We start from the raw sequence: 72,089 nt of genomic DNA, 5'->3' as shown, positions 1-72,089 counted from the left end.
TCATGCCATCGAACGAATATTCTCAATTCAAGCTTCCGAATTGTTCGTGAAAAAAAAAAAATGTTAAAAATATATATATAATATTTTTTTACACGTAAAAATATGTAGAAATCCTCACGAGAGATTTCTCTCTTCACAGTTCCGCAAAAAACGGAAAAAAAGAAGCTCTCCGTTGCCATTCCTTTGCTGTCAGAAAGATTCCAAGACGGCATTTTCCTTTGTCTTTTCGAATATCTTTGGTAGGCCTCCCACGAGAATATATACTATAGAGTATGTGTGCGTGTGAGAGAGAGAGAGAGGGGACAAAGGGAAATGAAACATGATATATGACCACTGAAGTTTTCAATACGATACGCGGGTGCCAAGAGAACTTTTTACTTTATCCTCAGTGTACGTGTATCTGAATCCATAACTTGTAACATGATTTATTTATTTTGATTCTATTTTTATTTAAAATTTATCGACTTTTTTTTAATTTTTTTTCTTCCTTTGTCGGGGTGTTTTGAAAACTTTACGACCGCTGATGATTGTGAGATTATCCTGAATGTCTCGCGGAAGAATCAAAGTTCTATGATCCCGAAATTATAACAAAAATATGAAAAATTGACCAGTCAAATGCTTAGCGGTAAAGCAATAAGTGAGCTAAATATAAAAACTGCATGTTTTTACATGTCCTTCAGGAGAAAACTGGCTAAAGTACGGTGAAATCTCACTACAATGATGTTCGATATAATGATAAATCCCTCTAAAACGATATTGATATAATGATAAATCCCTCTAAAACGATATTGATATAATGATAAATCTCTCTACAACGATATTTTTTCAGATCCTGTTTGGAACCACCGCCACAGTGGTGGTCGTCTCAAGTTGTTTTCCTGTGGTTTCGAACTTCGAGACGCGAATGCGAGCCGATCTCTCCTTCAAAAAGTCTCGTCATAGAGAGCAACAAGCCTACACAACCGTACAACTATTTAATCAATACACTTCACTCTTAGGTGGAAAAATTGATGACAGATGCAACACACTACACACAACAAACATTACAAAGTAACAAACTTCACGTTAGGTTCACAACACGTACACGCTCCTTCCAAAATGTAGCAATTTGTTAGAAATTCCGCCGAAGAATATGTACGAGTCGCATGTTTAGCTTAGAAGTAGTTGTAGATGTGGTTTGGAATTTCCTATAGTCTAATGTTAAGCATCTCTCCATATAACGATATCTTATCCTACGATGAATCATGGCGGAAAAAAGGGGGGACATGGGTCATAATTCCACTCCAGCGTCAAAGGTTAGCACACCTGATCTAATGTATATTCGTATATATATGAGCTGTGCCCCCCCCCCCCCGGTGTCTTTCAAGTCTATATCTACCTATGCGATAAATCCCTCTATAAAGATATTTTTTGAGGATATTTCGGAACCTCTACAACAGTATTATTTATATTCTACTCAAAATCAACTTCAATATATTTTTAAATTCCCCATCAATGTTTGTTCTTTCGAGTTCATTCAATAACATCTGTATTCTGAACTAGGTAGTGTCCGAAAGTGTATATATAGAATTGCAGTGAAGCTGAGCTGTTTTCTGTGTAGTACACAAAAGTATTGGGCGCGACACTACTCTACAGGGTGAGACAACAAATTGAATTTTGTTCAAAAACTAATAAATTCGAATTTTTTGCTACGAATTAATACTTATAAATCGTGGTATTAACAGCGCCAATTTAAAAAGGGGACACCAACAATTGCATAAATTTGTTGGCGCCTGATAATAATGCTACCTCTCGTTATAACGATAATACAGCTACAACGATATTTTTTCTTGGCCCACAAAGTATCGTTATATCCAGGTTTCAGTGTCCCATCCAGGCCCTCATATGATATGCATCGTTCAATCCACGTGTGTGTGTGTGTGTGTGTGTGTGTGTGTGTGTGTGTGTGTGGTCTTTATATATACAACCTCTGACAATAAAGTTCCGCGAGTAGTCCTAAATAGTCCTGTAGTTAACGAAAGTTACCTTACTAAACTTCGAAATAGTCACCTCTCATTACTATGCACCGCTGAGATCTCCTATACATGTCCTGGAAACTTTGCAAGAAGTCTTCTTTTGGGATGGAGTTCAAAATCCTCGTCACGTTTCGTTGGATGTCAAGAATATCGTCAAATCTCTTTCCTTTCATAGCGAGTTTGAGTCGTGGGAATAGGAAGAAGTCTGGGGGATTGAGATCTGGCGAGTATGGTGGATGTTCAATTTCCACCACCCCGTTTTTTGCCAGGAACTGTTTGACAATATTGGCTGTGTGAGGGCGAGCATTGTCGTGAACAAGAAACCATGAACCTTGTTGTGCGTACTGAGGTCGTACCCTGCGTATACGTTTCATGAAATGGGTCAAAATTTCAATGCACCTTGCAGCATTCATCGTCGTCCCCTCAGGTAGAAATTCCATGTGGATTTCCCTGTTCTCAGTTAAGAACCAACGCACTAAACAAGCACTTTGTAAAACAAGTCTTTCATGGAACACAAACGACGCTCAACTGAACAACGGTGGCGGCAGATGATCAACACCTGCCGCTACGCATGTGCAGCGTTTTGCTTCGCCAGTGTTGCCAGATCGGCCGTTCTGATTTCATTCAACGAACTTTATTGCAGAGGTTGTATACATATAGTGAACCCTACACAACTCAAACAACTGATCTTTCTCTCGCACGGAGCTCCTCCATCAACTCCGTTCATCAACATTCATCCATGCGAAACCGCCAGGAATCGCATGGTGTAAAATCCGAATTGTAAGAGGGTTTTTAGCAGCATTTTAATATTGCATTACGGACACCCTGTCACCAAAAACGAAGTTAGAATGTTGCTGCGCTGTCTTTCCTGAAGGCACCAGAAAAACTACCACGTTTTCTAAGCGCAATATTCACTGAGATATTTGATTTAAAAAACCGATACAAATATCTCATATTTTCTTGGATAAAATATGGTCCAGTGTAATCATAATTAAGCAGCAACTTCATTCAAAGTATTTCATTGCACTTTGTTGTATTTTTAGTCGAAAAAAGTCTTGTAAACCTTAACCTCAATGATAACGACAAATTTTCGCAGAATCTTTAATTTCGTTATAACTGAGTTTTACACAGTTGTGATGGAATTTACGACTTTAGAGTACGTTATCAATCCCTGCTGTAAGGGCCGATAAATTGAAACATCGTTGTGTCACATGATCAGATAAATTAACATATATCGATAAATGCCAAGTACAAACATCCGAAATTTAAAAGAAATTAAAGTAATAGCATAAGAAGTCTAATACGGAAAAGGCGTTAGTGAAGCTTTAGTCAGAATATCGAATCGAATCGAATCGAATAGTATAACAAGATCATTAATACATGCATCATTAAACATCATTGGACATCATTAAGAAAGAACTATTACCAGGCAGAGGATTGAGTTTACATTATCAGTCTCGTCTGATTGCGCCATGATTTTTTTAACACATATTATGGATTGGAAAGTGTAAAATGAATTAGAATCTGACTGTAATCATCAATCCATGCACAAGACATAAAAATGGTCTTCATACCGAAAAAGATAAATTGTATATGTACTTCTCGCAAACAACTAGTCTGGCTGATGATGATGATGCTTGGAAGAATCAGAACATTCGATTATTATTTCGGAACTTCTCGTTCTGTGACAAAATGAGAGTCAGACAACGTGAAGTGTTTAATTAAAGGAAAGCTAATGTAAATTTATCAGAGAAATTCGTTTGAAAGTCAGCGTATCCGAGTTTGATATGACTTTGATATGATTTCTGAAATGCAAATAGTCGAAATTCTGACTACTGTTGCTCAACGCGGATGACGTTGAATGGTCTTCCAGCCATTTTCGATGTGTTTGTAGATCACGCAATATTCCGTTCTGCCTCCGTACGGGCAATTTACCATCGTTATATCGTCAAAGGCATAACTTAAATCTGACTTTGCGAAATGTGTTTAGAAATATGGAAAATATGTTTCCGTTTTGTTTCCTGACCTCTTTCATAAAATCAGTCTGTTGCAATCGGAGCCATTTTGCCCCCAAAAAGGTTAGTTGCCTCCGAATGAATGAGTAGTATAAAAGTGTACGTGAATAACTCCTACTAATACTGAAAGACTGACAGTTTTTTTTACGCAGCGGAAGTCTCTTTCTTTCAAACCAAGCACAACTCAGGTCTATCGCCATGGGCTATATACTACCTAGAGAGTTGTGGCGGAAGTGTGTGCGTACCTAACAGTCTGAGTGCGTATTTTAGTGTTGTGTCTGATTTTTATGTGCTTCCATCTATATTTCAGAAATGAGTTAAGCGTGATGATTGAATATCTGTACCGTTTGAAGGCCTGTTGCTCTCTGCGGTGAGACATTCCAATTTCTAAGCGTGGCAGGTGAGAAATATTTTCTCAGGAACTACCAAATCCACATCTTGTTCAGTTCAGTTCAGTTCCAATGGGGAGATCGGCTCGAATTTGCTCCTAGAAGTTAGGAACCACAGAAAACAAACTTCAGCCGGCCCCCACTATGGTGAAGGTGGGTTTTAAACTCGGGTCCTCGCGATGCGAGTTCATCACTATCCGCAGCGGCAGCGGAAATCTCTGCAACCGTTGACTTTAGAAAGATGCCTCCAATTACAAAACGTTTTCACGACGTGCGGTTCCTCAAAATGTCCTAAATTGCCCAAACGGTCATATATACACATTAGAAAATGGAAAAATTAACTTCTTGTGTAGACTCTGTGTGCTGAAACGTCCAATTAGTGAAATGCAAATGCGGCTCCCATGAAGCTATCGTTCACAAATAAGGAAGATAGATATATAGATATATAGATAGATTAGATAGATAGATAGATTAGATAGATAGATAGATTAGATAGACAGATAGACAGACAGATAGATAGACAGACAGACAGATAGATAGATAGATAGATCACAACCCCAGACTGATGCAAAGTACCTTACTTCCGTTACCTCAAAAGAGGCAGAGTCGTGTCGGAAAAGTTAGCAAGGATTTATAGTGGTGGTCCCCTTGCCCCGTGCTCGCAAGTTTCGAATCAACTCGCGTAGTGATTCGACATAATAAGGAAGTGCTCCTCTATATTTTCTGGTTCTGAAAAGTGTGATCTGAAAGTGTGTCTACTTAAGTGCTCTGGAACTGCACCGCGCGTCACTCAAGCAATCTGTAAATATACCGCGAGTCCTAAAGTGACCTAGGAATGCGTCGCGAGCCACTCAAGTTATGTACGACTACACCGCGGATAACTCAAGTGATGAGGATCTGCACCGTGAGCGACTTAAGTAATCTCGAAATGTGTTGCTTAGTTCATTTTTACAAAATTAAGTTTGAGGTCGCGAGCCACAAAAGGTTAGTTTGAGGGGCCACATTTGGCCCGCGGGACATAGGTTGAACACGTATGCCGTAGAAGTTCCTGGGAGAAAAACCCTGTCCGGAAATCTAGCACTCAACATCGCAGGTTACGACCCTGAGTAAGGTGTACAAGAGACCCCCAATTTCAAACATATCAACGTGAAACCAGCTTTCTTTCGCAGAATTTAAATTTGCAACAAAAATCAAAGAAAATTTTATATAAAAACTGAAAAATTCAAACTTTCTTGCGCTCAAACTACGACTTCATTCTTGAATAATCTGCAGGATGAACATATTTTGTGAAAATGAAAGAACATTTCTTAACATTTTTTTACATTTTGCATTTCGAGATATTACATGTGGTTTCTCCACACAAACATATACATTATATCTACCCTTAAAAAAAAAACCAAGCCGTGTATTTCACCAGTATGGCGACGATGCCATCATGACCCACACACAACCAGACCTCTTTTTCTACTCCTTTACTCACCAAAGTATATATCGTACACATACCTCATTTAAACTATCTCATAACTCAGAATATTTGCGGAAAATTTTTCATCTCTGTATTTACTTCTTATATATATATATATGTATTTTTTTTTACTTCTTCGGCCCAGATCGTTTCATAAACAGGATAGTCAATCATCTCCAACTAGACAAGAAGGAAATACGATGGTAGGAAAAAAAAAAATTTTCAACATGGAAGCGTGTCCTGGAATACATTTCGGCTACAAAATGAAGCCATTTCAGCGCTACCACTTAAAATATTTTCTGAAGGATAAACATTTTTAAACGTAGAATTGGAAAATTTGGAAAGAGAACAAACGAGAGGTAAATAATAGCGTAAGTTTCTAAGACGTGTTCGTTTTCTTACTTTGTTATCGATCAGAAGGATTTATGATTGGTGATGAGAAAATAACAATGTTCAGGCCATATATAGAGTGGAATATTTGATATAAACTATTCCGTGTGCGTGTCATCTGTGATATTTCTTAAATATTTCTTATTCACTAACAATAATAGTATTTGTCTTCGATAAGTTTTGAATTAATTGTTTTGATTCTAATGATTTTTTTCTGATAATTATTTATTTACACTGTGCTACCAGTCTTACATCTCTCCCGTTCATTCCTTGCGCCGCTGAAATCTGAAATTCCCTACACCTGCAATAATATGGACCAGTTTTTCTCAACCTTTCTGAGCCCATGGGCCAGTAAAATGTCTGAAACAATTCGACGGACCAGTTGCGTCCCGTATTACGGGATATTTCTGTATTTTTTTGGTGGTTCTGAATTTCTCTTTATACATTTGTCCCGTTTTTTCAATGATGTTTATTTGAATTTAGTGTTCACTAAACAATTTTTAATTAAGTAGCGTTTTTTATATCTTATAATAATTTACGGTATAAATACAAATATTCATCTCACATTGTCAAGTTAAACTGTTTTCCCTTACTTTTCCAGCAATTTTAACTACACAATTGGTAATTATCCAAAATAAATTCACCCGATTTTTCCACGACTGCTCGTTTGTCCTTAAAAACGAACATAATCACTTAATCCTCTCTCTCTCTCTCTCCACTCTTCGTCTCATTTCTCGATTAGCATTGTTATATAACATTTTCCATGGTCAATTCAACATAGATATTTCTGGTATCTTAGCCAAATCATCCTACATCTCTTGAAAACCCTTAAGACCCCCCCCCCCCATTCCCTTAAAATAAAACCTATTTTTGCTTCTACTCACAGCTTCTTTCCTTATACCATTGGTGAATGGAACAAACTCCCCAGCTGTATTGCCAACTCCCCCACTATGACAAGTATTTTATACAATATCTTTGTCGCTTTCAATCGCATCCTCTTTTATAGGCCCCAGGGCCAACAATATTGGATAAATTTCACACAACAGACATACGTATGTTCAATTACAGTAAAGCAGAAAAAAATGAACATAAATAACATGCTGCAATACAAACAAGCAAGAAATGATACACAATAATAAACAAACTATATCTACATAATTTTAATGGGAGGCAGAAAATATGTCAGCACATGAGAACTTCCATATCTGAGGAAGCGAAAAGTTCGTACGGTACGGAAGGACATAAAAGCGATTGCGGTTTCGAAGATTCATTCCATTACAGTGAAAACTGATGTGCTAAAATGATTGGTACATCAAAGTGGAAGTGTGGAATTTTCCCAAAAAAAAGTGATCAATGCATTCTGACGGCGGACTTCGAGTGATTCGTAGTTGAAATCAGACCTGTGTATTTCGGCTGGGATACGAATATCAAAAATGTGGAACTTCGTGAAATAAACGAAGTGCGAAGGCCTATTTTGTGTGCGTTCTGCCATGGACACTGGGGTGCCTCCGACGATTTATTAAAAATCAAAATTACATCACCGGCCATCACTGTCAGCAAATGCAATTTTTTAATACTGTTGGGCAGGTGCAATCGTACACATCACCAGTGAGTTCCAGCTGATATACTCAAATCAAAATAAAATGTGTTTAATAAAACCAATCACAGGTGTCAAATCAATATAAAGGAAATAGTTATTTTCCGGATATTATGCTGAAGTGAACTCGGAAAGAAAAGTCATCACGTCTCCGCCGGGACTCGAACCCAAGCCCTCGTGCATACCGGTCAAGCACGCTACCATCTACACCACTGGAGACCTGACCCTGCCTTTCTTATTTAAGGAAGTAACTTCAGGAAGTTAAGAGGGGTTACTAATGCCTCTACTTCAGCGCCTCATAAGAAAGGCCGGGTCTCCAGTGGTGTGGATGGCCGCTGTGGTGGTCGAGTGGTCATAGTGACGGACTCGCATCGCGAGGATCCGAATTCGAACCCCACCGGCGCTACAGTGGTGGTCGGCTGAAGTTTGTTTTCTGTGGTTCCCAACTTCAAGGCGTGAATGCGAGCCGATCTCCCCGTTAAAAAGTCTCACCACAGAGAGCAACAAGCCTACAACGTTACAAATATTCAATCATTACACTTCACTCACAATTTGAAGTATAGATGGCATGTGTATGAAATATCATACATAACGCTAGCTACACACTCAGACTGTTAGGTGCACTCACTTTGTTCCAGACTCTGCCACGAAGCTGGGCTGGAAGAGATCTCGGCAACGGGATAAGTCCGGTGGCAGAGACCCTGGCGTTCATTCATTCAGTGGCGTGGATGGTAGCATGCTTGCCCGGTATGCAAGAGGGCCTGGGTTCGAGTCCCGGCGGAGACGTGATGACTTTTCTTTCCGAGTTCACCTCAGAATAATATCCGGAAAATAACTGTTTCCTTGATATCTCAGGCTGAGAAAAAAAGCCATCCATTATCTCACTCTGAAATCAATATAAATCAGCAATAAATTTTTAGCAGTAAATCAATCAATAAATAAATTCCGAGTTCTATTGTTACAGCAGGTACAGTTCTTTATAATATACCGAGTTCCACTAACGGCCGTATTCACCAACACAGTTTCAACTGCAATTGCAAATGAAAGGATTGAAGATCGAAACGGATTGGTTAAATTGAGGATTTTAACCAATCCGTGTCAAGCGATTGCAGTTTAAACTGTGTTGGTGAATACGGCCGTAAGTCACATTTTCTGCGCAAGTTCTAACTCGAAGCGGATAGTCTTGGTTGTATGCCCAGGACCTGCGGATACAAATGGACTCGAAGGTGTCATATTCTCGCTCGGAGCTACTGACCGCTCTTGAGGAAACCGCTCTTCAGTGGGAATTCTCCAATCGTGATCATATTTGCATCCGGAATAATATTACAGAGATGTCTCAATATATCATGTGCAGGTGCACACGCATGTATTTTTTAAGGTTGAAATATACCACACTGACGATTATACCGTAACGGACAAAGTACTACACTTTAAACGCAAAATATTTGGTTAAATTAAAACAAATAAGTCGTGTCTTTAAGCATTTAGTCGATTATGGCCTTGATGTTTGCGTTTTTTTATTAAAATCTCACACCACTGCTATGTGAATTAACTGATCATGATTTGACTATAATTTTTGAACAATTAGCATAATTTGGTAACTTTAAAAAAATCAAAAGCAGTAAATGTTCCAAAATACACACCATGTAATATACGTGTATCATGCGTTCAAAGAGAGGATTGTTTAGGAACTAGCTTCAAAATTATTCATTGTATGGATCTTACCCCTGCTTACCCACATGTTAAAACCGGGTGTGGCGGAGACGAACTCGATGTACCTTCGGGTGTTCAAAGTGGATCACCTCAGGCTTTAATGTTAAATGCTTTACCTACCTCGTGAGAGATTGATTGCTGCGAGTGAAGGCGAAAAGTTGTGTCGGATAAGAAAAGACACGGGAGTGTTGTTGGGAAGAGAGAGACAGAGCATGTCTCACACACCATATATAGCCTCGAATTTCTTGCATGAGCGATGACATCATTACCACAAAGAAGATCCTCCTTTTATTATTATTATTTTTTAATAACGAACGTTGGTGGGTTCTGGAGTTCAACCCTTGGGCAACAAACACCGCCGTTGCCGAAGAAAAGAGACGGGAAAGGATCATTGCAAGTAAAATAGATTAGACTTGCTTTTCAGAAAACTTTCACGCAACAAAATATTTAGTGAATTTTATGATTAATGGGAATTTTTAAGCTTTCGGGTGAGAAAGAGCAACCAACTAACTACTTTAAATGTCTGTTCAACCTTTAAAATCCTTGACTTCTTCACAGGGTGCGTTGAAACAAGCGTATCACGTGACCTGGAGGTAAAACAGTTAATAATCATGTTAATTATGAGATAATAACGGAATTTTTAAGAAAATGTAGGTTATTTTTCTTTTGAGAAATGTCTATATTTTCGAAATGACGTTGTTTCTAAAAGCCATCTATCTTTAATTATCATGTTATCGTTAACTAAACTACCAACTATTAGCCTATATCATGTAATTTCTCTGAGCCTTTTTTACGTAAATTTTGTACACTCAAAGAAGTTTAAGAGATTATACCTCTGTTCCACAAAGTATCCTTTTTTTTTTCCTTATACCTTTAAGCCAATTTTTTGGACATTTTCCCTTGTAGAATTTAGCTGTTTTGAACTACAGGGGTTGGACAAAATAATATGAGCACCTGTGCAAAAAACAACAATCGAGGGAACCTGTCGTACACGCCCGCCCCCAAGTGTGGAAGAGTTCCACTTAGTGGGCGATAATGTGTACACATCAGTCTAGTCGTAGCAGTGATAGCTTTCGGATGCGATGTATATTGGTGTGTTAAAACTTTGTTACGGCTGACCTCAAGAATTTCGAAAGAGGTATGATTGTTGGAGCCCGTCTTGCCGGGGCCACAGTAATGAAAACGGCCACTCTTGTTGGTGTCGGGAGAAGTACCGTGTCGATGGTAATGACAGCCTATAGCAAACAGGGAAATACACCATCTACCAAGCATAACAGTGGCCGAAAGTCGAAGAAGGCTGATAGGCCCAGAAGGGTTTTGAAGCGGATTGTGGCCAGAAAGCACAAGATAACAGCATCCCAGATAACATCTGAGATGAACACACATCTACAGGAAGGTGTATCGACAAAAACTATCCGCCGTGAACTGCATGCAGCAAACATACAAGGTAGAGCGACTATTCCAAAACCATTGGTGACACCATGCAATGCCTTGAAACGACGCACATACGGTGTCGCGAACATAAGAATTGGTCACAACAACAATGGTAGAATGTCAACTGGTCAGACGAATCGTCGTTCACATTATTCCAGATTAACGGACGTGTTTACGTTTGGAGAACGCCAGTACAAGCTTATGATGTTGACTGTCTCCTTTCTACTGTTAAGCATGGAGGGGAATCAGTGACGCTGTGGAGCGTCATGTCTCACCATGGTATCGGCCTACTTGTTGTCCTGGATGGGTGAGTTAAAGCATCGGTTTATGTCAGTATTCTGGCCGACCATCTTCAATCAGTGCAATATTAGTTCCCTGATTCTCGACCTGTATTCCAAGCTGTAATACGCCCGTTCACATTGCTGGAAGTGTCGGAGACTGGCTTGATGAACACGATGATGAACTGCAACACCTCGTGTGGCCCGCTCAGTTCCCTGATCTTAATATAATTGAACCTTTGTGGGGTATTTTGGAGGCCAAACTGCGCAGTAGGTTTCCACCTCCAAAGACACGTTCTGAATTAGTGACCTTTTTGCAGGAGGAGTAGTTACGTATCCCTGCGTCTGTTGTGCATGACTTGTATTTGTCCATCAAACGACGGATACAATCTGTAATTAATGCAAAAGGAGAGCCAACAGCCTATTAATAAAAATTTGGTTCCATTTCACAGGTGTTCATATTATTTTGTCCAACCCCTCTATATGGCTTTTGACTTATCTTTACAATGCAGGTAATTTTTCAAGTTTAGAATTTCGAAGGTCCAATAATTAGAATGAAGGTATCATGTCAGTACTGTAAATGTGGTAATTAGGGCTAGGATTTCTATGACTTTGTGCATATATATATTGCACATTTCACTATTTTACGTGATAGAGCACATTTTAATGATTTTAAGGCAGTATTTTGCATATTTCTGCATTTTCAATGAGGAGTAATTTGTTTTGCCTGTACGTATTACCACACATCAGAAAAATGGACCTTAAAATGAATCTTTTGTGTTGCGTTTCAGAAGTGCATGGCACACTAAATATCGTTCAATACAGTGTTTCCTCTTACCATTGTCGTGAAATGTTTGTGAAGTGTACTTTCATGATTATTTCACAATTGCTGCTATGTGAATTTCAAATCCTCAATTTTCAATTTTTTTTAATTTTATTCCATTTCTGCTTTGAAGGCATTTCTAGCTATTGCAACAAGTCATCCGATTATCTCCAGGAATTGAATTCACAGTTTTTCTACATAATCAGCTAAACTGTCAAACAGATGGAACATTATCTCCATGAGAATCGTTAATATTTCTAATAATGTATAAATAGCTTAGCTTTATTTGAAAAATAATTAGGCACAAAGTTCCCCCCAGATACAACTTTTGATCAACTATGCAGTCTGTTTCAAATTGTTTGTTCAGCGGATATCTTTGCAACTGTAAACATTATAGAAGTATTCTTCAATGCAAAAAAAAAAAGTTTCAAATGGCATACGGTTTCTTAAAAACTTCATAATTTTTCTAACTTACTGTATGCTTAAAAAAATATAAAAAAATTACCTTTTCATACATTCCCCGTGCGTTAAACCCTGTAGTTATTGAAATGTAGAACCTACTCCGAAAATTAATAATTAGGCACCATTTGCAAAAAATTCCATATCTTTAGATGCAAAACTCGTGGAAATATTGGGCTTTGAAGTTTTTCAGCCTTCACCGCCAATGATTGATGGAGTGTTTCACAAATTGCGAAAACGTAAATCCCATTCGAAGTGTATAAGTTGTGTAAAACACATAGGTATAATTCCGGAAAAAGTCCCAAAAATGTAGACTTTCATACCAAAACTTGCCACCTCAGCGATAAGTCACCAAGATATGGTATATTTTTAATTTATTTCACAAATACGCACAAATATATAATACACAAATTCAAACATATATTACGCAAATAGAAAAATAACACAAATACTAATATATACGGGTATCCCGCAAGTGATAATGCGTCTTAGAGGTATGATTCCAATTTAAAAAATGCTCAAAACTTGTTCAAAACTTTTAAAAATTTTCAAAATTTTCAAAAATCACCCAGTTTTGAGAGTGAAAATACAGCATCTCACAAAATAAAAAAAATAGGTCCTATCTTCTTCTAATTTCCAATCAGGACGTTGTTGCCCTGTATTTTCAGAGGCCAACAGAAAAAATTCCATGTTCTTCAGCGCAATACGCGGTAAGATATTTGAATTCAAAAATCGGAGAAAGTTATAAAAGAACAGCGAAAAATCCCTTTCCCTCATTTATGCTATCCATTCCCAATTTTTCTTCGATTTTTCAATTTTAATATCTCAGCGAATACTGCACTTAAAAACTTTAGTGAATTTTTTTATTCGCCTCAGAAGAGACAGGGCGACAACTCCGTAATTGAAAACTAGAGGACAAGAAGACCGTATAAAAATTTAGATTCTTTTATTTTATGATACACGGTATTTTCCACTCTCGAAACTGGTACAGAGTGGTCACTGAATACATTTTCAGCATATTTTAAATTCGAACCATACCTCTACAGCGAACGTTTATTGATATAATTAGGACTTGCTGGACATCCTGTATAACATATCATTCATAAATAAAAACCAAAGTAAGATTTTGAATTTTAAACAAATAATATTCCTTTACATAAATTAAATCGTGCTTACTTCTGAGTTTCATTATGAGCACAAAATCATTAAAAACCGATTACACTTTTGTAGACCCACAATTAGAAGAACAGACAAAATAAAATTCCTGAAAAAAAAAAACATTAAAATCATTTTGACTTAATTAAATTAAATACCGAAACCAGCTTTTAATTAAACTTATATATATATATATTGAATAATTTATGAGTGTTAATCAAGTTTAAATTGAATTTCTGAACCATCACTTTGAACATAGGTGGTTTTTTTTCATTTTTTGTGCCTAAATCCTTACAAATGTTGAGTTTCTCACAACGTGAGTTGGAATCTAATGTAATACAGCATCAAGACTCAGAAAAGGTATTTAAAAGAATTAAGAAACAAAAAATGGATGAGATAAAGGGCAATAAAATATTTATTGTACTTTTATAGCAATGGAAGTAAATAAAAGATAGACCAGACGTGTCTGAAACAACTAATTCCTGAAAAACAAAACGGTTCCGGTTTTATGGGGCTTTTTTTGGAGGGGTTTTTTGTTCTACACCTATTCATTTTGGGAAAGCCTTTTCCTTTTTGAAGTCTGTGAACTGAACACGATTATCCTGTAATATATTTAATCGAAATAACTTCAAAATTTTTCCGTGGAAGTAGGTGCAACAAAAGGAAATTTTAACTACTCTTTCTCTAACAAAATCAAATATAATATTCGATATAAAATCTTTATTATTTTTATTTTTTTAGTATTTTTTTTTTCATTTTAATGGAGATTATCTAATTAACAGAGTGGGGAGAGATTAACGACTGGTATATCTGATATATCCAAGGCATAATACACTTGAGGTTTGAATTTTTTTTACGATGTGAAATTAATTTAATATTTTTATTTTGTAAATTTTTTTGAAGAATTTATTAATTTTGTCTCGAAAATAAAGTTTGAAGTAATAAAAAAAAAGAGGAATTTTTTTTTTAATGTAAAGTATTTTTTTCTGACATTTTTTTTTTCCTCTCTCTCTCTCTATCTGTTATGTAAAAATCGTAATTAAGGTCGTTTTTTTAGATTTTTGCGGTTTTTATATTCTAGAGGATTTGTTCTGTTTTTATTTGTGTTCACCGTTTTTTTACCAATAGTTGAGGAAAATTATAATTGCGTGTTTGATTAATTATGAATTTTGTAACATTCGAAGTTACCGAATCCATTAAAAAGAAAAATCAACGCATTTGACAATATATCACTTTTAATTTTGACGATAGGTGGCAGTACTCCTTAACGCTCTTTGTAAGTACGTTCTAAAAAAAAGTATTCTTCTGAAAGTACTTTGTTCACGGGGTACACGTACAGTATTAGCGCTACTTCCGAGCGCACAATACGACAATGTTTAGTGCAATTTTAAGTAGTTTACTGTCTAGGCGAAAAAATTGCTGCAAGTACCGGAAACCGACAGACTTAGTTACAAGAACTTATTGATGCTCTCTCAACATTGTGTCATGTAAGACCATGTTCTAAACTAATTGATTCCAGGGGAAAAAATCAAGAAATTTTTAGGTGAATTATACGGAACAAAAATGACTTGTATCCGATATAAAGACACTTTTTTAGCGGTATTTCTTCATTAATTTAAATAAAATAAATATTTAAATCGATTTTACAATTAGAAAACATTTATTTTATGTAATATCTCATGCCATGAATGTCTTAATTTCGCTACATACATTCTTTCATGACAACTGAAACTAATGAATTGATGATCTCAAGTGGTTTCTCACATATTTGAACTCTCTCACCGGCATTGACGATATATCTCGCCTACTTTAAAGCGTTTTATTTCAGAAATTGCAATTCCAGGTATTTTTAAAGCTGATTTCTCAAAGAAACACACATTTTTCCATCCCCATACTTTGTACCTACTGAAAATCGTAATAAAGACTACTTCATAAAAAAAAAATATGGGACATTTTGTACCAGAATAATTGGTGATTTCTGCTATGTCGGGGAAATGATAAATACTATACAAATATAAAATCAATGCAATTCGTATAGATTATCAAACCAAAAATGTTAATTAAAAAAAACTAAATACACATTAGGTTAACAAATTTTCGTTAAAAAAAAAACAAAGCTCGAATTTCGAGCTTTTTCACATTGGTTTTTCCTCCATGGATTTACCCTACAAAAATGTATTTTAAAAAAAATTAATTTTGAATGAAAAAATGGATGTAAAATGGTGCTGTTAGCATATTTTTAATTTAATCAATACATCAACGCATCAACTCAGCAATTTAAATAATTAGAATAGTTTAAATTAGCTAAAATGGTTAATCAAGTATAACATATACAGTTTGCCTTGATTTTTTGTCATTTATATAAACTGATAAATCTTTTATAGCAAAGTTGAATAGTTGAACCTTCAATTTTATTTCCGATCCCCTCAATCTGATGTGACTTTATCAATCTCTCTGAACACGTAATATTTCACCAGCTCTCAAAAAATGGCACCGGAAAGTAATAAACTCTTTCTAGATAAAAATGTATTGCACTCATTTGACAGCATTTTGTACTGAAATTTCATTAAAAGATGCACTTTCTAAAATACCAAAAACAATTTTGAAGAGAAATTAGTATCATGGGTTTTTGACCACGTATTTACCATGTATATTCAGATACGTACGGCACACGAAACCATAGACGGTTAAGGATAAATTATGGAATCATAATAATCATTGAAAAGAAAAGTATTTTCCTTATTGTTCGAAAATAGACTATGGAAAAATACATTTATTACAAACATAATATTTTTCTTTTATTCGGTACTCTATCGATATTACACGTCTTCACCATTACAGTCGTTCCATGTACAACGTCTTTGGTATGTTTGCTGTTCGTCTTTTCCTTATCTATATCACCTCACTAACTTATCTTGTTAAATAAAGAGGAAAAAAATACTCTTTACTCAAAGCATTTTACGTGAGGAGATTTCGTTTTCGTACATTATCTCTCACCTTATGTGTGTTTTTCTTATACGCTCTATTCTCTGGATACGAATTCCAAACACAGGCAACCGAAAACAAACTTTAATCGCGGTTAACTAGTCGTTTTTTTGTCTTTTATAGGAAAATGTTTTTCTTAACTGTTTCAAAAAACAAAAAAAAAAGGCGAAAAAACGAGCTGTTGTTATGAATCGTTTATGATCAATGTATGGCTATCGATTTATTTTGACTGGCTTGTATGAGTTGAGAATTTATAGAATGGGCGAAAAGTGTGTATCCTGGGCACATTTTTAAAAACTAATAAAAAAAATTAATCAATTCACATAAAAGATTCTATTTGCACCAATGCGTCCAACCTTTTTTTAAAATCCATACATATGAACTGTGTGCGTGCGTTCGTGTGTGAGTTTGCCTTGTGTGTGGTGTTGCTTTGAAGTGGTGACAAACCTCATACGGGTGATACTGAGCATCAAATCAAGAGGTACAAAAATTGCCAGTGAATATGCTATCGCAAACCACATTTAAATCCCAAAAGTTTTGGGTGAAAATCCCAAAAGTGCTTATGAAGAGTGTGACGTCGAGTCGGACAAAAAGTCCAGTATATATATATAATAACTAGAAAAACCATTTATATTTTGCAGCATGATTACAATACAGCACAGTTCAATGTCAGAAAATAGACGAAGAGAAGGGATTACAGGAATTGTTGACACCACAGGCTGTGTTATCACACTGTCAAAGAAATATTTTTTCTACTTATTATTGGCTTTTTTGTTCCACTCGAAAGTCACACCCTTCATAAGTACTTTGGGGATTTTCACCGACTTGATGTGGTTTGCGATACCGTGGTGTTCTATGGCAATTTTTGTTCCTCTTGATGCCTAATATCAACCCCCCCCCCCCCCGCTGAGTTTGTCGCCACTTCAAGGCATTACCCTGTATAACAAACAGGACCCGACATGAACAATAGGCAACTTCAAAAAAGATCGCCAGAGCTAGGCAAATGCCCGAAATGAGCAAAAAAAAAACTATCAGACAACAATGATTCGTATAAAATGATTGGCATCAAACTTTCAGAATGTTTAGTCTGGTTGCCTTAATTTCCAAAAACGAACCGTGCATTTCTTATTTGTTTATCTTATTCTAATGATTACTATTCCTTAATACTTCTAGAATATAAAGTAAAAAAGGCAGCGCCTGGTATTAAAGCTAGTGAATAATAAAAAGTTCAAAACTTTACTCACGGATGGTGCTGCATCGGAAAACACTCAAGATAGCACACGGTGTGACATAAACAGTGCATCGGTGTGCAATTAACGTTTATCACAATTTGCGTTACGTGAAACTGCCACTTTTATGTATGAACATCACTTGGCCCGTTTAAATGTAGCCCGAGCTAAAAAAAGAGCACTCATGTATAGTGGTTTTATGCAGCGCAGATCGTAAAATAGACATTTATTATTCAATGTCTGTGTCGCATTTTATGTGTTATGTAAGTTTTTGTGTTGCTCTGTGAATAAAATTTTGAACTTTTTTATGATCTATCTAGAAAAACTTGACGATTTGATAAGAATTTTTGTGCAAACTGCACCCATTTTTTCTATGTCAATTGATTAATTTTTTAAAGTGTATCCAGGATTTTATGCCTATCCTATATTTTCTTGGTATGTAAAAAGTATCTATGGTTTTCAAGTTTGAGAAAATAGGCCTTAGTTAGGTCTGACCGTTCATGCATCGTTCGGCGCACAGACAGACAGACATGATCGCTGACAGCCCAGAGAGACCATCTTGGGAAGGTTTGCGCTCTCTCCCAAAGGGATGGACTGTCTCAAAGAGCCTGATGATGTCAGACTCAACTAATCGAGCCAGAACCCCGCTAGCATTCACCAGAAACTAACAAAGCCGTGCATTATAACACACTATAACAACAATCACACGCACGCGAAAAGTTACAGCACAGACAGATCACTATCCCCCGCGGGTGTCTGAAAATTGTTTGGCTTCCTTTCTTCACTGTAGTCTTGTGTAATATCAAACGAGCTCTAAAGAAAGACTGAGATCCGTTGCCCTTGTAGCATAGTGGTCTGACGCGCTCGTCCTGTAAGTGAGAGGACGTGGGTTCGATTCCCCGCCAAGGCAGTTGAATTTCCTTTCTTCCCTGAATTCATCTTCGCATCAGCAAACTGAAACTTCGTACGTAAACTGTTACGTTAAAATAAGTGAAGTTATATAATCCTATCAACGTGGACATTTGTCTTTTCCCCCCCCCCTAAACTTTGGATTATCGGAAAAATTATTGATATTTACGTCAAAAACATGATCGTTATCACATGATAAACAATCATTTTTCTGAGTAAAAAAATTAGAGTTTACTGAAGATGAACAAAAATCATTTTAGACGGACGTAAATCATTTATTTACAGAATAATCATTTAAAATTCGTATGAATGGTAATTATACAAACTCGTATGATCAAGGATGATTATTACAGTATTGGTTACTTTTTTCTCTCTATAATACTATTTCAACTGTAACAATCAACTTACGTATGGATTTATTCGTATTATAAGATGCATTCTTGAATCTAATTACATTCGATTCGTAGGTATATTGAATATCATTCTGGGTTACTTCTTCTATTAAACATTATGCAAATAAATCCTGTTATAAGGGACTTCCAAGGTACAGAAAATTTAGTACACGCTATATCTGTATAGATTCTATAATTCCGATCTAATAAAAGTTAATTATACACAGTCAAACCCCGTTATAACGCCCTCGATTTAGCGCCAATCCCACTTGATTTAGTGCCAAAAAATTTTCAATGAAAAAATCTCCTATATATAGGGATTACACACGTTAATTTGTGATTCGATATAACGCCAAACTCGTTTTGGCGCGAGAAATCTGTTGTATATACATGAACCAAAACATTTCGTTCGTTGTATACACATTTTCATTATAAGCGAGGTTCAAACCTAGATGCAAACATTTCATTTCTGAATTTATTATATTCGAAATTTTTTATTCGATATTATAATTATAGTGTTAATTAAAATTCGAATATATGAATCTTCGGATATGAAGCAAATGCTTATGTTTCTAAATATTTGCAACAGATGGCACTACTACCAGGATTGTGAAAGAAAGTCAATTTAAAATTGTCGGTTGTTGCTGCTGCCATCTCTTTCAATTCAAGGTTATAACGAAAACTTGTAGATGTTGACACAGTGTAATATATATGTATATAAATAACTTTTTTTCACAGAAGAAAGAAAAAAAAATAAAAAATAAATTTAAAATGCTAAATTTAATTTATAAATTTCATTTTTTTCAATTGAAATTTTAATAAAATTAATAAATATTATATTTCTATTCTCATAAAAAAAAGGAGTAAAAGAGAAGCCTATATCATTTTTTTTTTTTTTTTTTTTTTTTGCAATATTAAAATACACTTACAAGTCGGTCCTTCTTAATCGGATATCAACGATTCCAGCATATAATATCCGATAAAGCGGATTATCCGTTTATGCGGGAAGCAATTCAATTGCCATTTTACAAGTTAGTGTAGTTTGTATATTGAAAACTGATGAGAAGGATCAACATAACTAAAGCTTCTCAAATCAATCAGACATCAAAAATTATATTTAATTACAATGATCAAAATACCCAAGATTTTTACTTTACATTACAAAAGTTAAAGCTACCTCTTTGGCTCAGGAGAGAACGAAAATAAAATAACTAAACGCACGTATTGAAGACGACTTAAATACTGGGGAGGTCAGTACCTACTCTCAAATGTTTTTTGTGTTTTTTTTAATCTTAACGGTAACATATTTACCATTAATTCCAAATGTTCCATTCAATAAAAACATTATGTGTGTATACTTGTTGATGTGTATTAACGGTTAACATGTGGAGCGTAATATCTATTTTGAGCGGGGAAAAGTTGTACCTTCTTTTAGCGAGAACTTTAACATTGTCTCTATGGAAGAAAGCTTGGAGTCGGAGAATTTTATCCGTTTAAGTGAGGCCGAGAGAGAGAGAGACTATATGTGTGAGTGGTACGCCATATTTCTTTTTCTTTCTACATCTTCAAAGAAAAGCATGCGTAAAATTATAAATTTATGTGTATTTTATCAGCAATATAGGAAGAAATGCTTCGCTCATATGAAAGATACGCATTTGAAGGTTAAAACTGAGTCTATAATAAATCGAGTTAATTCAATTTTTTTCTAACATTATTTTTTGTGTTTAAGACGATTTTCTCTCCCTTACTTCGAATACATTATGTGAATTCTAGATTATTTTCCTAATTGGTTTCTTTTTTTGAAATTTCTTTGTCATTAGATAATTTTCATCATGAAATTACCGCAAAAGACAGAGAAAATATATGTTAAATGATTTAAATAAATAGTACTTAAACACATTAAATAATCATGACATTAAAAAAATAGAGTTTATTATGTTTAACATATAAATAGATTATTTATCATACAAACACAGAGTTTATATGATAATGAAAAATAAATGCTTAAAAAAAACACTAAAAAATTATTTAGAAATATTTGAGACTTAAATGCTTGCCTTCCGGACATCGCGATCAAACTTGTCACGAAGCCCACGGGTCAACAACTCGTACTGAACACAAAATTGTATGTTGGAATCCAGATTTGCATGAGCATAATGCATAGTTTCCCAAACATTTCGTTCCATCGTCCCCTTTTCAATTTTTTTCCCTTCCCATCGCCTCCAACTCAAGCCTCCGTATAGAATACTGTACTAAACCCTAAGCTTCTACCTCGTTCTGGACCCTTCCATCGCCCTTCGGGGGCGATATTGCCCATTTTGGGAAACACTGGCTTAATGTAATACGAGTGCAGTGGCATCTTAAAAGAAAGGCCAACGGGACCAGCTGTTAAACTAGGACACAAAATAGTTGAAGATTTCATTTGTTTTCAAATTGTTTATTTCATTAGTTTTCAACTTTGATAAAAATCATTTCTTTCACAAATATTCTGCCGTTATTTGAATAATTTCTTTTTTTACTTACTCTGAAATTACATTGATTGATTCTGTGATTATTATTTTCGATAATTCCACAATTATTCCCTTCTCCATGTACCATGAAATTATTTCTTTCAATAAACCATGAAATTATTTCTGTCAGTAATTATGAACTTTTTATTATAAACTATTTTCTATCACTAATTTGAAAATATTTTTTTCATTAATCCTGAAATTAATCATTTTGAAAAAATTCTGAAAGTGTGTTTTTCAATAATTCTGTAATTATTCTTCCTATAAAAAAATTATAAACTTTCATCAATTACGAATTCATTTACCGTATCCGCGAAATTATTTCTCTCAAAAATTCTAAACTTTTCAGCATTTCCGTAAATTCTGTAAGGCTTTTTGAATGCTGATGTTTCCGTGATGAAATATATGAAATAAATACAAATACGCCCCAACAGGCAAATTGCCCAACGAGGTGGCTGACTTAAGAACATAATGGATCCCCGAGCCATTTTTTGGAGGCCCTACCTACTACTGCTACACCACACATGCACCCCCCCCCGGAACCCCCAACGAATCGGTACATGCGGGAATGTGCGTGTACGTGTAGTGAAACCTGGCGTGTTTTTTTTTGTTTCTCTGTAATGCTTGTTTAGTGCTGCCATCTGCCACCAGTTTTTCAAACTATGAGTGAAGTGTTATGATTGAATGATTTTTCGTTGTAGGACTGTTGGCGAGACTTTTTAACGGGGAGATCGGCTCGCATTTGCGCCTTGAAGTTGGGAACCACAGAAAACCAACTTCAGCCGACCACCACTGTGGGGTTCGAACCCGGATCCTCGCATCGCGAGTCCGTCACTATAACCACTCGACCACCACAGCAGCCACAAAATCTGTTTGGGGTCGTGGTCCCCCAACTTTTCAAGACGGGCCCCTGTAATTCATGAAATGCGCTCGGATTGGATCTGGAAAGCATCTCACTATTCCCAATACCACAGCATAACACTCAGTGGATTCCTGGCTAAATCAAATTATTTTTTAAATTGATAGTCTTGCACTAGTACTTTCTAGCCATTTTCTAAAAGTGGTCGACGAGCCACGGGTAAAAGGGCCACATGTGGCCAGTGGGTCATGCGTTTAAGGTCCCCTGCACTAAGTTATCAAGCCTCTCTGTATCAAAATTGCATTATTACTGAAGGAATTTTTTGTTATAAAATATTTATTTTATAACAAAACACATTATTATAAGTATTGTCATTTACCGGTGATTTCCAGGAGTTTTACAATTAGGAATGAGATTCAAGTGATAAAATCGTTCGCATGACGTGGTACGTGGTACTTAAAAGTACCGTCAGAGCTAAATTAATGAGACATTTCGGATCGTTTGATTTCTTTTTGTTTCATGCAATTTAATAAACTTTACGACAATCAATCAGTGGTATGAGTTTTTTACATGTCTCACCTTATAATGAAAACCTCGTACATCAATTTTTTTTCCGAAAATGACTTTTTGACAATTATAGATTAATTATTAAGAAGACACCAACGAATAAGGCAAATACACGAAAATACAAAAAGTCCTAATGCATTTCAACACCAATGGGTGTCATCTTCTGAGGAAAATTTAACCACTAGTCACGCTGACCGAGTCTCCTACTTGGGTTGAATACCAAATCTTAACGCTCGGTTGCTCTCTCTGAAGACGGCACCCATTGTTGTTGAAATGCATTAGGACTTTTTGTATTTTCGTGTGTTTGCTTTATTCATTGGTGTCTTCTTAATATTCTCTTGGGCAAAGTTGATCAACTTTTCTATAGATTAATTTTTGTGATACAGTACCGCCAATCACTATTTTGTCGGTGATTCTGGGTTCGAAACTATATCCTCCCTGTATCGCACCTTTTTTCCGATTATATTATACAGCAAAACCTGTATTAACCACATGAACGTGCCTGACATGGGCATCGTAATTTTTGCCCCAGAGAGCGCTAACGAAAAGTAAACATACAACTAAATCTGCACAAACGATATCTATCGCTTCATGCAGCAGCATTATAATGATATCTAGATACGGAACCTTGTAACCTAATTACATAGATACATAATCTAGTTCAATTACATAATTTATCTAAAACTAGATAATTTATATTACATGAAAAAACATTCAAAAATAAGAGTTTTTCAAAAAAAATTAATTTCAAAGAAAGGTAATGAGTGAATCAAAATTTTAAGGTTTTTGAATTAAAAACTTTAAGTACGATTTTCTGTAATTTCCCATTACTCTTAGACATATACACGTGAATTATAATGGTAAAATAAAAAAACCTGACATTTTTCAGTGCAAAAAAAAATTAGAAACCCATCAGGCAAGTAGTTAAACAGAACGACAGGAGACTGAAATAATATTCCATTTTACACAAGTTTCCGTTTTACAAAGTCGCGCATAAAAGCATTAATCAATGAAGGAGCATTTTTTGATTCCCACTAGTGCACGAAAAGACGGGTGTCCGTCTTATATAGGTTTCACTGTATTTGCAATATATGAGTTTGAGTACCATCTATCTTTTATAAAAGACAACTGAAGAAAAAGTTAATTTTTTTTTACGCTGCCGTTTTGGGAGAATCATTTTTGCAACTACTCCCGCAGGCTAAGGGTTAAAGAAACCAGTAATGTCCCTTACAAACATTTTTGGATGTTCGTATTTACTGCATCACACACTCTTGTGTAATGCAGCAAAACACTACACCTCACAAAGTGTTCCCCTTACAAATGCATATAAAACGAATTGTAGGTTTTTTCTGATTGTGAACAAAATAGATATTCATTACGGTATATCATGCAATTGGATTATTCAACGTATTTAAATTGGTATTTCTTATTTTCATTGTATCTAGTGTTGACGGTACTTAAAAGTACCAGATTTATAATCAATCATTGTGTGCTAAATAATATTGTAAAAATGTATATCATTTTTGTTTTTAGGTTTTGAATGGAACTGAAATGACCTACCAAAAAATTCCAAGATAATAATTTCATTTTTTTCATAACTTGATAGATAAAGGGTTAAGGAGATAATTGAAATGATAATTGAATTAAAAATCAAAGAGATAATTAAAATTATAATTGAAGAAAAATTTAAAAAAAAATAAATTTTACTCACAGTCCAATTAAAAAAATAACAATGATTAAAAATTGTGTCCCTTCATTGTATCGAAATAAATTTTATCCTGTTATAAATTCACCTAAATACCTATTATTGAAATTCTTGATTTCTACCAATTCTTACGATTAGCCCCATAATTGGTTGTTTTCACACTCAAATATAGTGGCACAAATTTTCAATTTCTTATATCTTGATCAATTTTTCTTCGAATGCCATAAAATAAATTTCAGTGGATACAATAGTAGAGGTGAAAAATTTTCTGATTCAAAAAAAATTTATTGGATCATATAAAAATTTTAATTTTGGTACTAATATTATCATTTCATCGGTGTGAAAACTATCACTACTGAATTTTTTTCTTACACCAGTCGTTTTCCATATGTCATTTAAATTTTAGAATAAACCATCTTGTATAATTTGACTGACATTTATTACCGAAAACACAACGCAATGAAATGAGTCTTTGAATAACACTCGTGAGCTCATGATAATGAGATTCATTTTTATTATCAGCGAAAATTGCACGTTGAATAAGGCGCTAGCATAAAATTAATTGCATTCGCCACTTACAGAAATCACATTACAAATAAACTTACAAATTGCGCTTCGTGTAATAAATACGTCAAGTTGGTCAAAACACCAATCGTCGTCGTCGAGATGTCTACATTTTTTTCAGTTTTCATTCACAAATACAAGATACTAATTACAATAACATCACTTATTTTTGTTTTTTTGCAAATGACACGTAATATTTATTATATACTGTATATACGTTGGAAACTGTAATTTGATGATACATTTCTTCCATGTACAACGGTGGGAGACTGCTATGAGTTAATATATATGTGTGTGTATATTTATGTATATATTTCGATTGTTCGAGCTTAACGAAGAAATCACGTGCACACATAGCTTCACACCTACTGTAGCATCAAAAAGAGAGAGAAATGATGACGGGGGGGGGGGGCGAGACATGCATGGAAATGCGTATGTGATGATCATTCTAATACATGATATATACGTAGAATTTTCATGTACCAAATTTTCACTACAGTAGCGTGTGTATGTGTTTTTTTTCCCGGAAGATAAATATAATATAGCAGCTCCAAAATCACAAATCATGCTTATCGAAAATTAAGAAATATCACTTCTTGCTAGACATACGTAATACAAAATCGAAATTTTGCCAAAAAATTTTTAAATTGGAAATTTCGCATTTATTTTAAGACAAAGAAATCAGACAAAAAATTTAGCATTCATTCATTAACACGAATAGAAATAACGACACATATTTTTAAAAGTTCAATTACAAGGCAGTATTAAAGTATTTATTGAAAAGGTGATGTTTTTTAGTCTCCATATTTCCAATAATAAATTTGGTTTCAAAGGTGTTGTGTTTTCGCAACTCCAGATGAACTGGGCCTTGACTATATGATAGGGGGTTGATTTGTTACGTTGAACGTCATTGTGTGTAAAATAAATGTATTTATACTTGTATCTGATGCTGTCATCAGTATAATATTCATCAATTTCATCGTCCAAACTTTCTTCTCAAAAATTATTTTGTGACTTTGGCACTCTTCAGAAGATTTCAAGTTTACTAACTTATTACACTAAACATTTGCCAAATGGGAAGTTTGATTTTTTTTTTTTAATTGTCGATTAGTTTTATGATTTTGCCAACTGATCTCGTATGTCTCGAACAAGAATTCTAAATAATTCAGCTTAACAAAATTATCCCATTTTTTCACTTTAAAAATTTAAATTATTAAAATTCCGTAAAATAGAGTCAAATCTTTTCACTTATTCATCAAAATTGGCAAATTTCGCATTAATCGCAGTTATTTCACAAAAACAAAAATTACGTATCTCTACTTATTACACGTCAGACGTACATTACTTGAATTTTAATTTCAAGCACGTATTATAAAAATCCGATATTATATTTTTCAGCTTTTTAACTTTTTCACCATCTTCATAAAACGCGCCAAGATTTCCTTCGAATTTCACGAGGTAGATTTTGGCGACAATCAATAACGCCAAGGTTGGAAAAACGCCTTATAAACGTCACAATTGATCCAATCAGCAAATGAAATTTTGACTGAAACAGGCCAGGCAGTTTATTTTCGCTAATCTAGCAAATGTCATTGATGGTTAATATTTTTGGCTTCGATAATGAAAGGGTTAGTTAATTAATTGGGAAAAATGCATTTATGTAACATTGTCATTAAGGTCAAAGAAATATATCAAGAAATGTTCGATAACATGCTAAGACAAGCCTCGTGTATTTTCCCACATGTAAATGATTATGCCAAGAGTGAATTTTATTTGTACTCAATCCTAAATACTAAATACGGTTATATAAAGTTCATTATTTACACAACATGCATACTAATTTAAAACTTATCTTACAAGAATGAAAGGAGAAAAAATAAGAAATTAATTTTTTCTATGAGCTAGAAGAATGTAATATTGAGTAAATACTATTTTATTGGACAGCAGCAGTTCCTTTATAGTATATATATAAGTTATCAATTCTCGTGACATAACTTTTTTCATTTCTTATACAATAAATATACATTTAAAATGAGGACTTAACGGGTGTATTCATTTTTATTTCATAAGTGTTGATTTTATGATTGTTTGATCCATCTGACGATTATCTGGAAGCTCTTAAGAAATAGGATATTGGTGGGAGAAAGCCTTTAACAGGAAAACAAATTAAATTTCTCATACTTTATTGCGCCATTTTACGCTGATCAGAGACAACCAGACATTAAATTCGTAGCTTGAAAGAAATTTTTGGATCGCTCAAGGCACCCATACCCATTCAGGGGTCTGTTGAACCAAAGTATAGCTCTGCTGCATATCATTTCAGTCATATATGCCAGCGCCCGAGTGATGTAGTAGTAATGTCTTCCATCATGAAGGTTTCCGTCAGAGTTATTGAGTTCGAGCCCGGGGAAGAACATAGAAAACAAGTTCTTTACCTACCGGTGGATGGCGGCATCATTTCCCACCCAGCTCCCATGGTAGTAATTACTGAATAGCGATATTGCCGGCGTTAGTATAGTGATGTATGCCAATTATATATATATGTAATGTACACACGTTATAATGATGATTAAAACATCGTGTCGTGAGACATATACAGGGTGTCTCATAAATTTGTAACTAGTTCAAAAAAATCGTAAAAATTGCACTAATTCATGTATTTGAATGTGATTTGCGAGTCACTTATTCTCACGAGGAAGGATTTATTTTTCGTGCGGAAAAAAAAATTGCTAAAATTTTTGGCCGACAGAGGACACTGCAAGCCGGTCCAGCAGGAGTGACTCGACCTGAATCTTTCTTCAATCTCTTCAGTGTCTGAAACTTTCGTAAAGCTTCAGGTGGCGATTCGTGGCTGAGGTAAAAGAACTTCACCCATACTACCAATGTCAACATCATAAGGAAAATCTTATCTAAGTGCCAGTAAATTCCGAAGGAAAATTCCGAATTGTGCTGTTAATCGTACACCCTACATTTTATATGACTAATTTGTATATGTATTTTCAGTGATTTAATTATTTCGTGCAGCGCTTTCTATCGACAGAAACTGTAACTAAATTTTTTTTCCATAACCAAAGAAAAATCTCTATTCGTGAGAATAACTTGTCTACAAAACTGCTTCCAATTCCTTTCATTTTCATGAATTTTCTAAACTATTTATCAATTTATGGGACCGCCTACACATTGAATCAATCCTGTTTTTCATCGTGCTAAATGAAACATAAGACAAGTATCCCTAAGAATTTTCACCGATGGTTTGGTTAATAGGCTTTTTCCAGATTTTCTGTTCGACTATATGATTAATGTTTTTCTGTTCTAATTTAAATGTACGTAATATTTGCATTACGAATCCTCTATATAACGACCAGACAGTTCTGAATTTAACTAAAAACAGGTAAGAATATTTATCATAGTTATTTTTGCTCTCTGTGTTTGTAGTCTGAGTAAAATGTATATTGCATATAGAATCAGTTACTCAAAATCGTCTCATTTAAGAAATTCAAAAATGAAAATATCATCAATAAAAATGAATGTAATATTAAATAAAATCATTAAAAAAGCAATACAAATGATATTGACAAAAATATACAATGATTCTCTCATCTCAAACTTCACACAAACACAATGGAATGTCATACTCATACTGATGTAAGATATTTTTCTAAAATAATAAGTCATTCACCAACACATTTTTCGCTTATCTGCACGCACTTACGCGTATATACTGTATAATGTATGTACAGACAACAATGCTAATATTGTCGTGAAGGAATATTCTAAAGTCTATACAGAATTAAAATTTGCAGGAATGTCTTTTTTTTTAGTGCGATTTCATCTTGACAACCCATTTCACAGAGCTCAAAACAATCAACAAACAACTTTATTGTACTACAATTTCAATTCACTAAACATGTTTGACTCAGGGTCTTCAAAATTTCAGGTACTCGTACAGAATTTGCATTTTCATAAACGTTTCAGTCTCTTTTTTTTTCATTTGTTTTAAAAACGATTTAAGTAAGCTTATTAAAATAAATAAATTTCAAAGATATTTTTTTTAATACTCTCACTGAATTCATGTTCATTTAATTTGTATTCATAGTGGTTGAAAGTTCCTTGGAAGTGATTGATGCAATCCAGCATTGAGATTTTAGTTGTTTCTTTTTTGGGGGGGGGGGGGAATGGGAATATACTGTTTGTGAGATTTTATTTTCTAATTTTTCAAATAATTTTTTTCATAATTTCTCTTTCGTTTTATTAATACATCGTGGGCAAAAAGTCCGTAGAAACTTTAAAAATGCATAAAAACCGGAAAAATAACCGAAATAAAAAATGGTTTGCAGGGTTAGCATCGCTAAGTCACGGGAATATTTTTAATACCGCGAAGAAAACTCAACAAACAGCCGATAGGTGGCACTGACGTACCCAAGTCAAAGACTAGTGTATCGATCCGGTCCATCCAATCTGTCGGAACTGAAAGATGCGATCCGCCGAGAGGTGGCATGTATACATCCGGACCTGCTGCACTCTGCCGTTGCTGGATTTGTCACTCAGCTGCAATGTTTTATCCCTTATCCCCTGTGGTGGTGGTGGTCATGTAGAACACATATTGCTGTAATAAACGATTTCGAGGCATTCGTATTCGCTATTTGCGTATCTTTTCTTTGACTTGTGCCTGCCAGCACCACCTATCGGCTGTTTCTTAGTTTGTTTTTTTTTGTAATGTCAAAAAAATTCCCGTGACCTAGTGATGCTAACCCTTCAAACCGTTTTTTATTTCGGTTATTTTTCCGGTTTTTGTGAATTTTGAAAGTTTCTACGGACTTTTTGCCCACCCTGTATTTTCATAAACACCTAAAACAAGCTTCCAGTGCGTAAGAGAAAAACAACATTTCAAATATAAGCCCCACATACAAGTTATTGATTTTGAAGTTTTTTGGCTGTGCTCTCATTTATGTGTCTTTTAATATTTTTTATTTTCAGCGTTCATATACTCGTATAGAACGCTAGATCCGGCTATAGTGCCGGACTCGTGATGCGAGGATCCGGGTTCGAACCCCACAGTGGTGGTCGGCTGAAGTTGGTTTTCTGTGGTTCCCAACTTCAAGGCGCAAATGCGAGCCGATCTCCCCGTTAAAAAGTCTCGCCACAGAGAGCAACAGTCCTACAACGGTAAATCATTCAACCATAACACTTCACTCATAGTTAGAAAAACTGGGGGCAGATGACAGCACTACACATAACAAGCATTACACATAAACAAACTTTACGTCAGGTTGCACTACACGCACATTCCCGCATGTACCGATTCGTTGGGGAGTTCCGCGGGGGGGTGCATATGTGGTGTAGCAGTAGTCGGTAGGGTCTCCAAAAAATGGCTCGGGGATCCATGATGTTCTTAAGTCAGCCACCTCGTTGGGCAATTTGCCTGTTGTGGTGTCGTATTTGTATTTGTATTTGTATTTGTATATCGCAAAAATAAAATTACACAAGTTCTAGAGTTGCCCTTATAAAACCCTAATAGTGCTTTCACTGCAATAATGCCTTTATTGCTAAGAAACTTAACAGAAGGAGCTTAGTGATATTGTTTTGGGAAGTTCGTATTGAAACCAGTCTTACATAAGTATTTGTTCAATTTTTCTTATATTTTTACGAAATTTACATAAAGATGAATTTTAAATGTTATTGAAGAATCTTGATATTGAAGGTGGACGAGAAGTCCTGCCTGCGTTTTGAACATTTATTTCGAATGAACTGATTGACATATAAAGGTGCGATTTGCACTACAATACATATCATGGTCCAGAATAGAGTTTTTGTTTTGTTTTTTCTTCTTTTTTTTCGAGAAATTAAAAAAAAGTTCAAATCTCACTCAAAGATGGCATAAAACTCATTACAAACAGTACATAATTGATATCTATGACCATTTGCATTACGTAAAACTATCATTCTGAATACATTTTGAAATGCTTGAAATTTGAAATTAAAATCTAATTGTTGCAGCACACAACGTTAATCTTTATTATTTGATTGCGTAGGCCTGTGCTTTTTATTTTAAATTAATAACATATACGTGACCCACGGCCTCGCGACATATATCCTGGATTTCAACATGAGCCCTCTTCCACCCGATTAGATGTAGATCAAGCTAAAAAGTATGGATTTTTTTCAAAGGTTTATTAAACATTAAGGCAGAAGTGTGATAGTTTTATGTAACTCAAATTTCCATGTACTGTTGTGCTGCATTTTATATGTTATGTCGAGTTTTCGTTTTAAAGCGCAACTGGTGAATGAAATTCGAACCCTCTTATTCAATTTATCAAAGAAAATTCTTGATCTTGATGAATACTTTAGTGCAAACCACACCTTATTATATACCAACTGGTAGATCTTTCATTAAATCTTAAAATGCGTCCATGATGCCTCGCCTACGGTGTATTTTCTTTTTCTCTTAGCTAAGCTTGTAGTCTTTTGGTATTTCATTCACTTCGGTAATGTAATTGAGTAAACACTACAAGACAAGTACACTTATATCATTGTGTTTTCGAATTCATTGACTTCCTCGATTATTCGAGAAATAGAGATGTTTAATTTTTTGCTTAATAAATACAATTATGACTTTTAAATATACTTCAAGGCCTATCATTTTGATTCTGAAAATTTAAGTTATAATTTTTAAATATCGTGCATTTGTATTAAAATATTATTCAATCTTGCTTTTAAGAAACTAGCAAGTATTGCAAAAAATACCATAACATCCCTCTTTTAACAAAAAACATTCCCATATTCTTCAATGACTTTGGAAGACCCATTGACAAACTAATTCCGAATCTCTCAATCTGTCTTGAAAATGGTGGCTCTGCAAATTGGAATGTAATAACATGATTTTTCTGAGCATTTTGATAATCACGACGGTTTTTTTTTTCTTTTTTGAAGCAGTATTTCGTTTTTTTTTTGTTTTTTTTTGCAGAGGGCGTGGAGAAATAATTTTTAATTTTTACAACAGCGTATATAGGCACTGTTTAAATATAAACATTTTTTTACTTTCTAGTATTTTTTCGAAATAAAAGTTGCTGCCGAGATGATTTACTCTCGTTTAAAGTTACAGTTCTACCATATCGGTGAGGCTACTGCTATGGGACTTCGTGAAGCTCTATCATCATCATCGTGACCGGTGACTCCAAAATTATCGCACATTGGTGGCAATGAATTCTGTTATTGGAAAAAAATAATGTAAGTTGTGATGCATATATACAGCATGCAATAATACAAGACTGGTAAAAAATAAGTTTCGCTTCAACTGAACATTTCCGAAAACAAAGAATTCCGAACTTGAGCCTTTCAGACCTAAGTTGGAAAAGCAAAATTTTTATTGAAATGAGCTAAAAGCATTCAAAGCGATACAAATTAGAGCCTTATTACCTCTGTATTGTTGCCAAAACAAAACTAAATATCTAATTAATAGAAATTGCGATTTTCAATACTGAAATTTAAAAAAAAACTCATCACATAGGAACAAGTTTGCCCTGATCGTTTAAAACTTACGTCCATTGAGATGGTCGCATCGGCGTACGCAGGATTGACCTTTAGAAGAAGGCGCAAAAATTTTCTTACCGAGAAATTTTGAGTTACCACCCTTCAAAAAAGCATTTAAATCAAGAGAAATTAGTTAATATAACATATAAAGGATATTTTCTTTCGATAGGTATTTAAATTTTTTGTTGCGTTTTTTATTGCGTACGCCTTGGATGGACACCAGGTCTGAAAGAGTTAATTGCCACGTCGTTTCCTTGCTAAGTCAACCCATAGGCTCCTATATTGAATCTGTGGCTTCTACCGCCACCCTGGATGGTTCTATTGGACACCTAGAGTTGATATCGGTCACTTTAAGAAGTACAGATTGGTTTTAACCGGTGTTTCTTAAAGTGTGCGTCACCAGCCTTTCTTAAGGGTGACGCAGTGAGCCGTCAACATTGATGATTGCCTATCCAATTCTTTGATATATTGTAAGTCCTTTTTTTAGACTAATCTGGAGAGCCACGAATAAACGTTATCACGAAAAATCCATGAATAGCTGTAGTTTGAGAATCACTGGTTTTGAGGAATTCTTAAAATAAGCTATTGTCCAATACTTACTCGATTCAGCCTATTCAGCTCGGATTGATGGTTATTGTTGTTATTGACGATGGCACTAGCGTCGACCATTGTGTGCCTTCGGAGATGACGGTGGACATGGGGGTCCATCCATTCTTTTCTGTGTGATCCTCCACTTAGCCTCATATTTGCTATACCTGAGAGAATCTGGTGCTGATTCGCAGGGACGTTAGCAGCTCTCGAGCTGATGTGATTTGGATCACTACTCATCATCATTTGAGGAGTTGACACGTAAGAATGGTACCTGAAAGTATTGATGTTAATAAATATTTCAATTTCGGTTCATTGAAATCTGCAACGAAAACCCCTTTTTTTAAAAAAAATGTATTTTACCATCTCTTTTTCAGTATATTTCCGTCCTCATCATGGATTGCCGGCTCAATGTTTGCGGATCTGTACAGCTTTGGATCCTTGATTTGGTACGAAAATTTTTAGATGATGAAAAACATTTGAAATAAATCATTTCATGCACTGAAAAATCGTTAAAAAACTGCCTGGCCAAAAAAAAGTCGCACACATTTTGATACTTCTTGCATCACCATAAACACAAATCAAACACGCATTCGTCACTGCACTAATTTGTGAGGACATGAAATAGCGCAACACTAGTTTTATTCAAATTTGTATCAATGTTTCACAAATATTCTTGGTGGATTAAGAACGGCCAAAACTTACTCCTTAAATACTTCTACGATACGTTTCATGAGCTTTTTCTATTGGACATAGGAGAGAACTTGGTGAATATCGATTCAAGTGCTCACAGAAAATGACTCGTGCTCATTCAACACTCTTTTTTTTTACAGTTTGAAAAAAATATATGGGGGTGAAAAATGAAGCAATAAAACGTGAAAATCTGACTACCACAGTTATGTGTGCTCTAATGAATTGGGGATTCATACCAACGGCTATTGTGGGAAAATAAGTCTTCATTGAAAGTACGATATGAACAGCTTACAATACCTGACGATATTGCTAGAAAGTTTGCAAACAACAGTCTACACGTTAGGACTTGGAAATCGAGGATTTTTCAACAGGACAATGATCCAAAGTATAATGCACGGATTGTAAAGGAAAGGCTTCTGTACGAAGTACTTAATTGGCTTAGCCTACTTAGTCATCAGACTGGATAGGCTTTCGTCTTGAATGTCATCAATCACTTATGGGATGAACTCTAGAAATGAATTTTGTAATGCGATATTTTTGAAACCAGTGGTTCTTAGCCAGGAGTGCCTGCAGCCTTTTGGTGTGGGAGAACATTTTTGGTGAGATAGTTAATAAAATTACAAGTTGTTAACTGATTATTCAGGAAAACTGAAATGATAATAAAAAAATTGTTTCATTTTTTTGCCTTTTGCGTGTTACACGAAATTTGCGTTGCAAATATTTTTTGATTAACAACTGTATTTGTTTTCCATTTCGACTGAAAAAAAATACGTTTGTGCATTAGTACCTCGTGTTACTAGCATACTGAGCTTAGATTTTGATACTGTCATAAGTAAGACTCGGGGAAAACGTCAAGAAATTTAACCAAGTGCGAAATGAATTGCAAAAGGTCCGTATATTGTTGTTCCGACTGGAGTTAACAAATGAAAAACTATTCATTGAGGAAATCTTTTTTCCAAACTTCAAAAAATGTTTGAGAAAAGTAACTTTTTCTTAGTTTAGTTCCGGATAAATTTTTTAAAAAAGGCCAAAATTAGTAATTAACCATAGCCAAAAACAGCATTAAATAATAAGTAAAATAGTTCATATAAATTAATTAATGGCTAGTTAATTTAATTAATTGCAAAAAAATTGTAACAGATAGAGCCCAAGAGTTCGTGATAAATTCTAATGGAGGGCCCACAAAATATTAAATTATTTAATTTTGACACCGTCATATTTTGAGGCATGAAATATTCATTGAAGGGTTACCCTCTATGATTTTGCATTTATTATACAGGTCTACAAAAAATACTTTTTGAAAGCTTTTATTAGTTTTGATTATATCGTATATTAATTTCCAGTGCTGATTCCAAAGATGCAATACATTGATATCATTGAGGGAAATTTTATTTCATATATATCACCTCATAAATACATACTTCGCATTTATATCCAAGCTCTCTCTTTATAATGATAGGCCCTAAAATCAATGAAATATCTTTAGCAACGATTTACAATGTTTATTCATAACGCACAATTTCAAAGTGATTTGCATGATGCTTATTATGCCATTGAAACTTGATATTTTCACTTTTTCTCAAAGACTAGAGCCTATTTGCCAAAACCAATGCCAGGTTCGGAATCAGCACCCCCAAAATCACCCCTAAAATCACTGAATTATCTTTGAGAAATGATTTATTGTATTGGTTTATAACGAACAGTTTCAATATGGTCTGTATGCTGCCTATGCATTGCTATTGGAATTTAATTTTCACTTTATCTCAAAAACTAGACGCGACGGAACTTTTTAATTATTATTTCCAGTAATTAGCATCAAAAACCATAAAAACAATAATTTTTTTCAAGAAAGCTTTTTCATAGCATACCTATGTTACTTGCTTATGTTCACTAAGTATGATAAATTATTCGACAGATTTCATTTTATTGCTGACCCTAGTCCAGAACAACAAAAACAGTCCTAGATTTTAGTACTTAAAGTAAAGTACGTTACACGACATTTTTTTTTACCAGGTAGTGTACGTTTCATCACTGACTACGTACTTGTGAACAATATATGTCATTGTAGCTGCCTCCAATGTTTCTGATGGCGTATCCAGGAACTGATAAGTTTTCCGATCTCCGTCTTTCGGAGTTCTTGAGGTTCTCCATCGATCCGAACCTGGACGACTCTGTCTGTACATTACGGATAACCTTTGCTCTGGGATACGAATCGTACCTGTTTCCGTTCGACCTATCCTCGTAACCAGAGTAATTCATGTCGGTGGCGATGTCGTACCTGATATCGTTTCTGTTGGAAGCGGCCTTGTGCAACGCGTCGTAAAACAACTGTTTCTCGCTGTCCTTGTGCAGTCTATGAGGCTCCATAGGCGGATATGCCGCGTTACGCATGCTGCTGCTGCTACCACTCCTGTAAACGTGACTGTCGACGACGTCGTTCGAAGAATCTGAAGACCTGAGGTTCGAGTTCCTGCGGTCGTGAATGGATTTTCTATCTTCGAAGCTGTCCTCTCTTGGCAATCTATAGTAGTCGTCGGTTGTGGAATCGGGACTGAATACTATAGCTCTCCTGCCACCGTGATACCCGTTGGTGTAAGCGACGCTATGGTTTATTCTGTTTTCTGGAGAGGATACGCTGCACGTTGCTTCTATTTCTTTGTAGGGAGACGTTTCGGCGATATACACAGCCGCTTGCCCCGAGGTCCTGCCTGGAATTCCGGGATTGGCGAGATATATATGAGGTGGCTTTTTAGCATCTGGTATGTCTGGATCTTCTTCCGGACTGCTAAAATAATAAAAAAAAAACAAGAAAAATTTCTTTTTTTCTCATTGGGACTGAAATGGAAGTTACATTCGAAATTTTCAATAATTGTAAATTAATTTTATTTGTAAACAAACCGAATGTGCCCTTTTAACTGTTTTCGATTTTTCGCTAAATATACTGCATGCAAGGTACTTCTTATACTTATTGGCCAATTTTATGTGACCGCCTACAGTTATAGGCAAATTAGCTATGGCGTCCCGCTGATGGCGCTGGAGAGTAAGGCTAGTGAAGAATAGGAAAGCTTAGCGCCTGCGACAGTAGTGGAAGTGATTTGTTTGAGGAGATAATGAGTAAATAAAGTGATTTGACAGACTTTTCGACGTCATTGGAAATATATGTAAATACTCACAGGGGTGTCCAATTCGGTCTTTAGAGGACTGTAAAGCCATTATAGTTCCACTTTTGAAAAGCATGCAACCTACCACGTTCGTTTTCTGTTATCATGCGGTTGCAATACAAATTAATTTCGTCAGTGCTGATATTTTGTTAACCTCCGTTAATATAATACACATCTCCGTTATCTCTATAAGATCTCTGCAAAGCCATTGCAGAGATAAAAGAGGTCCTCACTGAAGCAAACAAAAAATAAGTTCTCAATATGGCAGATTTCAATGCCGACAATCAAATTTGAGACTACAAAGAAAATGATCGCAGATGTATACGGCTGCTAGACTACGTTAAGACTCGTAATTTAAGCCGTTATAACATCAAAAAAGACATTCCAACATTCAGTTCGACTCAAGGCATAGGTTGGCCATAATTATAGGAGCTCGGATTCTTGGAATGAATATCAGCAAAACCTCACATTCGTGAACGTTGAAGAGCAGCTCTTGTCAAAGTGTTTAAAGACTGTACTGTAAGAAACAAAATTGTGTCTCAACGTGCAACGTGTGGCCATCACCAAAAAAAATAGTCAGGTGAACAAGAGAAGTGGCCAGACTTGTGCAGAGAATTACAATAAATCTTGATCAAGGTTCCTCTCAAATCATCTTAAATGCACTGTTCGCCATACGCCAAAGGATATGGTAGCCGTATGCTCGTTCGATGGTCATTCAAAATTGTCCACCAAGATTTTATATATATATATAATCCATATTCATTCTATTATCATTAAAATAAATAAACACTTCGTAATGTTTCAGGCTTTCATGGAACTGGCCAATGAATCTGTGAGCCAATCTGCCCGTTAAAAAAGTCTTGCCACAAAGTGCGCAACAGTCCTACACACAATGATACAAATCTTCAATCATTATTCTTCACTCATACTTCGAAAAATAGATACCAGATGGCAGCACTACAACAAACGCCACGCAGAAACAAATTCCGCACGTTAGGTTCACAACACGTGCACGCACATTCCAACATATACCAATTCGTTAGAAGTTTTAGAAGTTACACAGAGGAATATAGAGGAGGCCTATGTATTGTTTAGTAGTAGTTAAATGTATCTAAGTCAAATAGTTTCTGATTAAATTGCAATGCACACTGCAATGATGTCATCTCAATTTAATCCGGTAATGCTCAAATATTGCCTGAAAAATGATGGGGAAAATTTTGAACTATGTTATCTCGACTATTAAAAGCCTCAATTATTAAACTGTAGCTTGTAATCAGGCATTCAAATTTTGCCACCTTGAGAGCTCTTGGATCTTAAAGAAATTTACATAAACTCTCTGTGTAAAATTCACTACCCTAAGTGGAAAACTCTCATAACAACTAAATTTATAAAAAATAAACATCTAAAAAGCGTTATCTGGATGGGAGTTTTTACCTTTTTGAAGTCTGAGATTTGAGCGATCGTTTCTTAGTAAAACGTTCATGGGCTCTTAGAAGCGGCCTTACGATGTGCTTCTTATACATCTTTTCGTCTCCACTTGATTTATCATGAAGGCTCTCCTCTCGCCTAAGAATAAAGACTTTTGAAGCATGAACCTCTTCAATACAGAGAAGAAGAGTATATATTTATCCGCCTACACTCTATACACCGTTCTTTAAATATTTTCCATAATTTATCTAATCTAATTTTTCCGATTCGTTTGGTATTTTTATAGGGTGATATAGGAGAGGATAATCATGACTTCGTTTACTAAAAAAATGCTTAAATTGAATTAAGATTTGCCTTACTGTATAAGCTCTTTCTCACGCTGTTCTAGTTGGAGCAGGCACGTCGCAAGCTCCATGTAAAGATTATTGGCCCGTTCTAACTTTCGCTCGTAATGTTCTCGTATGTCTTGGGCATGTTTGAGCTCTTCACGTCGTTGTTTAACGAGATCCTCTTCGACCAGACACATCCTACTGTCTTCATCTTGGAAATTTTGCATGTATTCTTCGATCTCACATCGCCAATTTGCCTGGGAAGTTAAAAAAAATATTCATAAGGAACGTGTTTTTGTGACCAAAATACCAAGAAACAATTTCATGGACAATAATTTTACAAAAATGTAAACGACGGATTTGCTATTTTAAAACAAAATGTCATCAAAAATATAACTTAAAAATCGCATGCAATTATTAAGCGCTAATCCCAGAAAATAATACCTGGCGTTGGAGAAACTGTTCTTGTGGTATGTCTACTATTTCTTTCACAGCTGTTTCTAGAAATAGTTGCATATGATGGAAAGATGGTCTGTTTCTTGGTTTAGCACTCCTTAAAATGTTTATAAAAAGTTATTTCAAACGGTGCTTTATCATGTCGAAATTTTTGCTTAAGTCTATGACCGTCTTAAGGAATAAGATGGGCCATTTGTGACAGAGTTGAAAAAAAACATTGAGGAGGAATTCAACGTCCGTAAAAACATATACAAATACTAAAATATATCAAAACCAAAAAATTAACACATTTAATGAAAGTAATTCTCATGTGCGGAGGACATTCGCAATTATAGAGAGGGGAAAAGAAACTTTAATATTAATGAAAGAAAAAAATTTAGATTTAATGAAAGAAAAAATTTAGATTTAATGAAAGAAAAAAATTTAGATTTAATGAAAGAAAAAAATTTAGATTTAATAAAAAAAAATATATTTAGATTTAATAAAAAAAAATATATTTAGATTTAATGAAAGAAAAAACTTCAAAATTTAAGAAATAGTTTCCAAATGAGAGAAATATATTCAAAATAGAAGAAATAAATTTATAACGAAAGAAATAATTTCAAAATGAATAAAAATCCAGAATTCTTGAAAATTAATTTCAAAATTATAAAAAATTCTGACTTAATGAATGTATTCATTAATTTGAGGGGTGTTGTCTGACTTAGCATCCACGGATCCCATTTGCCCACGCATTAAGACACGAATTATATAAAAGCTTCATAATGTTATTTCACACTGAAATATTAAAGTTATGAAAATGTATCACGCGATTTCTGTATTATTATCTTTTTCCTGTCATTTCTTAATTATCCATCACTATTACTTATATAATTAATCATTAGACAATTATCAGACAAATTTGTAAATTTCTCGCTTGTATAACTTTTCAATTCTTCAATATTTTCGAATTAATTTCTGAAGCTTTATACTGCACTTATAGGATGAAGAATAACTTTAATGGTGAAATAAATTTTCAGTAGAGAAATGCTATTTTGATATACCTTTTATGAGGCAGTAATATGTGGAAAAAAAAACTTTAATGTTCATTAATGTATGTTGAAGATTATTTTAGATACTTCGGTTTTAAATCCAAAAAAAAGAATGGAATAAAATTATATCAAAAAAAAAGAATGGAATAAAATTATATCAAAAAAAAGAATGGAATAAAATTATATCAAAAAAAAAGAATGGAATAAAATTATATCAAAAAATAGAATGAAATAAATTTCTACATTTAAGTGAATTTCCGGAGAAAAATCATGGTGTGTAAAAACAACCTTATATATTTCGAGTTAATCTCCTCAAAACGTCATTATACTTTAAGATTTTAGTAAAACTTCTTAGTTTATATATCATCCGATAAAAATCACGTAACTTTTATTTAAACATATATAACTATATAGCCAAAAAATTCAGCAGAAAATAGCATCACCAGCATTGCTTGAGGAGAATTTTAAACGATTCAGGGCAAGAGTTTGGAACTGGTAGATGTAGACTGTTGTTCCCAACTCCCCAAATTATAGCTGATGAATCGACATCCTTATATGGAATTTCTCGAGTCAGTAGTTCCCATAGCACGACGCCAAATGACCTTTTATGAAAGCAAAACACAAAATAATTTAATGTAAAACCTCAATTTCAAATCACAAAAAAATTTAACTTTTAAATTAAAATTTGTTATATTTTGTCTTTTTACTAGTCATCATTTTATACAGGGTGCATAGGTAATAATCAACAGGGCGTATGACATTTTACTGGAGATCCGTTGGTCTTAGAGCCATACTTCTAATTAGAAAAAATATCCAAATAACGTGTAAGTACTCAGATATGTTATTCATGTTGCAAAGGGTTGTATAGCTATTAAAAAATTAGCTTCATGTGCCCAAAAACTCAATTAGAAAGTTGTTTCCCCGTTTCTCCCGGTGCAAATTAAAAATTCAACGTTTTTAAGAACAATATTCGCTGAGGTATTCGAATTCGAAAAACGTAAGAAAATTGGGGGAGAAAACGTCGGGGAGGGGGGGGAAAGGAAAATGTGTATGTAATACCGATTACATCAATAAGACTAAATGTGTGTGTAAATCTACACATGATATTAACTAATTCATTGTGCTACTTTATATTAATATTAAAAGGAGAGGCAAAAGTGTTTATTTTGATAATAAGATAAATTGAAAAAATTCTTGAAAAATGAATTATGGTTGCCGTGTGCAAATAGATTATTTTTTGCAGACCTACTGGATGGGACACCCTAGTCCTTTGGGGTCACAGAGCGAATGTTCCTGATATAGGTATGTATTTGAAATTTGTATGTGTTTTTTTTGTTTCTGTTTCTGTCTTTATGAGTCATTTTTTATTCTATTTTTTGTTTTCAGTATCAGCTTGTACTTTTTTTGTTTTTATCAAAAAAAAAAAGCAATAAATGCGGGTAAAACGGTTTTTCCGGATATGCTGTTTTTTGTTGGCATCAAGAGAGACAGGGCAACAACTGCCCTAATTGAGATTTGGAGGATAGGGTGCCACATAAGAAAAGTTAGAAGTTATTTTTTTTATTTTATTATAACTACTGCACAACCACTTGCAGCATAAATGACATATCTGAGTACTGCACATTGTTTAGGTACTTTTTCTAGTTCAAAGTATGGCTCTGGGACCAACCAGTAAAATTCCATCCGCCCTGTTACCTATACAACCTGCATACAGGGTGATTCAAAACTCAACGTACAAACTTTTAGGGGAGGTAGAAAACACAAAAACAAAACAGAATCACATAAAAATGCATGACCGGGAACCCAAACCTACTCAGCTGAAGGATAAACGAAAATGCAGAAATGACAAGCCAATAATGGGTGGACAAACTATTTAGTCAGCGGTACGTTTACACGCAGACAGTTCGTGTACACGTTAAGTTTTACAACTATGCTCAAAAATCCACAGTTATGTACAAAAAAATGTGATTCTGTTCTCGTTTTTTTTTTTTTTTTTTTTTTTTTTGCGATTCTGTTTTGTTTTTGTGTTTTCGACCTCCCTTAAAATTTTGTACGTAGAGTTTTGAATTATACTGTACATGTTTCAGTAAATGTGATAAATGTGGTTATTATACATAATTAATGGTTGATATGCATAATCTCCGAGAATTTCATCAAGTTTGACAAATTTCCCTATATCAATCACTTTTACGGTGATTATGCATCGCGTCGTTGGTAAACATGATAAATCGTACTCTATGATATGAGTTACTTACCCCGGCAAGGCAAATGTGATTCGCCATACGGGGGTACTATATCATATATTGGACATGATAATTCATACATGTATTGTGCCATTATATCGGGGTAGGATAGTGCGATTTGTTATCATTATACCAGGATCCAGCTATATTCATCACTAGACAAATTTGGAATTGTTTTCATATTTATCAAATTCACCAATAACACTACGGTGTTATGTATAATCACAGATAAAGACCACAAATTTTAAGTATTTATCAAATTTACCAACGACACTTGGGTGTTATGCAAATTCGCCGGTAAAAGTCATACATTTATCAAGCTTACCTAGACGATATGTAAGCATGCATAATAACCGCTTATTATATATCATGACTAATTTATCACATTTACCGTAACATATACTGTATTTTAACGTGTATAAGGAACCACCTAATTTTTTGGCTTAAAATTTGGAAAAAGTAAGTTAAAAAGAGATGCCAGTAATACTACCCGTTAATAAGAAACCCCTCCTATTTTTGAGGACCTAATTTTTGGCAAAAAAGAGGTTCCTTATACACGTTAAAATACGGTACATACTAAATTTTACATTACATACCATATGTCTACTTTCTCTGAACATGGTTCATGTCGTATAATTTCGGGTGCCATCCACGCGACTGTCCCAGCGAAAGACATTTTCGTGCTGATATCAGTAAGTTGACGACATGTTCCAAAATCTGATATTTTTAGAACTTCATTCATGCTAATGAGTACACTGGAAAAAAAATTGGAAATATACAATATAGTAAGCAATTTAATACTATATATTATGCAAAATGCAAATTAAAACCTCAATTTCATGCAAAAATGAAAATTGTAGATTCTCAAAGTCAATCTCGAACTCACAGAAATTAAGTAAAAATACTAACACAAAATATCAACCTACCATTATCGATCATGCATTAAATAAGAACGTCTATTACATAGTGTTGGACCTAAGTGCTAAGAAAAACGTTTTTTTGAAAAAAAGCAATCGTAAAACTAACCAAAAATAAAAAGCAAATAATAGCCAACAAAACAGAAAATAAATTATCTTCAAAATTATACGCGGAATGTAAGTGATGATAATGTTTAATTTCTGTGGCGTAAGTATAATTTCAAATAATCTCACTTTGGTGATTTCAAGTCCCTGTGGATGATTCTGTTCTGGTGAAGGTAGTTCATACCGGCAACTATTTGGCGACACCAATCCATCATCTTCTCTGGAGATATCTGTTGGTCACTACGCAGCATCTCGTACAGTTGACCATAGGGACAGAATTCCATGATTATGCAGTAGCATGGCGATTGAGTGCATACTCCTCTAGAAAATCCAGTAAAAATTCGCGTTAGGGGTAAGAATCGTTTATATATTTTGTATATCAAGTATATCATCGGAAAATCCTAAAATCTAAGCATTTGGAATAATAACTTTTTAAGGAAAAAAAGAAATATGTTATCAATGAAATTAAATTAAACATAACATACAAGGCCACCATTAGGTAAAAATGCTTTTCTTTTGGCTTATTAGTCGAGTCTGAGTTCTCGAATTCATTTTTTTGTTAATTTACCCAAGTTCAAAAAACACCGGACCAAAACAGGATTACATTTTTATTTATATTTTTCTTATCAAATTTTAAAAACAAAAATGTGGTGTATTGAGAAATGCTCTCAAATCATGAATTTAGGAAAAACAGAAATAATATATTACAACAAAGGACATCGAAACAAAATTATCAAGTAATTCAATTCGAAACAAAAAGTCTGGGTACAGGAAATCCAGTTAATTTAAAACCAAGCCAATCAGTTCAGTTTAATAACCTTTTCTATACAGAAAAGTTAAATTGAATGAAATCAGTTCAATGAGTTAATGTGATGTTAAGATGAATTTTTTTTTATAATTTAGCATAGCAGTCGTTGTAGTCGGAAATTCTTATTTCCGGACTGTTGAGTGTTTCTAAAAAAACCAGGGTGTTTTTTCCCCTGTGTTTCTAAAAAATTCTGTACCCATTGGCGAGGTCATTCTTCATTCCGGCTGATTTGTCAACTTCGCTTAACCTGAAATTCCCTTCCTCATTACATAATCTGCTAGATACACAGAAACAAACTTCACGCCAGGTTCACAACACGTACACGCACATTTCCTATATGAACCAATTCGTTAGAAATTCCGCAGAGGAATGTGGACGAGGTGCATGTTTAGTAGTAGTGGTAGTAGTGAATATCGCACTTAGAAACGTGGAAGTGCTTTTCTTGACCTTAGGAGAGACAGGACAACAACTTTCTAATTCAGTTTTTGAGGGCAGGGTGTTCGCATAAAAAGTTGGTTTTTTTTCATTTTAATAACCATAAAACCCCTTGCAATATTAATGACGTATTACTTGCATTCCACAAGTTATTTTGGATAATTTTGCAAATGCCTCTAGGATCAACAGTTTGTAAGTGAAATGCAATAAGAGGAATTAAGTAAGATGGAAACTCCAAATCGATTCAACCTAAAGATCAACTGTCAAGACCAATCGGATAGCCGATATGGTATGTTAAACTGACCATACCCCGACTAGTAAGAGACTAATATATAAAAATAATGCATTGTTCTTTAGATGTAAGTAAATTTTAAACAGAAATATTCATCTGAATGACTGACTTGAATGTGACAATGTTGGGATGTCTCAAGTGTCTCAAATCTCTTATATCTGTTTCAGCTTTCTCTCGGACTTTCTTGACGGCGACCAGCTCCCCGTTCAGTTCTCCTAGGAATACAGCTCCCTGAGCACCACTTCCGAGCCACTGAAGGTCCTGAATGTTCTCAAAAGGAATCTCCCATTCATCTACGTAACATACGATTTTTTTTAAAAAAACCAATAATGTGCGAACATGAGAAAAGAAATAAAGTATTCATCTGAATTAAAATATTTGAATTTTCGAAATTTATTAATCACGATGGTTGAATGTTTGCATTGAACATACTGCATTAATTGAAAAATTTGATAGTGAAAACTACGCTTTTTTTCGGCAGCATCATGGTCAAGATTTATCTTGCAGTTAAACATTGATTGAGTATAAGTATACAATAAAGATTTATTCGAGTTGAGTTTAGATTTCGGCATGAATTCAAGTTGGCAGTTAGACATGTCTTCGAGTTGAGTTTACAGTTAAAAACTAATTCAAGTTGAGTTTACAGTTAAAAACTAATTCAAGTTGAGTTGGAAGTTATCCAGTAATTCGAGTTGAGCTTATAGTCAAGCATTGGTTTTTTCGAGTTGAGTTTACAATAAAACATTAGTTCAAGTTGAGTTCACAGTTAAGCATCGTTTCAAGTTGAGTTTACAGTTAAACATGAATAAAGTTCAGTTAACAGTTGAACATTTATCCGGGTTGAATTTGCAGTCAAACATTAATTCGAGTTAAGTTTACAGTCAAGTATCAATTCATGATTAGGAAAATAAATTAATTTCAGTTGAGTTTGCTGTTAATTATCAATTCAAGTTTAGGAAAAAAATTAATTCAAGCTAAGTTAACAGTTAAACATCAGTTTTCGAGTTCCGCTCGCAGTTAACCTTCAATTCGAGTTGAGTATACAGTTGAACACCATATACTGAATCATCCATATTTATGATATTCAAACAACCTCGATCGCGTTTGAAGAAAGGACATCAGTCAAAGTCAAGGTTCTTTGAAAAATTTTTTGTTCAAACATATAATTTTCATATTCGTTTCCCGTATCCCACAATCATCGTCTCCCACAAAAATTCAATTTTCGCTACTAAATTTATATAATGGCATAAAATGAGTATTTATGGTACCGTATTCTTTGATTTTGAGAATGGAAACGTATTGGTTAATATTTTACCATTTTAGTGAATTTATGTTATATGCGTTTTCCGTAATGACATTCTAATGATGTGGATTATAATGAGAAAAGTTTTTGTTGGCTACCTTGACCACCGCCGCCAGTGTTTCCGGGTTTTCCAAGTATTCCCCACACAGGTCTGAGACAAACCAAAAGTCCATTAAACCAGCCGCCTTTCGTGTCACTATCCCGGAACCTTCGATTCTTTGGTGACATTGATGCTGGTTCTGCAGCAGCGACGGCTGGACTGCTGGCCGAATTTGCTATGAGCTGTCTCCTGTTAATGGATGTTGCTGAATTGGCGACGACGGGCGTGCTTGCTGAACGCACTGGAGCTGTCGTGACAGCTGTCGTAGTCGCTGTTGATAATATGGAGTTTCTTGGAGGCAAATTCGAGACGGTAGACTCTTGAGAGTCTTCGTCGTGTATACATAGCATGCTATAAAAAAAACAGTGAGACAAATGAAATGAATTAAGGAATTTTTTTTCGTTCACTATCAAAACCAAAACAGTACTATTAATGTACAGAGTGTCCCATAAATTCGTACCTACAGTGAAACTCGGTTATAACGACATTGAAAATTCCGTGAATTTTTGTGGTTATAACCGAAGTATCTTTGCAACCGAGGTTGCCGTTTTCGAGACCTTTCTTGAGAAGAAAAAGAAGCTGCTGTACAAGAAGCTGTAATTTCATCATGAGATTAGGGTGACCATATTTCAAATACATTTTTCAAACTATTTTTTATAAATTTTAATAAATAGTTCAAAGTTTTATTCACGGGTGGTGCTGTAATATAAAAAACTCGACATAACACATAACATACAACCCAAACAGTGATAATTAATTTTATGATATTTCGTATTACCTTAAACAACCACAATTCAACCATGATCACCCCTTTCACCCATTTATATGTAGTTCGAGCCACTAAGGATGCTCATATTGAAGTGTGGTAATTTTATGTAATGTGTGCAAAGCATCATAAACATTGATTCTATGCTCAGAGAGCAAACTGTTATGAGACACTTTTCCCAAAAAAAAATTGAGATTTTCGCACGCCAGAGTCTCCCTCGTTTACGTTTAGAAGGTGGCATTTTGCCACCTTCCCAAAGGCAGATTGCTATAAGTCAAAAGGAACAGAATCGCATGTTTGCCAAATGTTATTTACAATTTGCCATCTTGAAAATTTTGAAAGTGATTTTTAAATTTGCCATCTGAGCACAGAATTATGCATCGTTTGAGTTTAATTTTATGTTTCAAGTCAAGTTTTTTATTACACAAAGTCATCTGTGTGAGTAAAATTTTGAATTTTTTAAAATTTATCAAAAAAATTCTAGGCTGCGGTAGATATTTTAGTGCAAAAATCGAACTTTATGTCAATTTTTGGTTTTTTATCAATTTTTACAATATGTTCAGGACTTTTCGTGCACACTGAATATTTAGTTAATTTTTAACAGGAGAAAAATATATTAATTTAAAATGAGCTTCTAAATATTGGATACCAACATTAGTAATTCTTTTCAAATGGAGTGATTTCCGAAGAAACCACTGCCTTTATAGCCTTCTGTACATTATTGACTTTATTCTGCTCCTTTATACTTAGATTTACTAGACCTAAAAACTTTCATACGCCTGACATAAAACGATTGTAATTGCGTAAATAACTCATCTATTCATTTTCATATTATTCATAATTTCCCATATTAGCATAATCTTTGTGTTTCACATGTTCAATATTCATCATGGTAGCATTTTAGGTTGTTTTTATATGTTACTGCCGGCACCAGGCATGAAGCGACGAGGCAGCTGCTTAGGGTGGCATGATTACAGGGGTGGTATTTTTATGACAGATTTATTATGACGGTGTTTTCAGTCCCGCAAATTTTTACACATCGGCATATCTTTTAAGGGAAAGCGTGGGCGGATAGATAAGAGCAGGTAGATACAATAATTTTCAGTATTGAAATGCTATTCAATTCTTTGCTATTCAATTCTTTGCTATTCAATTCTTTGCTATTCAATTCTTTGCTATTCAATTCTTTGCTATTCAATTCTTTGCTATTCAATTCTTTGCTATTCAATGCTTAATTCTTTGCTATTCAATGCTTAATTCTTTGCTATTCAATGCTTAATTCTCTTTCTTTCTCGCTCGCTCTCATCTCAACACACCCATCTCTAGAGAAGCTGGTAACTAAAAAAAATCAGGTTCCTTTTTTTTTTGTAGCGGAATTTTTACAACAAAATGGAAGAAACAACAATCAATGCTTGATAATAAATACACATCACCCCCCCCCCCCCGTTGAAAGTACTGTTATAAAAATTTATGCTTATTTTTTTAACCACTTGTGCCTTGCAAGTCAATCCGTTGCTTCCCGAAATTGACGTGCCCGAACTTAGCTTAGGCATCATGATGTTTGCCCCTAGAGAACGCTAATTAAAAGTTAAAATTTTACTAAATGTGCACAAATGCTATTTCTTCATGCAACAATGATAATGATGTCTGGATACACATAATCTTGTAATCTAATTACATAAATGCATAATTTAGTTCAGTTATATAATCTGGCAACGTTAGAAGTTCCTTAGGAATATTAAGGTGGGGGCGCGTGTGGTTTGATATAGTCTGGCTAAAAATTAGATTACTTTTCTCCCATGCAAAGAAAAAATTCAAATAAGAGGCTTTTAAAAAAAATTAATTTAAAAAAAAGGTAATAAATGAATCAAAATTTTAAGTTTTCCAAATTAAAAAAATTAAGTGTGATTTACTGTAATTGACTGCGTTCCTAGTCATAGACATGTAAATAGAATGGAAAAAATTAAAAAAAAAACTTGATATGTTTTTTCTGTGCAGAGAAAAACCAAGCAAGCGGTTCTCTTCCGGTTGGGAATAAGTTGTTCTTTGGTGGTGTAGTGGCGCCATCTGTTGCAAACATATGCAAGGAACATAGCCAAAGATGCGTGCGCATGATGACTCCGAATCATGTCTTTTGTTAGCCATTCACTTCGGGAATTGGCTGGTCAAAGCTCAGAATTCGGAAATTGGCCGGTCAATGAAATGGGCCAGTTCGCGTAATGGCCGATTTCGGTCTTTAGGAGTAACATATGCAGCGTGCATAAGTAACAGGGTGTATGCCATATTACTGGCAAACCGTTGATCCCAGAGATTAAAACAGTACCCAAATCACGTATAGTACATATATCGTTCATTTTGCAAGGGGTTGTGTATAGTTACTAAAATAGAAATGTTAACTTTTCATACAGTCCCCGTGTCCCCCAAAACCCAATTGAAATTTTGTTACCCTCTGTCTCATAACAAAAAAATACGCGGGAAAACCTCGTTACCCGCATTTAATTCTGTTCTTTCCCAACGTCCCTCCACTTCTCAAATTTGAATATTGCACTTAAAAATGTGGTTTTTTTTTGTTGTTTTTTTTTTGTTTTGTTTTGGCGTCAGGAGAGACAGGGTAGGGTTTTAGGGCACACGGAAATTGTATAAAAAGTTAATATTTCTAATTCAGTAACTAAACAACCCCTTGCAGCATGAACGACATATCGAGTACTATACGTTATGCGGGTACTGTTTCTAATTCCAAGTATGCCTCTAGGCTCAACGATTCGCCATTAAAATGTCATACAGCCTGTTTCCTATTCACCCTGTATATATTTCTCTTATAGATCATATCTTATTTTCACAACATTATCATTTTTATTCACCTTGATCGTCACATATAATATCATCTCACTCTTCTTATTTTATACAACCCATGATACTGTACCTGGTATAAGAGCATGGTCCTCCCCCTCACCTCTAACTTGATTTTGATGGATCCGTTGCATTTCTCTAGCCCAAAAAGGGCTCCGGAAAAAAAATTTAAAGTATTTTCTATTTCCCCAAGTAAAGTTATTTCCTTAGCGCACTAATGTTTTCAAATCGGCATAATGATGAAGAGGCTAACAGATGAGTCTATACTCAGTGAGGACTTTCCACCTTCACTTCACTGAGTTTCTGCTGAACTAGAGCACCGATATGGTTTGTTGTAGGCTCGTTCGAAAGCTAGTAGAATGGGAAAATTTATGGTAAATTTAATCGATTGTAGCCAGAAGGGTGTTATCGGAATTGGCGATAACAGATTTTGGCAGCAATTCGATTTTGAAATTCGCCAATCATTCAGCGATTGTAACTCGCCATTAAATCCAGATATTTTGATGAAAATGGTGTCACCTTAAGGCACGCGTGTACTGTACATTAGCGCGCCGATCTTGTGACGTACGACCCACTGCAGCGGTTCTAATCGGTTCGTGGGTACACAAACTTCTTTTGTGTTCCTTTTCTTTCCATTGTGTTCGTTAGAAAAACCTATTCTCGGCCGATCCAGTTTTCAAACAGCTCAAGAATCGTTCACAACACCGTACAAATTGAAAAACAACCATCTTATATAGAATCCAAAACTGCTTTTATTCTTGCATATGCAACATTTAAATCATTTGAAACAATGGTTTCAAAGGTTTAAAATAGTTTTCAAACGCGCTTTTTGAAAATTCCTTTTTTCGTTACTTTGTTTCATGCGAAACTAAATTTCTCAAAACTGTGCAAGATATTGTCATGAAATTTTTCAACAGAATTCTAGATAAATATTAGCTGTGCAATTAATTAAGACACTGGCTATATGTTAAGAATTCAAAATTTCACAGCTTTTAAAAAATAAAGTAATCAATTTTTTTTCATCAAAGTTCCTGTATAATTTTTCACGGAAACTGCCATATCTCAGAGAATATTAAGCGTACCTTAAAGCTTTCGATTCATTGTACAGATAAGAATCATAGAAAAATATACAGCGTGAAACCATCCGATTATATGACGAAGTTTTCCGTGTAAAATGTCTGGCGTAAGTATTAAAAATAGGCAATATATATATAATTCTGAGAACATAACATTAGATATCTCAAAAAATATTTCACAGTAATACCTTTCTGTGAAGTCTTCATGCTCGCTACTAGTGTACATTATACCCATCGAAGAAGCTGAAGTCAAGCTACTATCCATGGAGCTGGACCGAAAATTACCCGCTGTGTCGCAGATTGCCGCCATTTTTTTTTTTTACTAAGACACTAGGATGTTTTTCCAAGTGTTTGAAACCTATAAATACAGATAATTCATGATTTAAATTTATCAAAATAGTAAATAAAAACAGTAGGATATTCAAATGTGTCACACATTTTATGGGTATATGTAAGACATATTTTCGTATGATATGTTTTGTGCAAAATATTTATTTTTTTATGTGTGTATTATTATCAATAAACATTCCAATTAGGAGGAAGTTCTGCTTGCCCGGTTGTGCATAGGACACAGTCGTATCACACAATCACATCTTTTACTACGAGAGAGTCAGCCAGAGGGCCCTCACTGTCAAAGTCCGTTGACCATTGCTCATGCTTTTACTTGTTCACATCATCGTCATCATTTTACGACCGCTTTTGGTCAGAGTCATCTTTCACTTTGTGACATTTTATCTGGCCATTGCGATGCATCTCGCATTTTTAAATTCATCAAAGCCATTGGTTTATATGATAAATTATAGTTTTTTACAAACGACGTCATTGTTTTACGTTTCACGCAACATTGTTTTTTATCGTGCATAGTTTAATTTCTGGACATGAAAAGAATTATTTTCATCTAATCATTTGTTTTGGTGCATTTGACCTTATTGGTCCTTGCGTCATTAAACACAAAATCCAATCCAACATTTCAATTATATACTCGAATCGTTTGTTTTAAATCCTTAAACCCAATGTCATATACTTTCAACAGTTATATCACATGTGTTAAATTGTTTTACGTATTTTATATGTTTTTATATATTATACTGGCAACTTGGTACATAACGGTGGCTAAACAAACAACATAAATCCTTTGCGGCTTTCCTGGAAGGACTTAGTATCCTTTGGGCCACAGAGTGTGTATATTTCTTTATGTTTGCATGTCTTTTTTTCTTGTTATTGTTCGAACTTTTTGAATGTGTATGTGTTTTTTGCAATAAAAATAAATAAATAAAAATAATTCTTGGTAATAACACTGTTTGAAAAAAAAATTCAATTAAGTGACGTAAATGAACAGAAAAGTATGTTCAATGGATAAGTTTTTTAGCGACTGGGTTATAGTAGATTGGAGTTCACACTCAATTTCAGTGGTTATGATCTGTTGATGATGTCAATCACTCGATTTGGAGAAAAGTTGAATGTGAACTTCATTCTGCGACGGCCAGTAGACTGAAAAACATTTCAGTCATTGGATTCATCACGCAACAACGGCCGTGAAAACCTGATCGGATAATTAAAGGTATGTTCAAATACTGGGTTGCAAAACAACAATAAAAAAAAGAAATTAATTTCTACCAGTCCATTAGAGAGAGATGGATGGCAGCACCCGCAAAAATACGAAACAGTTATACATCTCTGACATCATAAATATGTTAGAAGCCACACATACATTCGGAATACACATTCCAACATGTGCCGCTTCGTTAGAAATTCCGCATAGGAATGTGACAAGATGCTTGTACGCAGATAAATACGCAGATAAAGTCCATTAGAAAAGCTCATTTTAAAAAGGTAATGCGGATTATAAGAATTAAAATTAATCAAAATTGAGTATAAAAAAGAAAGCACATTCTTTCTGTGCAAAAGAATGGCGTATTTAAAATATAAAACTTGTTTTTTTTCCATGTCTAACTAAATTCAAATAGTGGGACTTCTCCTTTCTAATATTAACTGAAAAATATATACGTAAATTTTTACATCAAACACTTCATAGGGGGAATCTTTGACACCTATAAATCCATTTTCCCCTCAGAATTTTTTATTATACAACTATGTATACTTCCTGAAACGAATAACATTCTTCGATCGATCATACTCCTCGCAAAATTTAGTTCGGGCCATAACCATTACGTCACATCTTTCAACTCCGTCCCAATCATCTCGTTCATATATAGCCTCGACAAAAGATTTCCCACCCGGATCAATACACATCAACTCCGTCAATCGAATTTTCCCTCACAGGTTCGCATCATATCAGGCTATCGATTCTACACCTTTCCCTTTTTTTTTCAATGACTTTATACCTTTCTGTATCATTCTATTTTTATTCTTCTTTTTAAAAAAAAAAACGCTTCAAATAAAACCTTAGGATATAAAAGAAGTGTAACAGGAAAAGGTTATGAAAAGGTTTTACAAGATGGTCTCAAATGGATATTGCATTAGGGATTGCATTATGAAAAAATAATTAAAAAGATTCGAACTTTTGCAACAGTATTATACAGACAATGGATGGAGATTGGATTTTTTTGAAAGATATCTTTTATGCAGGTTATACTCAATAATAACATATGGAATCTGTGCTTGGGGAAGTACATGCATAAATCAGAAAATATATACAATAGAATTAGATTCCTAATAACAAATAATAATCCGTCCAACAAAAACGAAACCAAGTGTTACGCATTAACCATTTAGCAAAACTATATATACAGAATAATAAAATGTATAATAACAAATGAAAGATGGTTCATAAAGCGTCGAAATAGATCATCAACTAGACTAAAAAATTAATATCAAATACCTAAAACAAATGAAACATTATTCAAAAAAAGTTTTAGTAACACTGCTCCAAAAATATTGGATCTTCATCACGCTACTAATCACACTAACATGAGATTGAATTATAATATTTTTAGTTCTACAAAGAGCATCGTGTTCAAAACAACAGTACAATAAAAATATTGGTAATGAAAAGGATTTTTTTTTTCCGTTTAACAATGCATATGCATAGTTTTCAAATATACGTATATTTTTTTGAATAATTTGTACATTTATCAATTATCAAAGTTTTTGAAGACATCATACTATGATCGTAATTGAATTGATTTGTAATTCCACGTGTGGAATATTACAAAACATATTGTATGCGTAAATATACAGGGTGTTCTGTAAGTGCTAATGCGGCCTTTATCTCATCAACCATCAGTCATAGAGTTATAGTTTCAATTTAAAGAATTGCTCAATAGGCGTTCAAAAATTAACCTGTACCAGTTTTAAAAGTGAAGAGTGAAATACGGTGTACCACAAAATAAAAAAATCTGAATTTTTGTACGGTCCCATGTGTTCTGATTTCCAATTAAGAAGTTGTTGCCCTGTATCTCTCTTTAGGCCAACAGAAAAAATTCAAAGTTTCTAAGTAATCGCTGAGTTATTCGAACTCAAAAATCGGAGAAAAGTTGGGAAAGGACGGCACAAAAACAAAGGAAAGGAGCGATGTCCGTTAGTTTTTGCTGTTCGTTCAGAACTTTTCTTCGCTTTTTTTACTTCAAATATCTTAGCGAATATTGCACTTGGAAGCATGGAACTTTTTTCTGTTGGCCTCAAGAGATACAGGGTAACAACTTTCTAACTGGAAATTAAAGGACAAGGGGGAACGTATAAAAATTTAGATTTTTTTTTTATTTTGTGACACTGGATTTTCACTCTCAAAACTGGTACAGGGTGATTTTTGAACGACTTTTGAGCATTGAGTTTTTAAATTGAAACTGTACGTCTATATGATGGATGGTTGATGAGATAAAGGCCGCATTATCACTTACAGGACATCCTGTATATTGTATATGAATATAGAATGTTATAACAAGAAGCTTTATCAGAAATACAGGAATATATTAAGGGCCGTTTCAAGTATTACGTCAGCAATTTTTCGGCCATTTTTGACCCCCTCCCCCCTCCTCCTTGTCAGCAAAATTTCGTCATCTCTGCCCTCTTACCTCCTATCACATATTGGTGGGATCATAGACTACATAGGGAGGGGGGCATAGGACGGGGCTCCTACCCCCCCCCCCCAAAACGATCAAAAACTAATTTTTTAATGCAAAAAATATTTTTTTAAATAAAAATTACGAAAGAAAATACCTTTGTATGTTATTATAATAAATTTCTGTTAACCTCAATGCTATTCGAAGGCTATGAACTCAAAATTTCCTTTTAAGAAATTCATTGTGACCCACCCTCAAAGCCATATGATGATAAATTCTTGGCCCGTGGACAAAATACGGCCCGGTTATTATCTGATGTGGCCTGCCCCCTCAAACGTAATTTTGAAAAAAAAAATGAACTAAGCGGCACATTTTCAGATCGCTCAAGTAGGTCCGTGGCACATCTGATTCACAGATCACTTAAGTGGCCCGCGACACAGTTCCAGAACACTTAAGCGATCTGTGGCACATTTAGAAATCCCTTGGGTGGTAGTTGGCACAGTTTTAGAGCACTTAAGCGACCCCAGTGTGGTTCGACATCACTCAAGTTACCCCCGGCACATTCCTAGATTACTTAAGTGATCCGCGGCATAATTACGGATCACTTGAATGAAACGTGGCACAGTTCGAGAGTACTTAAGCGGCCCCAAACACATTTCGAGATCATTTGAAGGATCCACGAAACATTTAGAGATCACAAAAGTAGCTCTTTAGGAGACTTATCAATAGAAAGATTGTTAGTTCAGGTGCCCACAAACCGCAGTTCAAGATGCCATTAAGGATAGTTCATATTTTCATAAATGGTGGTTGATGACTTAAGCATCATCCAAACCCCCTCCCCCCCCCCGTCATCAAAAGTCAGCAAATCGGAAACCCCTTCCCCCCATCGATACTGACGTAATACTTAAATGTCCCCTTTTTGTTAATTATTACTAACCTTCTGGAAGGACGAATGAAAGTCACATAGTGGGTGTATGTATATGTCCTTTTTTTGGTTATTTTTGTGCATTTTTGTCTTTGTTATTCTGTCCTTGTGTACTTTGTTACGTGTTCTGTTCAATAAAAAGAAAGTGTTGAAAGATTTGTTCGATTTTCTTCTTTGGGCTAAGATATGATATTCGAAGTAATATCAGAAAACTCTTCGTGGAAGATGCTAATGAAAAATTATCATAATTATACAGAAACTGAAAAAAAATATTTTTCTTTAAATGAAAAATGTTTGTAATTAAGTTTCTTTCACGGAAAAAAAAAAACTGTGTGGCTAAATTACGTAACTTTGAGCCATGGTTCTTAATGATGTTTTTCACATAAATGAATGAATAATTACTCGCATGGTCGCTCACGTCTCACGCTCAATGATTAATAAAATTTTTCTTTTTTAGTCAAGTTATCAAAAAAGAAATCTCTTGTAATTACTCTTTATTATGCAACCATAATCATATTAAGTTTCAATGTGAAATGTATGTGCTATCTAATATATTTTAAGGGGGGTGGGTGCACGCAATTTTCTAAAAAACATATTTTCCAATTTTCTAATTTTCAAATATTATTAAATTTTCTTCGTCTTACGGTGCTCGAGTTCCTATTTCACGTTCGCTATAAGTATTTTAACATATTTTTATATGAACTACTGGCAGGTATTAAATATGCTATTTTTTCCATTAAAATGCTCTTTTCTCAAAACTGAGTTTTTGTCAGATAAGGAGCATTTTTTCAAACACCACTTGTTCGAATGTCTTGAAATTTTTTGCGTTTCTCAGCACTAAGGTGTTGCATGCTTTAATGTACATTGGATTTTTATTTAAATGATTTGAAAATACTTTATGGCACAAAGTAGGAAAAAATTTCAGTGATTTTTGAAATAGCTGCATGTCGTTGAAGTTTAAATTCGAGAAAAAAAATAAGAACAATTAAAATGCTAAATTATCTTATAAATTATATAAAAATATCCATAGTACTTAAAAAAAGGAGTGCCTAAAGTGAATAGAGAATTTTTTACATGTTCCTTTAAAAGACGGTTTTCCCCATAGGAAAGATTGAGGGAAGCCATGATCGTGCACCAACCCCTTATAAATTTAGTTTTCTTTACTGTTACCTATAATCACTCTAATAAAAATTCAAAATTTTTCAGATTGCATTCATTTAAATTTTGAACTTTCCACATTACATTGCTAAATATTATATATGACAAGAGTTTCAAAATAATACCTAAGGTTATCGATGAATTTAATCAATATAAAGTTAGTTTTTTCATGTGAGTTCCATTCACAAATTCTATTTAGGATTTAGGTGCAGGGGGTCTTCAACCTTTTTCGATTCGTGAGCACTGCCTATACTTATGATCAAACAAAGAGCACCCTTTACGGCAAGAGTGCTTGACCTTTAGGAGAGTGCGTGCCACTTTATTGGTTTGAACACATATCACGGACCATTTAAGTACTCGACAGCCGTTTGGCTGATCTGGGAGTGGGCCGTGGATCTTTTAAGTGATCTGTACATGCGCCGCTTAGTTGATTTTCACAAAATTAAGGTTTGAGGTCGCGGGACACGTCATATTGCTCCGAGGACCACGTTAGGCCCCGCAGGCGATGAGTTGAGCGTGTATGCCTTACGGCAACATATGCTTGAAATCTGCGCCATAATTCTTGAATGTAATTTTTACAAGGTATTTAAATTGAAGTGTTGATCAAATCTGGCGTGAGCATTGCGTGAGCCCTCTTTGTGCTTCACGGAGCACCATGGGTTCTCCTCATATTTTTTGTGCATTTGTATTTTTTATATAATTAACTGAACAGAAGATAACACAAGAAAATATAATGTTACGGATTGAAATTGGAATAATTAAAAACTACAATTATCCGCACACAAAATGCAAATTATAATCATAAATAAAAACGTATTTCAATTAAATAAGGAGTATGGGATATCTAAAATTTATGCCAAAAATTATTTTTTATAAATAAATCTTCTATTAATTCCCATAAGACGACAAATATAAACAATTATTTCTCGGTTTAAGACTGTCTCCGCAGAGTGCAAGCAGTATTTCAACATGATACTGCTAACATAACATGAAAATTCATGCTTTTACATCTTCATTTCAAAGTATAAAAGTAGGATGGATCACGGAAACAAGCACAAATCTGACAACATAAGTACACTAGAGAAGCAATACATTCCGGCATGTACCGATTCGTCAGAAATTTCGCAAAGGAATGTGCACGAGGATGTAAGGTTAATTAGTAGTAATTTAATAGAGTAAATTAACGTCCATAGCTTCGTATGGGAAAAAAAATTTTCTGATATTTTATTCGAGTGTGAGTTTTAGAGCAATGGTTTGTTCATTATATGTAAGTGAAATTATACAGTAATACCCCGAAGTTACGCGATAGGGGGAGGGGGGACCGATGACAACCGCTCAAGTCGAGATACAGTTTTTCATGGAAATACAATAGTAATTAGTAAATTGGTTGACAGGTAATTAGTTAATAATAACATTATTGGGGCCAAATTTTAAGAATAACACCTGTCGTTTTGTACTCTATGTACTATGTACTCTATGTACTATGTACTCTATGTACTATGTACTCTATGTACTATGTACTCTATGTACTATGTACTCTATGTACTATGTACTCTACTGTGGCTTCATAAGATCTAACTTTCGTTACGACAGCAATCCGGTCCAGTAAAAACACTGTATTTCACTAAAATCTGTGGAAATGAAAGTTTTGTGTAAGATGCTTTGAATGTTTTGATAATACCTTGGCCATAGGCGTTAGGCGTATGCAGAATTTTCTCAATGGGGAGGGTTTCAATTTCTTTTTCTTTTTAGGGGAGGTTTATGTTTTTCCTGCAAAATAACACTATAATCTCGGCTTGAGGGAGGGGGGGGACTCAGAACCCCAAACCTTCCCCCCCCCCTTTGTGTACGCCAATGACCTTGGCCCATCTCGAAAAAAGGGAGCTGCTTGCGTTCGGAGGCAAGAAAATAACTCCTCCAAGGATGATGTCACTCTTCGCTTTCCATACGAAGATTTTTAACAGCTGGTTGATGCGAAAATGAATTTAAGAAAGATAGAAAATTCAACCTCCCTTGCGGGGAATCGAACCAACGCCCTAGACCACTAGACTACAAAGGCAACGAGTACCTCAATCTTTCCTAGGAGTTCGTGTTCACTGAACGGGACCATATATGGACGGTCGGACCTAGCTCAGGCCAAGCTCACAGTTGCTGACACTGACTAGATGGCGACTTATAAAAAGATGATGTCACTATATATCCGTTATCCATACGAAATTTTTTGACAACTCTCTTACCTAAATTTATCTTCGCATCAACCAGCTGTTGAAACCTTCATAGGATAACTTTCAGCCATGAGTTGAAATTAATTGAAAGTTACCGATCAGAGGTGTCATCAAAGAGCATTGCATTAAACAAATTATCATTCAAACTTGCGTTGGATTTTAAGTATGGAATTTTGACCTTCTTTATAAACAGGGCAGGTACTAAACAAGCCCTGGGATTCCATTTCTAAACCCCGGCAAAATTTTTATCATTATATACCGTGGCCTCTAAAAAATCAGTATAGTTTCCACATGTCACGTTCTGATCGAATAAAACAATTCTTCACATAATTATCACGAAATAATCTCTACTATTTCAGGAATAATCCCATAATATGAATGAATTTTAGAAATATGCACTTTTCACTTAAAAACGCTTAAGTCGTGTATTCTGTGTAAAATAATGAACTCGAGGCATTGGTTTTAACTATAGTGCCGGAAAAACTATAAACATGGGCATAAACATCATATATGGTGAGCATTATAATGGAGCTGGCTCGTTTATTCAATTTAATGGCAACTCGAATCAATATTTTGTTTTATTTTTTTTTTGGAGCCGAATAAATGTCACTGAGCATCGCATCCAAAATTCTTTAGGAGCAAGATGTCATCGTATTACTCCAAGAGGCGGCTAATAGTCGAGGTTCAAGGTCTCTTTATTTTTTCTATGTTTTTCTCCGGTTTTCTCTGAATATCATCTCTCTCTTATCTAGTTTTCCCCCTTTCATTGACTCTCTCTCTCTCTAGCATTTCTCTTCAAAATAAACTCCCATGTTGTTCGAAGAGATAGAAAAAGCTCGTGTGTACGCGTAATAGAAGAGTAAATGTCATTCTGAGGAAATGGAGAGAAATTCTCCGAAATACGGAAAACCAGATCGATTTAATAAAGCACAATGGTTCTTATTCCATTAAAACTTTCTTATTCGGTGGGTTTTCTTCGTGAAAATAGCCTCGAGAGTCTTCGATTTCTCTACCAAATTAGCTTTTCTTGAGAATTTCGGATCTTTGTTAATTTACCTGAAGTGTGTTGGCAAAATTATATTTTATTCTTTTAAGGCCTATATTTTCTACGTTGGCTGAAGTAATTGTAATCGAATTTCGAGAAGAAACAAATTATTTTTAACTATTATGGATCCACATAAATAAAACTATACTCGTATTCGTTCAAATAATTACTCCGGATTATTTGAATTACTCAACAAATAAAAACACGAAGATTCACATTTTTTATGACTGGAATGGTTCTCTATTTTAATGAAATAAAATAGAGAACCAGTCGGTATAACGGTAAAAAAAAATAATAGTAGCTTGTAATGTAGAATTTACTACAGCTGAACACATATCATGACAAGAAAGCCAATGCTTATAATTATAACCTTATTCAATATTATTTATTTTGGAAATACTGGAAATAGTTTCATTCATACTCTTAATTGCATATTTATGTTAGTAAACTATGCCTATGAGTAAAATTGCGAGAATTTCCGTGAGCATTTAGAAATATGTTAACTGTAGATTAATCAAGAGAGATAACGCTTCAGACACAAGGATTCTTGTGATCACACTGAATAAAAATGAAATTGTGTCCGGTACAAAACTGTATCATTCTGAATGACTTTCACCTGCTTAACACGAATATCAAGATGAAAAAAGATTTATTGGCTCTTGTTTTTAAGTCATCATCATATGTTATTCATTGCAATGGAGCTATAACGCAGTGTTCTTCAACCTTTTTCCACTTGCGAAACGGTGAGATTAGAATTAGAATTAAGTGAACAATTTCGCAGATCAGCATAAACGGGGGAATAATTTACGAACCAGGGAAAAAATAATAGGAGGGAAAGTTTCCTATTCGTCTAGGTTAATATATTGTATCATACGATAAACCATAGTCGAGCAGGGACCCCTGCTCTGCCACTTATCAAATAAAAACAAAACTATTTATAGTTCAAGTAAGTTGTAAACAATATGTGGTATACCATATATTTTATATTTTCATGCACACGTTTTCTACATTTTTTGTGCCATAGTACCGGTTATTATGTTTTTATGCAGACATTTTTGACACATAGCGAAAAGGGGAAAACAATTGCGCTGGGACCCCGGCTGCCACCTATCAAATAAAAAACTATTTGTTATAAATTCTGCAAGTAAAATTGATTTTTTGTTTTAAACCAGCTTGCGGCAAGAAATACAATACATCATATGATACTATATATTTTTATTTTCATGCTAGATATTGATGCAAATTTTATGCGCCGTATAATACCGGTTACTATATTTTTATGTTTACTACAAAATAATTTGGCCAGTTTAGTAGTAGTAGTATAAATCAACTGTCAATTTTACTGCAAGAATTTTTTTTCAAATAATTTTGTTCTTATTTAATAGGTCGCAGCAGGGGTCTTAATGCAAAACGTCTCTATTTCGGGCTATATTTATCCGCATTTCTCTTCTATAGAGAATTGGTACTGTGCTACCACACAAGAATTAAATGTGCAATTTTAATAAAACTGTAGCCAATTCAGCTTTTTCATGGTCAAATTCGTGTTCAGCACACCAGATTACATGAGAAATGATTTCTACTGTATTAACCAGTATTAAAGTAATGATCATTGTTCGTGAAGAAGAAAATAAAGATGATATCGAGACAAATTAAAAAATTATCAGACCTGGTACTATACATTAACCAGTTGCCTGATGGGTTATAATTTTTTTCTGCACATAAATTGTCAGATTTTTTTTTTTTTTCATTCTATTAATGTGTCTATGACTAGGAATAAGGGGTCGTTCAAGTATTACATCATCATCGTTCCCGATTTGCTGCCTTTTGATGACAAGGGGGGGAAGGGGGTCAAAAATGGCTAAAAATTTGCTTACGTAATACTTGAACGGCCCCTAACAGACAACTACAGAGAATTGTACTTCATTTCTTTAGATTATAAATCCTAAAATTTTGATTCACTTATTACCATTTTTTGAAATTATTCTTTTTTAAAAATTCTTATTTGAATGTTTTTGCATGTAATATAGATAATCTAGTTTTTAGATAGATTATGTATCTATATGTAATTAAATTAAAAAATTATGTATCTAGATATTATTATATCGCTGTTGCATGAAATAATATCGTTTGTGCAGATTTAGTTAAATGTTTACTTTTCGTTAGCGCCATCTAGGGGCAAAGATTACGATACCCGTATTGGGCACGGGTAAGAGGTTAAGCTATCGACAAAGATAATAAGAATCAGCGTTTGTCAATATTATTATTGTATTAGCAATATTATCATTATATTAGCAATATTTTTCTACAGCGTCTACAAATAGCTATATACTATAGCTCTACACAAATTCTATGATAAGTAAGCCACAACTTATCAAATTCGTATTTTCTAAAATGATCGCAATTAATTTGACATATACTGACTCTCTAAGTACAACATAGGCTGTAAATTTTATTATATTTTATTGGCACACCTCTTATACATGCGTACACTCACACACCCAACTATCACATGCAAACAGTTTCTTAAGCTTCTTCATCCAGCACGTACGGAGCAGCATAGAACCACGACCTCCTATATAACCTCCTATATGGTTATATAGGAGGTCGTGATCGAACACGGAAGCTTATGGGAGTCAAAGACTCGGTACGCCCTGAGAAAATGTATCTACCTCAGTCAGTCATTAATTTTTAATGGCTATATTCAGTTACTTATTACTTATCGGACTCAATTCGTCTTCGAATCCATTTATGATTTCATGATTCTCTCATTTATTCATCATATTTCTTTTCTATTTATCTATGAGAATCGAACTTTATTTAAGATATCATTTGCTCAGAATTGCTTGAATGATCATGAAAAATAGCTTGAGTTTCATCATGATCCGATTTTTTGAAATTTCAAATTTCCCTATGAAGTGATAGAAACACATGACTTTGATGAGAAATTTTTTACTTGTGGTATGCTTATTTATACGGCAATATATACTTGAGTATACTTATTTAAGAAATATACTTCGATAACATCTAATTGAATGGAGTCTTTTCTCTCAACATCGATCACAAAGTTTTAAAAATAATTTCTTTAAGGGAGCAGAAGAAAATGAAAAATAAAACGTAATAAAATAAAAATAAAATCATAAACTGTCATCAATTTGCGCACTGATTCAGGAATAATTTTATAAAATATTTCTTTTACTTTCCTTCATAACTAACATATAATGAACTTTCGGAGAGAAAAAGAAGCATTGTAATTTTTTTTTCAAAAAATAACGAATATTCGGGACATATTTTGGGAAAATTCAAGTATATTCATTTAAGTACATTATTTAAATTGTATTATTATCGAAGATTAAATAAATAAAACTGTACTATACGGCATACAATGTATAGTGAAAATTTTTCCCAGTATTTGGAAAACTTTGTTCAGGCAGAATTTACTATACTTATTTTGGAGTTTCAAACATATAGTTGATTTTTTTTAACACTGAATACACGTCCTTGTCATGTGCGTAATGTAGCCGTGCACGCATTCAAATTTTTCATAGCTAGAAATAACAGGCAGTTATAATATAAATGCAGAAATCGTTTCGAAATTAATGCTATGAAGAATCTTTTCAGGCTGAAAGTCTGTCGTGTCTCGACATTTCTCCAACTCCATTGATTCATATCATCAGATGTTTGCCGGTCTCTAAATGACGACGAAGAACATTTTCGGTGTTTCAAGACCGGCAAACATTCATAGCATGCAAGTCACTGTAGTTGGACAAACGTCGTGAGAGTACACAATGATCTTTCAGCATGAAAATTTTCATGAAGCGGTTACATATTTTGAGAAATACTGCAGAAACTTTGACCAGCTACTAAGAGAGTGCAGTTAATTCAGCACAACATAATCATAATATAACATAAAATACATGAGTTTTTATTATGAAATTTATCCTATTTGATTTATATGAACAAGTTGCATTGACCATGAAAAGATACGCTATTGCATTTGAAGGATTGGAAAATAATTTAAATAATGCTACGAATTTTTCTTTTTCTACTTTTAATGTCATCAAAGTGCTATTGATGACATTTCTAAAAATAAAAAAGAGAAACTATATACATTATTATAGGATAATCATAATTAACAACAATTATTATGATTATCCTATAATCATAATAATTCTTAATAATCCAACTATATTAACACTCACCATACAGGTAATGCTATCGTGTATTTTGAAATGAGATTCAGTAGAAGTGCTCGCCATTAATTACCATTATTTTCGATAAACAAATATAATTACTTGAAGCGTCGATAAAAGAAAAAAAAAAGAAAATATTTTATGAAATTTGTTTTCGTGTGTTGCTCACGTGTGCCGACGTCAAAACAAATCCTGAAACTAAGCGAACGTTCAAAGGCATCTCTGATCGTTAAAAGGGCACAGGACGCTGACGTGTGACGCTAGTAATGGCAACCGTATCCATTATAGTAGGATATGGTTGCCACATTTGGCAAGTGATCGACCCTCTTTATCCATCGTGCTTCTGACGGCAAAAATTTCAAGTTGAAAATATTTAGCCTAATAATTGAGTGATATACTTTTCGGGAACTCATAATCCCCGCAAATATTATTTGCAGAAATATGAATACGAATAAGTATTAATAATCAACGATATAGAAATTCAGATCACTTACGTTCTGATGTTTCTGGATTTTGGATGGACATTTTAAAATTTCCGTTCATTTTGGGTAAACCATGATTGTTTATAACAGTGGTTCTGAACTAGAAGTCCAGAGACTCCTTGGAGAGTTTTTTGGGGGGAGTCCGTGAATTTGGAGGAAAACAATTAGCTTATTGTTTTTACATTATTATGTACTGAATATTATTCTGCAAATTTTTCCATTACCTTTGCTTTATTGACCCAAAGGGTTTGTAAACATTAAAGGTTGAGAACTTCCAAGTTGTATGCCACAAAACAATATCAATATCTATTTTTTTTTTCGAATGCTCAATGAAATATCTGCCATTCTACACATGAAGCTCCTCCCGATATTTTATAACATCAACAAATGCAACGAAGTTTATTGCTCAGCTAATTGATTGCTCAATGAAAAATTGATGGTTTATAGCAATACAACAAATGATCCTGAAATCAATTAACATTTTAATTGCGCAAAAGAAATCTATGTTTATAACTTTTAAGTCTCATTATTCTTTTAGTTAAAGAAAAAATTTCAAGCACATTTTATTGAGGAATCATTATCCTTCTCAGCGCTAGTTGCAGTGTATAATTTGTTAAAGAGAAGCTTAATTATAACCGTATAGCTATCTCAATTTATAATGCGATTTTTCTCACCAGTGCTGTCTTGAAATACTTCAAAATAGCATGTGTGTGTCGCATTGAAATTCGTGAGCACGTAAATCATGTGCAAAACCACGGTCCTCATTTGTTCCTAGGTACCAAAGCGCGGATCTCATGTTCTTAGGATAAATTTTCTGTAATTCAGTTTTTTGACATGCTGAAAACGTATAATAAACGGGGATGGATAAATCGCAAAAAAATCTAGGTGACAGAAAAACATTTTTAGGTGCCAAAAGAATTTTTATCCGAGGAAAAAGATTCAATGATGCTGCTTCTGAATTTTTCAGGGCATAGTGACCATCTTTCATGTTTTTTATGTTAGCAGACATGCTGCTAATGCCAAACATTTTGTGCTGCTCTCTTTCTCTCACACATACACACACACAGCCTGCAATTTAGTAACCGCACAAAGAACATTTTAGGCGCCAGTACCATTTTATTTAGTTATCATGGCAACCTGGTGCCTGAGATTCGTCCAGTCTTGATTATAAATAAATAATTTGTGGCAGTTTTTTCGTTGTTTGCACCCAATAGCATTTTGTACACCAATTGTGCCTAAATAGGCCACTAGAACCTGAACGCATCACTCGCACTTATCATTGTCATATTAAAAAAAATTGATTTACTGTGTTCTATTACTCCCATTGAAATCTTCATCATGAATTCTGAGTAACACTGTATGTCTTGGAAATTTGCATAACTTTCACAAAATCATAAAAAATTTCAAGAGCGTTTTGTAGACATTCAAAAACTTTTATGTCTGGAAAAATTGTACATTTAAAATGATTTCCGCTCAAAATTAATTTTGATCTTCCCAAGATATTAAATGAATTTGAAACACCACGTTTAACCTCGAAACCGTAATAATAATTGATCTGACATAAGCTTTAGTTCCTCTTTTTTTATTCAAACGCAATCTCGAACGCGTCTAGACTAATTCTCCATTCAGCTAAATTAATATGAATTCCACGTCGTCGCCAATTGGCTGGAGCCGTGGCGTGAGGTTCAGACAATGCAGCATTTTTGGAAAAGCTATTTAAAGAGCCCCTTTTCTTCTATCTTACGACGTAAAAGGAAATACAGGAAAAGTGGATATAGAGGAAAAAAAGGTCGATTTCGGGTTGAGAGGGAAAACTAAACAAAATTGGTAACAGACTTTACCACGTGACCGGTACAACCCATCGTCACGTGATGTGCCGGGGGTGGTGGGATATCGATTTGAACACGTGATTAAATCTCTCTCCCTTTCCTGTGCACTTGTCCGAATGTACTGTTCTCCCTCCTCGTGACTTATCTGTACAGCAGCTTTTTGCCATTTATTGATTGGATGGCGTTTTCAGGATCTCCCTCCATCATAATATCAACAATATACTTACTGCCTATATGCACATATGCACCCAAGAACCTACTTTCAGTGTGATTGTTTTGTTTTGCATTTGCATTAGAAATAATTAATACATAGAAATATGAAAGATACGTAATGGAAACCCTAACAATTAAATCCATTGTTTTGGTTGTTTCTGTAGCTAAGTAAATAACTAGCTATAATACCCGAGCTGCAAGGGTTTTTTCTCAATATACTGGAAGAATTGAAGAGGTGGCAAACCATTACAAAGGCATAAATACTCCTGAAGCCAGGATTACTCTATGAAAGTTTTAGAAAATTTATTTTATAAAACTTGAAACATGCAACCAAATAAGATCATCGGTTGTAATTTCTAGAATGTAACCAATAATGTTATTTATGGCATTTTCAAGTTTTATAAAAGGACTTTTATCAAACTTTTATGGTGCAATCCCGGCCTGAGACGCATTTTTAGGGAGACGATAAAACAGTATACTTTCCGAAAGTCATTGTTCACACCTACAAACTTTTGTTGCCCGACGGTTTTTCTCCCATTTCGGGCATTTGCTTCACCAACTACTCAACAATATAAATATAACGCGCAAGTTTAACTTGGCAACACTGAAAAGCTACTATCTCCTCCATAAAAGAAAACTACAGAAGTGCTGTTATTCATAAGCAAAATTAAGGGAAAATATTGTGTGTGTGTGTGTGTGTGTGTGTGTGTGTGTGTGTGTGTGTGTGTGTGTGTGTGTGTGTGTGTGTGTGTGTGTGTGTGTGTGTTCGTTCATGTTTTATTTACAGTTGATAAAGAAACAATAATATCAATAAGCTATTATTAAGAACAAGCTCACAAAAAATTATTGTTGTTATAAATTTGGGATTGTGCGAAAAAAATTCCACTCCCACAGGATTTACAGCAGTTAAAGTAGTTGATACGTGATGCAGTAGAATCAATTGCTTGATCACTGTGGTTTTTCAAGCAGCTCTAGATCAGTACTAAGTTGACGCAATAGTGGCATAAACTTATCTGAAAAACAGCCTTTCTAGTGAAATGCAAGAGATAGCAGCTTTCATTATTGCCAAATGAAACTTGAAGAAACTTTTCACATTATGTTGACATACGTGAAATAAGTTAGTTATAGCAGTCACAGTAATGTTTTTTTTGTATCGCTGATTTTTAATTACCTGTGTATTTCATTACCAACAAACAACACTATTTTTCTACATCATAAACATATAATGAAAAGAATTCAGAAAAATTAAATAAAACTGATGATATTTGGTGCAGTGTATTGATCATTTAAAACAGTTCAATGTAACGATTATTCAAGGAAAATATTATTTCTCTAGAGAGAGAGAGAGAGAGCATCTAAAGTACACGAGCTTATTATGATTAGCTCTTTGAATATTGGCTAAAAACATTTCATGTTTTATTAACAATTGTTAGGGAGAGCAATAAGATCGATAAGCTATTATTATAGCAAATGCAAAAGATTGTTGTAAATAAAGATCAAAATTGAAAAGAAGGAAAAAACGAGTTACTTATATACAGCTTCGATTTCAGTAAGCAAAACAATTTCAAGTTGGCTACGTTGAAATACGGGAGGAAACGCGACCCTTTTATCAAAACACATAGATGACGAAAGAAGACATGGAATAAATACGCCAAGTCCCATAATTAAGATTATGACCCAGTTATAGTTAGCCCAGTGATGCATTCGAATGGAACAGATAAATTAGATATACATATTTTTTTATACTTTTTCACGTGTATTTTAAAGTGTTTTTCGAATTTTTTTAATTTAAATTTGCGCATATTTTATTTTACGTGTGTTTCCACGTTTCTTATATTTAATATAATTACAAGCCATTTACTATAATAAATGTTGTTTTTTGCATGCTTTCAGTATTTTCAGACTTTTATTGGTGGTGTTGACCAAAAGTTGCAAACACGGATAAAAACTTCTCAAAATTTTATGAGAAAGTATGTTTTAAAACATGTAACTTTTAGATTGCTTTAAAAAAACACATAACATTTTCGAAAACTACATTTTAAGGACCACTATACCGGCAATAAATAATCATTGAACCATTATTAATTGTATGCTTCTCTTACTTTAAATTAGATAAGAAACACTTCTCTAACAGCAGTAATATGTGGTAATAACATTTTAGTAATTTTTAATACACTCAATTTTTCCTTACTGAATTATAAATTAAGAATTTGAATTTTTTTTACTAATCTTCTTTGTACAGCAAATAGTAAGAAAATAATATAGAATGTAGGGTGAAGCTTTATATATATTTTCAAAAAATTTTTAGAAGATTGTGCCAAAGTAACATTGCTACACTGAATATTTATTTCTAAGAATCGTTGTGAGACTGTGATGACACTCTAAGAGACACACTCAAAAAAATTCATTGTTTTTATGAAATAATTTTAAAATGATGATTCATAATAAAATTTGGTGTATATATATAGTTCATAATATTATGCACTCACTACACAAGGTTTTATTTACTATACGGAATGGACGAGTATGACGATAAAAACAACATATAGTGTATGGAAGTTTTCGGATGGGTAAAATTTAGCACTCGTGTACCACATCTATCTATCACAACATGATTATATTTTCTTATCATCAAAGTGCATAGTAAAATTTAATTTGATTTCAGATTCGATAGATGTGAGACCACTCAAATAAATCATTAACCATAATTGGAGAAGAAACGATTGCATCAAAAATAACCAAAAACTTGAAAGTTTGTTTTTCTGCAGACTAAGAATGCATGCAAAGAAAACAATTTGAGAAGAAAAATAAAGAGTGTGTGTGTGTGTGTGTGTGTGTGTGTGTGTGTGTGTGTGTGTGTGTGTGTGTGTGTGTGTGTGTGTGTGTGTGTGAGAGAGAGAGAGAGAGAGAGAGAGAGAGAGAGAGAGAAACAAAGTAAAGACAAAGTAATGAGAAATCTTACTTGATGCGGAATTTGTAATCCAAGAAAAATAAATAAATCACATCTTTTGATCCGGTGTCAAATATGAATATCCCACGGATTCTTTTCAGAGTAAAAACGTCTATTTGCTCCTCTTACTTTTCTTCGCAGTTAAACAAATGATTTTTCTGTATTGATATTTTCAGAGAATAATAAATTATTATTATTATTAAAGAGAGAGAGAATTTAACGTATCTTTACTATACAAGAGCAGCGAATTACATTCTGATGCTTCTTTGCTTAAAGCCACGCTATGAGTCAGAAAACCTAGATGCAAACGATTCCGGGAGACTAGGAAATAAAAAAAAGCTACTCTCCGGGAGATGGCGCTTTGCTGTTCGAGTTGTGTTGCCAGATTTTTCTGTACGAAATCAACTGTTTTTGGAATATTTCTTTCGTCATAGCAAATGTTTAGTAAACAAAATTATTGTTTTTTTTTTCTATGAAAAAATAATCATATTTTTAAACATGTATATTTTTGTGAAGAAATTTAAAATTAAAATTATTTCGTCATTTTATTATGAGAGAGTGAATAGCTTTCTTTATTTCACAATCTTTTGCGAGTATTTCTCCCGTGCAGTCTGTCAAAATACTTGTTTAAATAATTTGAACTACTTGGAAGATATTTTAGAGAGAGAAAGAGAGTTATTTCGTAACTGAATGATTGTCATGTACCGGAAAAGATGATTTGGAGCAGTGGCTCTGTACATTGTACTGCGCATTTTACTAGATGCTCAACAAGCCCGGTAGCCCTGGCATCGCAGGATCTATGTTTAACTATTCTGTAAAAAAAATTTATTTCAAGGTGAAGAAAAATTAATCGGATATCCACGTGAAAAGAATTCAGTGGTGTGAATGAAAATTCCTAATTATTTGGGAATGAGTTTAGCTAGTGACCCTGGTTATGTCCGAACTACATACAAAGTTCTTATAATCGAACTTTGAGGGTATCGTTTTTATTTCCCGCTCGATAATAAATAAAGACGATAATAAGGGATAAACGCGTTAATCCTTGTAAATCTCAATATAGTCATTTGGTTTTCACATCTAATCTCAGTTAATCAACTGCTAACACATTGTGTTAAAGCTCGTAAAAATCATATTTTTTACGGCACGAGCTTGGCTTCTCCGCATTAATATGTGATGGAAGAAAACAGGTTTTACAGACATAAGGTTTCTTTTTTCTTTTTTTTTAAATTTGAATTGAATCCAGTAATAAAACTTTACCCGAAACATTTGAAACCGAATAGTGCTCTGACATTGAAATATAGCATCAAGGGTAAGCACTCGTTATAGTTATATTTATAGTGTGTAAGTAAGTGGTTACAAATACATTACAAGCCGTATCTATTTCACAGTTTAAAATGTAACTAGATCTCGAACAAACGAGATATTTTTTAACTTTGTTACGACATAGCAAATCCTTTCAGGTAGATTTTTTTCCCCGTTGAAGTAT

General features: G+C 34.2%; 1 protein-coding gene across 2 annotated transcripts; it reads right to left on the bottom strand.

Moving 5' to 3' along the window:
- Nucleotides 1–30,237: 30,237 nt before the first annotated feature.
- Nucleotides 30,238–70,903, bottom strand: LOC149077253 (mitogen-activated protein kinase kinase kinase 12-like). Of its 2 annotated transcripts, none has more exons than XM_089245015.1 (14): nt 70,616–70,903; nt 51,753–51,922; nt 46,871–47,223; nt 45,579–45,762; nt 44,064–44,255; nt 43,509–43,667; nt 41,113–41,271; nt 39,627–39,735; nt 39,213–39,439; nt 38,860–38,991; nt 36,308–37,049; nt 33,935–34,011; nt 33,584–33,845; nt 30,238–32,659 (listed from the first exon to the last, which is right to left on the bottom strand). In XM_089245015.1, exons 2-14 carry the CDS (start codon nt 51,872–51,874, stop codon nt 32,558–32,560), a joined length of 2,820 nt encoding a protein of 939 aa, XP_089101141.1. In that variant the 5' UTR covers nt 51,875–51,922; nt 70,616–70,903; the 3' UTR covers nt 30,238–32,557. The 2 variants fall into 2 exon arrangements, with proteins under 2 accessions (XP_089101141.1, XP_089101142.1); XM_089245016.1 differs by lacking the exon at nt 70,616–70,903 and adding an exon at nt 65,139–65,331.
- Nucleotides 70,904–72,089: the final 1,186 nt, after the last annotated feature.

This window comes from Pholcus phalangioides, unplaced genomic scaffold (assembly GCF_987345545.1).
Source record: "Pholcus phalangioides strain wild (caught in Gottingen) unplaced genomic scaffold, Ppha-v1.0 ptg000015l_1, whole genome shotgun sequence".
Classification (NCBI taxonomy): domain Eukaryota; kingdom Metazoa; phylum Arthropoda; class Arachnida; order Araneae; family Pholcidae; genus Pholcus; species Pholcus phalangioides.
The sequence above is the reverse complement of the archived record's forward strand: the minus strand, read 5'-3'. Positions and strand labels throughout refer to the sequence as shown.

What these genes read in the sequence shown, in the direction of transcription:
- LOC149077253 (XM_089245015.1), bottom strand. Translation starts at nt 51,874, where the DNA reads ATGGCGGCAATCTGCGACACAGCGGGTAATTTTCGGTCCAGCTCCATG. An exon ending in CACTGGCGGCGGTGGTCAAG is followed by an intron (nt 45,763 to 46,870) that starts GTAGCCAACAAA and finishes TATGTTACGTAG; the next exon opens with ATGAATGGGAGATTCCTTTT. An exon ending in CCCAACATTGTCACATTCAA is followed by an intron (nt 44,256 to 45,578) that starts GTCAGTCATTCA and finishes TGGATTTTCTAG; the next exon opens with AGGAGTATGCACTCAATCGC.